Below are 65,902 nucleotides of genomic sequence, written 5' to 3' on the forward strand. Positions count from 1 at the left end.
TTGTTGTTTCATTGATATGTTTAAATGTAAATTATGTTTTATTGTTGTAACCCGCCCTGAGCCTGCTTGCGGGGAGGGCAGGATAGAAGTCCAATAAATAGGACGTTAGTCTTTAAGGTGCCCCAAGACTCCTGCTTATTTGAGCATGTACCAAGAACCAACAATCTCAGCCCTACTTTATAACTTGAGGCATGAATGTAAAAATTACTTCGACGGTAGTATATTAGCAAAGGAAAGAAACCTGAATGCTGCCCGTAGCCCCTTCACAGATCCTTTGTTTACAGATATCCTCCCCTCATTCCACATGTACCCAACCATCCTGATTTATATCCCCTAAACCCCTCTGCCCAAGGACTCACAGTGAAGAGGAGGGCAGGTATGGGAGTGCAGCGTCGCACATGGATCATGGCCAGTACACTAGGAAGATGGCCCTCCCGGGCTCCGGCAAAGAAGAGTCTGGAAGTGGGGAAGAGAAGATATCAGAAAGAAAACCTGGTAGGTGCAAGAATATTTCCCCAAACCGACTGGCGGTAGGGAAAGTGCTTAGATGAGCTCCATGTAGACCGCAGAGCTGGGAGATAACGTGCCAAGAAACTGTTGAAAAGACTCCGTGGGACAAAGATGCCTCTTAGATCCCAAGTGCTTCCCTAATCCTACATTAGGGAGTTGTGGCCAAGAAGGTACAAGGTGACAGCAATATGAAGACAGGGGGTACACCCTCTCCCAAGTCAGATGAACTGCCCTCATCAAACTTGATGGGTGTTGATTTCGGGAGAACTTGTCACTGAGAATAGTAAGTTCAGTCACCATGTTGAAGATCATGTTCGCTTACCTAGAGGAAGTGAAGAGTGATCCGTTAACTCCCCCAAAGGTGGAAAGAGCAACAGAGATAGGCATGATCCAGGCCATGACTCCCAACAGCTTCTCCCCAAATGTCTGTAGGGAAGGAAAGCGGGAGAGACGGCATGTGGTTAGCTGCAGTTCCAACTGGAACCTGGGGGTAGGAGGAATTTGGGATAAATGGCACCTCACCACTGCAACAGCATTGGAGGCCAGCAGTTCCTGGGGTGACATGGCAGTGACATAGGCCACATTGGCGAAGACATACACAAAGGTGACCAGGGGAATGGAGATGAAGATGGCTCGAGGCAGATTCCTGCAAGGAGAGAAAGTTTGAGATGGAAGAGGGGAACAGCTATTAATCTGGGCCTGTTCCCTCTCTGCCACCGTCAAGGGGCACCTGGGTCCCTGACTCACTTGTAAGGATCAACCAGCTCCTCGGTCACGTAGTTAAGGAAGTTCCAGCCCCCGTAGGCAAAGGAGCCCTGTAAGAAAGCCAGCGCCACCAATCCCACATCCGGTGTCTGGAAGAACTCAAAGGCATGCCGGGGTTCCAGCCAGAAATATTCACCTACAGGGAGGAGAAAAGCACAGAGATGGTTCTTGGTCAGATTTCCTTGGATCAGCTGATTCTCCCACTCTCCAATGTAGGCTGGGTCTGGAAACTATGGCAACCAATTTCCTCTTGAAATCCGCTTACTAAGGAATGTTGTCCGTATCTCTGGGTAAAAGGCTGCCGCTTGTTCCTTTAAAGTGGGCAAGGTACAGCGTACGGGGGCGGGGGGAACTGCCCCCCTCTTTTGGCAGACCAGACAGAGCCTCACCTTTGCAAATCTGCACAATTCCCATAACAATGATAAGTCCCAGCGCCAGCAGTTTCCCTGCTGTGAAGACATCCTGGACGCGTGTGGCCCACCGCACACTGGCACAGTTCACCCAAGTCAGCAGCACTGCAAAGAAGCAAAAAAGTCACTGTGGAGAGAAACCTTACATATTCCCCTTCGCCTAGCCCAAATCTCCCAGTCAAGGCCGCTTACACCCCTGCAGGACACAATGTCTGCCAGGAGCAGTGTGTTTGGGGGAAGTCGGTTATTGTCTTGGCGCCGCCTCCAGCGCAGAACGAGGACTGCTTTCGAGGTCAGGGCAGCTGCCCTTCCCTTTCTGGCCTAGACTGATTCTAGCCTAGTCTGTTTACAGATTTCTCGCTATGTCACTATCTCTGATAATGCAGCATGTTTGTCTCCCTGTAATGTATGGATAAAATTACATTATGCTTATTTCTTTCAGGGCAAGAGATTACAAGTTTTAAGGGGTCAGACGATCACAGGGTCTCATTCCTCCCTTGTTTTCCCCCCTTACTATTTGAGCGGGGCCAGAGTTACAGCCGGATTGCAGCCTGGGGTTAATTCTGTGCACGGCAATATATGGAAAGGAAAGAAACAGGGATCTTATGACTGTTCCTGTAGGTTTGAGGGAATGAAAAACAAGCAGTGGAGGGAGGGAGGCTATGACCTATTTGGCTGTCAGCCTGACTGCACCAAAACATCCCGTCTGCACAAACAGCCATTGGCCCCTGGTAACCTGACACCACACAAACAGGGCTTACCTGAGATAGACAGAGCACTGGAAATGAAGGAAGGGGTTGCTATCGAACTACGGCAGAGTTTAGTTACTTTAAGGAAGAGCACTCCCCTGGACCTCTGCCTGCACAAAGCTATCGCACCTTCACTGTCCCACAATAATACCTGCAGAGTTGTGTGCCTAGATACACAGTTCCAGAGGTGTTAGCCACGTTAGTCTGTAGTAGCAAAATCAAAAAGAGTCCAGTAGCACCTTTAAGACTAACCAATTTTATTGTAGCATAAGCTTTTGAGAATCACAGTTCTCTTCATCAGATGCATCAGATTCATCAGTTCGGATCATGCATCTGATGAAGAGAACTTGATTCTCGAAAGCTTATGCTACAATAAAATTGGTTAGTCTTAAAGGTGCTACTGGACTCTTTTTGATTTAGATATACAGTGACAGCAACGTGACTCAATGCAGAATGAAAAGCTTGCACATGTACAAATGATTTTCCACAGTTACCAAAATGGTACATGTACATAAACACCCACAGCAACGAGACTGCAACCTAACATCTGTACAGCATGCCTACTAGCAAACGGAGCACCGCCAATACATAACCATAACCTATACATACTCTCAATTTAATCCTGCTAATACAAATAAAACCTTAAAAAAACCCACATTAAGGTATACTTGGATATTGAGCTTAAAAAGGTTGGGGGCCACCTTTTGAGCTGGACTTCATATTTCTCACTAAAAATATCAACTCCTTGATGTCAGTTCATCAACTCCACCTAAGCTTGCCGTTAATTTTTTTAAAGCGCAAATCTTTCCTGCAACGCTGAGTGTTCTTTAAATTTATAGCCTGAATACAGTAAATAAGAGAGATTGTGCAATACACGTTTGCCTTTGATAGCCTGCAGCTATCAAAACATATAAGCAAGCATCCATCCAAGATATATACTCGCCTGGTACTTTAATTTGTATGAAATGTGGGCCACATTAGAAACCCCTAACAGACCTGATACGGCCCTCCAGGCTTTTTGTTTGACAGCCGTGCCCGAACAGCATGTATGAACACAGGCATGTGTGGAAATACAAAATAACGATTGCTACACCGCCAGTGTCTTTCCTGTTCTGTCCAGATTGTTGAGAGATACCAGTGCATCTCTTTTCTGTCCAGCCTCCTGCTTAGTTTTTTTTCACACAGGGGGAGGGGAGAGTTAATAGAGATCCCCAAAACTTGACAGAGCAGGAGGAAATGGGAACTTCTCTGCTGACTCAGCTTCTCTTTTGCACAAACAAGTTCAAGTCAGACAGGCTCAAAACAGGAAACTTGGAGATTAACACAAGCTGACCAGAGATGGCGATAGGAAAGAGAAGGGTCTGCTTCACACATGCAAGTTTTCCACTACGGACATGATCATTAGGGTAGTATGTATACCCGTTGTTGTTTGTGAACATTAAATGTGCTGTGAGTTCACAATTTCAAAGCTGATGTGGATATCCTTTTGTCACACAGAGAAACACACAGAAACACAGAGCTGGGAGGCACCCCCAAGGGTCATCTAGCCCAACCCCTTGCTCAGTGCAGGAAAATCACAGCTATCTTCCCCCTTCACCTCCCTCACTGACCCATGTTCTATACCCATTATCCTGATTGTAAAAATGAACCAGGGAAACTACAAATATAAAGCATGTTAAAACATAACTGGGGGTTGGACTAGATGACCCTGGAGGTCCCTTCCAACCCTATGCTTCTATGATAACTGATATGCTTTTATTGCTCTGGAATACAAAATATAAATGTGTGTTCCATGGGGCACATATTTCACATATCTCATAAGGGGCACTGAGGTGGTGAGATCTCTGGTGTGTAAGAAGAGGAATACTGGACATCAGTTAGGGAGTGAGGCCAAATGTACAGATGACATCTCTAATATCCAGTCGCCCTTGGAACTGAGGTTGCCTGTTGGTGTAGGGTCTCTGATCAAGTATAGGTCTGCCTCTGAGATCAAGGACTAGATTTGGCCGCGAGATCCCAGGAATAGTTTAAGACTAGCTAAAGTTACATTTGGGATCCTGAGAAGAGTACAGGAATAGCTCCGAGAGGGAGAGTAGATCTGAGGGTTGGACTTCAACTGGTTGTTTTGAGGTGGTGCTGTGTGTGGGAGATGAACTATTTCGGCATTGGAAATAAAAGTTCAGGGGAGACGGGACAGAGAGCTTGCTTCACAATATATATTACTGCATTCTTCTCCAAACCGGCTGAACTCCGGGAAGTTCCCAGTTCCCTTGTTTCTCAGTATTCCTGGCACCCAGCAGGACTGGAGAAGAGCCAGTGAGGCTCAGATTCCCTGGGATCCTTTCAGGCACAGATCTAGGAGATGACGCTAGAGCAAGAGGGTGTGGCTGGCTCAGGACTGTTGCGAAATCTTGAGCACGCTCCGTTCCCAGGATCCATCCAAACCAGCCACCCCGCTACCTTTCTTCTGGCCTCAAAATAGATCCAGTGCTTGATCTGGAGAGGTCAGTGACCGGTAGATCCAGTGCTTGATTCAGAGAGGTCAATGACCAGTAATGCCAACACCATGGCATTCCTACTTCCTCCTTACACCACCCACAAATTCATATGGTCCATCTCACAGCAACCAAGCCCAGCCAGGTACAGAAAACAACTTTCTGACCACTTCTAGGCTGCTTAGCTCAGCATGTAGATAAGAGACAGAAAACAACGCACCAGATAAGACTTGCTTCACAGAGCTCTTGGTGACACCTCCCCGCAGCCTACGACTATCCTGCCCAAGAGGCGTTCCACCCTTGAGCTCTCTTTCAGTCCTAGACCCTTCAGCCTATTTTCCTGTCGTATGTTTTTCTCCTGACATGTAGTTCTAAGGCTCAGTACTCTTCAATCAAAACTTAAAGCAGATTTTTTAAAAACTCTATTATTCATAAACGGACCAGTATGTGGCTCTTTAAAAAGCGCTTTTTGCTATAGCTGATGGGAAAATCAGAGCTAAATGTATGCTGTCTGTCTACTGCCGTGTCTTGCAGAGATGACCTCTTAAATTGTGTTTATTATAATAAATATGCTACGTGTCTATTTAGGAGGTTTCCTATTCTGGCTTGTTGGTTAATTAATGTAATGTCTATTTATATACTGAGTCCTGCTGGGCATTTTTAAGTACACGCTTGGGACTGTTGTTTGACTTATGATTTTAAGCAAATAAATCAAACTGTGTTGAGAAACTCACAAGCAGAACTCGATTTGTCTCCCCAGTTTCTGGTTGCTGATCTATACTGACTCCAAGCTTATCATTTTCATTTTCTAGCTCTGGAGAATTCAGAGCAGAAGGGTCTGAATAAGGCAGTTCCTCGTTGTTGAGATTTAAGGTATAGATTTCTCTCCTCCTCTGTCTCTTTCCCCCCATGTGCACACATACACTCTTTCTCTTTCTTTTCTGCCGACTCAGCGCTGAGCAACTGGTTTTGACCTGATTAATAAATTCTTGCTGAGCTGCAGCAGCTGGCTTGCATAAGCACTTCGGTTATCCCTCCCTGGCCGTCCCTTATCCTTCCCCCTCTCCTGCCGTGGGCCTGGAAAGAAAGGAACAAAACCAGTTCAAACTTGATTTTCCTAGCATTTGATGTCCTGAAGTAACCTTTGCCAAGGATTACCCCTCATAAATATAATCTTCATTTCAGTTCATGGAACAGAATTGTGCCTGTTCATGAAGCCTGGGACAGCTGCGTATACATCTAAAGAAAAATAAAAGAGCAAGGACGGATGGAGAGAGGCGGATTAATAGACAGCCCAAAGGTGTGTTGGGACACACAGACACATCTTCCATTTGTATCCTCTCCCCTTTTACGTTCCTTTGGGAATGATAGTTACTGTGAATCAAGCTCAAGGCAGCTTTTGCCCTGAGATTTCAGGCCAGAGACAGCAAAATTCACAAAGAGGATGTAATACCAACTGCGCTGTAAGAGCATTTCTTATGGTCATTTCTTTTTTTTTACACTTCACAGCAATTAGAATAATGTTGTCAAAGGCTAAACAACCACACAGATTCTTTTTTAAGCAAAGGGATTAATGCTTCTGTAAGCAAGCCAAGCACCTAAGCCCATCCTATTGTTTATAACAATAATTACTCAATGCGTAGAAACTGAGCTGAGAGTTCCTGAAGAATAATTCCATGTGCTCTGCAATTCCATGGGAAGGGGCAGGCCCCCCCTCCCTAAATGCCAGACCTGCTGCCTGCTAGATCAGGTGTAACGTAATCCCAAGGGTTCAAATGACAATCCGTAGTGGGATGCACTCATTAATTCACTGTGGGGCAGCTGTAAACATATGCGGAATAAGTTCTCTTTAACCTTTTTTTACTGGGAGACTTTCCGCATTTCCATTTCATGTTGCGGTTACTGGGTTCACTTCAAGGTTTTGGTTATCAGCTGTGAAGCTCACATACCTACAGGACTGCCACTCTTGCTATGGTCCACCATGACAGCTTCACTCATCTGAGCAAAGCCATCTGAAGATGCCACCTTGCAAACAGGTAAGATCAACAGTGGCCCGCTCGAAAGCATTCTCTGCGGTGGCTCTCTCCTTGTGGGACTGCCTGCCTGAGGAGTTTAGGAAGACCCCGCCCCCCCCCCCCGCCCCGCACTTCTATCATTTTGTAGAATGTGTGAAATGGAAAACGTTCAGAAAAGCACTTTAACAAAGGGATTCAAACTGTTGTATAATGGAACAGCTCAGGAGGTTGCTTCTATAAGCAAATAGATTATCGTCTGTTGCAATGTATGGATTCATAGAATCATAGAGTTGGAAGGGGCCATACAGACCATCTAGTCCAACCCCCTGCCCAGTGCAGGATCAGCCTAAAGCATCTCTGACAAGTATTCATCCAGCCTCTTCTTGAAAACTGCCAGTGAAGGGGAGCTCACCACCTCCCTAGGCAGCTGATTCCACTTTTGAACTACTCTGACCGTGAAAAAGTTTTTCCTAATATCCAGCCGGTACCTTTGTGCATGTAGTTTTAGCCCATTGCTTCGCGTCCTACCCTCTGCTGCCAACTGGAACAGCTCTTTGCCCTCCTCCAAATGACAGCCTTTCAAATATTTAAAGAGAGCAATCATGTCCCCCCTCAACCTCCTCTTCTCCAAACTAAACATTCCCAAGGCCCTCAGCCTTTCCTCGTAGGGCTCAGTCTCCAGACCCCTGATCATTCTTGTTGCTCTCCTCTGCACCCTCTCGATTTTGTCCACATCCTTTTTGAAGTGAGGCCTCCAGAACTTCACACAATACTCCAGGTGTGGCCTGACCAAGGCAGTATAGAGAGGGGCTATGACCTCCTGCGATTTCGATGCTATGGCCCCTTTGATACAACCCAAGATGGAATTAGCCTTTTTTACCACCGCATCACACTGACTGCTCATATTCAGTTTACAGTCCACTCTTACCCCAAGATCCCTTTCACATATACTACTGCCCAGAAGTGTATCCCCCATCCAGTATTTGTGCTTCTCATTTTTGTGGCCCAGATGTAATACTGTGCATTAGTGCATTTTCTTCTACCTGTGTATCTAACTTTCTGCATTATGGTACGTCGTGTCTTAGACAGGTTTCTTTTGTTTGTTTGTATTGTTTTCCAATCTGTAATCCTAGTCCTACTGCATGGCTGCATTTTAAAAAATATTTTGTAATCCTCCTTGAGCCTCAGTGAGAAAGGTGGACTATAAATGAAGTAAATAAAAAACAAAGTAAATAGAGAGGATGCCAAGACACTGGGAGGGAAGGTGGCATGGTATAGGCCGATCTCATCAGATCTCAGAAGCTAAGCAGGGCCGGTATTTGGACAGGGGACCACCAAGGAAGACTCTGCGGAGGAAAAGGCATTGGCCAACCACTTCTTCTCACGTGCCTGGAAAGCCCCTTGCTGGGGTCGCCATAAGTCAGTTGCAACTTGATAGCGCATACACACACATGGCCAAGACACTACCTTCACCACATAGCCAGACTCTGCAGAGGACCAATTATCCAGGCAGCTGCTTCTGCTTTACAAGTTCATCTACCAGGAAGCAGCAACCATTCAGAAGCAACCCGATGTTAGTGGCTGGGAGGATGTTCATTGTTAATGGAGGGTGGTACTTACGGAGACAGACCCCAGCCAGCAGTCGCAGTCCAGTTTCAGGGGGAAGGCAGGTGGGGAAGAGCGGCTGTAGGACGTAGTTTGAGAAGGTGAGAGCAATAACAGCCTGATTGGTAGGGTAGATGACCAGCACAGCAATCCATAGCCGCAGGAATCTAGTATGGAAAATGCCAGTATAAAAGACGTGTACATCCCATCCCCGCAACGTCATCCCTTCTAGTCTCACCTACCCCAATTCCATGTCATCCCCTTACTCAGCTAGCTTCATCCATCCTGTTCAGCCCTCTACTAGTCTTCCCCACTTACCCAGCTAGTCCCCCAAAGATGTCCTTGACATAGGAATAGTCGCCTCCAGATTTGGGGATAGTGACTCCCAGTTCTGCATAGCAGAGCGCTCCTACAGCCGTAATGAGGCCAGTTACGATCCAGACAATTAGTGCCAGCCCAACTGAGCCTGCGTTTTCCAACACGCCTTTGGGTGAAACAAAGATGCCCGATCCAATGATGTTACCTGGAGAAGGAACAAATAGAAACTGTAAGGTTAGATGAGAGTGGAAATTCACAATGAAGATGGTGGCATCTGCTGGAATTTGGAGAATCGAAGACATTGGGCTTGAGAAGGGGCCTTGGCCACGATTTTCCCAGTGCCTAAGGAGAAAAGTTAACTTAGAATTGCATTTAAATGTCAGCTTCTTCACATGCCATCAGTAGAAGAACCCACAAAACCTTGGCCATTTCCACACTTCCCAGCATAGTGCTAAATTCGCACAACAAGGGCGTCTTTCTGGCGTGATTTCTGATGTCATCGCGCCACAAAAATGGGATCATATCGTGATGACATCAGAAATTGCGCCAGGAAGATGCCCTCATTGTGTGAGTCTAGCGCTATGCCAGGATGTGTGGAAACGGTCCTTAGCTCCAAACTCAAAGTCCAATAAAAATGCTTGTTTATCAGCTTTTCAAAACTGTTTTTTTTCACATCACAGTAAAGAGTCCAGTAGCACCTTTAAGACTAACCAACTTTATTGTAGTATAAGCTTTCGAGAACCACAGTTCCGGCATCCACAGCATGGCATCTGACGAAGAGAGCTGTGGTTCTCAAAAGCTTATGCTACAATAAAGTTGGTTAGTCTTAAAGGTGCTACTGGACTCTTTACTATTTTGCAACTACAGACTAATGCAGCTAACTCCTCTGCATCTTTTTTCACATCATTTAACCTGTTCTTTTGTTTTAACTGTCTATAGCTTGATTCCTTTAAAAAACGGTAGCTAAAATGCCCACTAGGCCACCGTCCTAAACACACTTACATGAGGGCCAAACTAAATATCCTTGTTTTTAAAGAGCTGGTCCCAGGTTCTCCAGACACAACTCAGGTTCCTCGCAACTACATAGCATTTGCAGGGAATGTCCTTTTCAAAATAAAGACCTGTTTGGCCTCAGAAGGCCACTGTAAAAGGGCTCCTACCTACCCCACAAGCTACTTTCTTGTGACAAAGCAGCACTTGGGGCGGGGGGGGAGGCGGGGTTATGTTCCTGTTTTGCTATTTCACAATGCACATATTCCATGTAGAATAGCTAAAATGTAGAAATAACTCCTCCCACAGTTGCAGTATGGCAAAATGGCAGAAGCTCTTCCTCCCCACACAATAGTAAAGAGTCCAGTAGCACCTTTAAGACTAACCAACTTGATTGTAGCATAAGCTTTCGAGAACCACAGCTCTTTGTCAGATGCATCTAACCAACTTTATTGTAGCATAAGCTTTCGAGAACCACAGCTCTCTTCATCAGATGCATCTAACCAATGCATCTAACCAATCTAACCAACGATGCATCTGACGAAGAGAGCTGTGGCTCTCAAAAGCTTATGCTACAATAAAGTTGATTAGTCTTAAAGGTGCTACTGGACTCTCTACTATTTTGCAACTATAGACTAACATGGCTAATGCTTCTGGATCTATCCCCACACAATGGCATTCCAAATGGGCTCTCTTTAATTTTTGAAAAACCATTCCCCACAACTGTTGTGTGGTTGTGGGGAACCCGAGCTGTGTCCTGGAAACCTGGACCCAACTCTTTAAAAACAAGCATGCTTAGTTTGGCCTCGAGTTCCACTGAAATCAATGGAAATGATCTATGCAACATGTTTATATGACTGGTTGTTGTGGGTTTTCCGGGCTGTATTGCCGTGGTCTTGGCATTGTAGTTCCTGACGTTTCGCTAGCAGCTGTGGCTGGCATCTTCAGAGGTGTAGCACCAAAAGTCAGAGATCTCTCAGTGTCACAGTGTCACTGAGAGATCTCTGACTTTTGGTGCTACACCTCTGAAGATGCCAGCCACAGCTGCTGGCGAAACGTCAGGAACTACAATGCCAAGACCATGGCAATACAGCCCAGAAAACCCACAACAATCATCGTTCTCCAGCCGTGAAAGCCTTCGACAATACATGTTTATATGACTATTACTGCAATCCTATGCATACTTAGGAGGAGTCACAATGTAAGAAGTAACAGAGGGTGTTTTACTTCTGAGTAAATATGCATAGGCTCAGGTTGTAAACAAGTTGGGTTTTTTTCAGTGGATTAGGTGATGAACCAAGTCCTGTGAATACTTCACCATAGCTAGCTCAGACCACGGCCTGGTTCAATCCAGTTTTTCAGGTGGTGAGTCAATCTGTACACATGACGAATTCAAGGCTTTCAGTTCCATGTAGATTGTGTTGCTTGTGACATAAAAAGCACTGAATTCTCAGCAAATCTTACTATGATTGGGACATAATAGGGTCTTTTTTGGATTGCTGTCATTGCAGCTGTGCGGAACCATGAGCATGTCACATTGTCTATACGGGCTGAGGTTGCCTGCACCATGGCTTGGCTCTTGGTGACTTTTGAAACATTCGTTGGCAGTTTTCAGGGACACTTTAATTTAGGAACTCAGTAGCCTGCTTCTTTTCAATATGCTGAAGGGGTGCACTTGCTCCAAAGGTACATAGCCTAGGGTTAGGCCTGACTGAGTATTGCAGGTACAGGCTTATGAAAAAACCCATGTCAGTTACCAGGCTTACAAATCTGTCTGCTGCCCTTGAATGCTGTAAGTAGTCCACAAGCCACACAAAACTATGTGTAGAAGATGCTCTTCTGTGAGTTTTGAAACGCTCGACCCTCTTTGGTGGGAATCTGTGCAGCACACTTCTCTTTGTGAAAAAGCACTTTTGCTTAAAAATATTCAGTCCACATTTCTCATGGCAATATTTGTCTGCCTATGTGCCTGCTCATTGCATCTGTGACTCAGCGCCTCGCAGTCAATCCCAATTCTTCATCCTTGCCAATACATTCTGTGTCTCTGCCCCTCTGGCACAGCAAGTTCACATTTTTTCATTAAGAAAATTAAAACTTTGCAGCTACAAAGTGGAGCCAAGAATTTGGGCAGAAATGGAGCAGAAAGTATCAGCTGCAGCGTCAGGTTGGGTTGTATTGCAACAGGACTCTGAAGAGAGGGCCCAGGACGTACAGACAAGAGTTGGAGAAGCCGGGAGAGGGAGCATGGAGCTGTTAAGAGAGTAGGTGAAGGAAAGAGTAGGTTGAAAGTATGGGAAGAAAAGGTACATGTGGTGCTGTGGGTATCTAAGCTGGGCCTTAATTGTACCCCAGAGCTGGGTGAAGAACCTGGGAAATGAAGACACATCTACAGTCATCCCAGCTGTTCAAATACGGGGAGAAGAGCTAGAAGAGTGCAGTAAGAGGAAATCATATAAGACACACAGGCAACTGCAGGAAAGCTCAGGAATGGGGCTCAATTAGCTCTGAATTATGGGGCACTAGCGGGGCTGGTGTTGATCAGCAGGAACGGGGTCTCCATCTGTCATTCCAGGGGCCTCCTGCTCTTGGTGTTTGCTCTGCGGTCTCCTGGCACCTGCTGAAACAAAGCCATCTGGAGTGGGATAGATGGAACAAACACGCTCCAAGAGTTGCCGCTTCAGCTGCACTGGAGTGGAAAACAAACTCCTGGGGCCAAGTGACCGGGGAAGTGTCGAAGGCACTTTCTGCTCTTCCATGGTTTTGCTGTTCAAGCCTGAAGTGCCCTAGTGCCAGGGCAACTTTAGAGAAGGATTCCCAGTTCCCTTATACTAAGATGCTGTTCCTTATGAGGCAGGGGCAACTAGAGGAAGTAACTGCTTGTCCAGCTCTGAGATTAAATTGCTTTTGCCCAGCTGCATATTCCAGTTGTCTGCCACCTGTTGTCTGCCACAGATTTGCAACTCTCTCTGGGAAAAAAACAGTTGTGTACGCTGGCGTATCTTGCCTGGGGATCCAATTCCCTTTAGCTCAGGGCAGATTGCTACCCGTTGTGTACAAGCATTTCTCATCCACTGCTGAAATGTTGTAATTTCTACCTTACAATTTAAGAGCAAAGGATGAAGAGTTCCAAAATATGGCAAGGTTGAGAGGAGGACTAGTACAGTGTCAAGAGCTGCCATTTGGCCAGAAATCTGGGGTCTGTGCCCAGAAGAAAGCTAAAACAACAGGGAGTTAGGAGGACATTACATGGTGGTGCTAGAACTGCAACAGGGAGAGAACCAGTTCTGATTAGATGCAAGCTGACAGCTCTAAGGTATTTATAGAAAGGAGGGAAAGGAAGAGAAAGAAAGGTGAAACGATTGCGAGAATTGGAAAAGGGATAACTATAGTAGGAATACTTTCATCATCTTTTTTTCAAGACTTGGGAAAGCAACATACTAAAAGAGTGCAAAGGATCTTCTGCTACAGTAATAATGGTACAAATTGATGGATGTATGAAAAACAGAGGACCCAAGACCAAGATAAAAGGTTTCAGGGTTCTTACTTCCAGCGGCATGCAATTATAAGGGGGGGGAGCACAGCCCATTTCAGAGAACGTATTTTATTTATTTATTTCAGATTTGTATTCCGCCCTCCCTGCAAGCGGGCTCGGGGTGGATAACAACATATTAAAAATACAATTACAAAAATCATGTACATTAAAAAACAACACTTAAAACAGGATAGTGGACAGCCTTCACAGGGAGGGTTAAGATTTATACATACATTTATACAACATAGGGAGAATACCATCCCACCAGAGTCCCCACTCACCCACGATAATGCCACATGCGCTTATCAGTCCGATTTCTTTCTTGAGTGCAACACCACCACCATCTGATTTTTCTGGGCTGGCTGAATCCTTTTCAGAACCACCTCGACGACGTGCTCCGTCCTCCATGGTGTTCTATGTCTCAGGGGAGGTGAACTAGGTAGGCCTGAATTCCTGAAGCTGAACCCAAAAGAACTTTGGATCAGCAATTCTGAACAGCGCTCCTAGAGAATTTGGGCAATGCTGGATTGGTTCCGAGTCTGCTGTCCTGGTTAAGGTACTGGATCCTGGGAACTGGGCTTATTCAAACTCCCAAACTCCAGATTATCTTTCTGATATGTCCCCAGTCTGAGTCTCTTTCTGAGCCCAGTTCACTTTGGGGCTTGCTCTAATCCAGGCTTGTAATTTTAGTATCGAGGTGCCCAGGCCCTGCTTCGGAGGGTGGCCAGCTCTCCCAAACCAAGCTTCTTCTACCGCCTTAAACGTGGTTCTAGTACCAGAAAAAGGCTGGATTTGCTTTGGCTCGAACACCAGCCTCGTTAGAAAGCTGGTTCTCTCTTATCACGTTCGGGTGCCAGCTAAAGCTAGTTTTCCTTTGCTTCTTGTACCAAGTCCACAGGTGCAGTACCAGTCACTCTGGACTCCAAAGCGCAGGAGAGGATGGTGCGAGCTCCCTCTCCCCCTGCTTTGAAATCTCTGTCGCTTGCCCTTTCACGTTGTTTTGGCCGTTTCCTTTCCTGTAAAGTTTCTCCCGAAGCGGGGGAGAGAACAAGGCAGAGCGCAAAAGGAAACGGAGCCGGGCGGTCTTGTTTATTTGGCTCCTACAGCCCCGTATCACCGTTTTATTCCCTGGAATCGCCCCTCGTGCTCAGCTTTCCCTGGATCTTCGCTCTGGTTCAGAGTTTGTGCAGGGACCTCCGGAGCAGCCTGTGCCAGGGAACTCGCATGCCGGCTTCGGTCCCCTCTCCTTCGCAGCAACGGCCCTCCCGCTCTCTGCTCCCAGCGGAGCTCCTTTCTCCCGCCGGGTTTCTCAGTCTCTCATCCTCCCGAGCGCAGTTTCTGCTCCTCTCTTCATAGGCTTCCCTGCCTACGGTCTGGAACCGGCTGCTGCCGGAGCCCCTGGGGCGGGGTTAATCCTTGGACCCGGCTTCGGCAGATACGGAGCCAGGCTCCTCCCCCGGTCAGAGCTAAGTAAGCTTCAAAAACAGAAGCCGCTGATACGGTGAAAAGGACCGTCTTGTCATCTCCCTCCTCTGCCCGCTCACTTGGAGACGCTCTCCGGACGCGCTGGCTTGTTTCCCATCCATCCATTTTCCATCCAGAAGGCGTTTAGACAGAGCCTCCCCGAAGGCTGTCAATTTCACCTCCCCTTCGGGAAGGCGAAGGTGAAATTAACAGACCCTCTGAGGAGCGATCTCCCCCGGCTCTGTTTTTTTTTAAACTACCTTCAGGTAGAAAAGTGAAATTGACAGAGCCTTTCGCTCTGTCTTTTTAAACTAGGCTTCCCGGCCAACATTGTCTCCCTACGCTTGAGCCTCCAGTGCAAGAAGTCTCGTGCAGAGAGACTCATAGGATTTTTTTTCAATTTGCCTGGCTCCTGCCTCTTTAACAGCAACCTGGCGCACAAGAGTTTCCTAGTATGTCAGGCTACCAACAGGAAAGGGCCAAATTTTAAAAGGAGGCAACCCTAATTCAGATTGACTTTCTAATCCTTAGTCACCCTGTGTGTGTGTGTGTGGGGGGGGGTAATCCACTAGTTAGTGGTGATGGAGGAAAGTGCCGTCAAGTCATAGCTGAATTATGGTGACACCCCCCCCCCCCTTTCAAGGTAAGCGACTAATAGAGGTGGTTTCCCATTGCCTGCCTCTGCAACTCAACCCTTCTTTGGAGGTTTCCTCTTCAATCACTAATCAAGGCAAACTACTTCCTTTCCAAGATCTCTAGTCAAGTCAGGGGTCCGGGTCAGAGCAATACATTAGTTGGCAAGAGACAAATCAACCTTGCGAACTGTTTGATGAGCTTCTGGTTTATCTTATTGGTCCTAGTTAAATGTAGCTGGGTTTTTGATTTGCAATGCAACCAATTTCTACCCCGCCCCAAGTACGCTATGCTTCAATACATTCTCCCGTCTTTGTAAGACCCTGAGGCAGGTAGTTCCTCTAGTTAACCGAGTAAGAAATAATGGCTACCTCTCTCTTTCTTGGTTTTATTTATCTAGAATGCATAATTTTTTCACTCTAGTATACATTTGTTCCTCTTTCTATATTCCCTTCTACTCCTCTCTGTCGGCCCTGCACATATATTTGTAGGCTTCTGCTAGAACACTTATGCCACATCAAGTCCACTCTCAAGTTTTCCCTACATAATTCTTTACTTCTCCTTGCTCTAATGCTGCATGTCAGCGAGACCCAGATTGCATGCTACAGTATTTCCTCACAAAATGGATACACAACAGACTCTCCTCCGTTGTCATGACTCCATCTTTCCTGCTTGAAATTGCAAAGTCCCCAAATTCGAGACGAATTTCTTACTCCTTAGATGGAGCCTGCAAAGGAGTCTTTGGAACCACTGAAACAGAAATAATAACTTAAATAATTAAACAAGGCGCTTTATAAATAACAGTAACCCTTGGAGACAGACACCCATTCGCCTCTGCTGTTCGCGGTAGAGGATAAATCTTTCAGTTATCTCCGTTGCTCAGCACAGCCGTTGCATCAAAAAATAAACAGGAGGCATAAGAACGAACAGCCTAAACCCTCCTGGACTACAGCCCGCTTCCCCCTGTCATGCGTGTGGAAGGCCTGGTTTAAACCCCGAGCTGCACGCAGCTTTGCACGGGTAGCGCCAGCGCAGCTTAAAGGAGACGCTGGGCTAGTGCAAAAAGAGAGAAGCTTGTGTCTCCCTGACCCTGCACAAACGGCAAAGAAATCACTTTTGTTGCAGCGCCATGGCTTTGCAAATGGAAGCGAGACCTGAGATAAGGGAAGGGTGGAGGCCTAGAAAAAGAAAGGGGGGGGAGGGTTATGATGACAGGATGCTGTGCCCCCCCCCCCGCCCCCGGTTCCCTGTGCACTGTTCTTCCTTCTTCCCCCGCACCATTGCTCCAGCCCTTCTGCTCGCTGTCCCCGTTTCCCCTTGCTTGGCACATTCCGCCGCTTTGGCTCTGCTGACCTCGCACCTTCCTCCTGCGATATTGGGGGTGAAGTCCAGCCCTTGGGGAGCACCTTGTCTCCGTATCGACATCTCAGCAAGAGTACTGGAGGAGCAAAGGTCAAGGGGTTGGGAAGGAGCGGAGATAACCGCGGAGGGTGAGATGAAAGCGGCGCCTGGGGGCAGGGAGGGGCTCGGCAGCTCTTCCATCTCCGATGATGCACACGGAGGGGAGGGGTCAAAGAGGAATGAGACCTAAATGGGAGGGAAATGCAAGAAAACTTCAATTACAAACAACCAAAAACAAAACAGCGATGGCTGCAACTTCCTCTCTCCCTGCCCGCAATTCAACAGGTTCTCAAAATGCCTTTTTTTTTTTAACCTTGCATCCTGGCAAAGGCTCACTCGACCCCCTCCTGGAAGCATTCTGAAATGACTGAGTGCCACAGAACCAGATTATCTGAAGAAGGGGCAGCTTTGACTCTCCAAAGCTCACACCTTGGAAATCTTGTTGGTCCCTAAGGGGTGCCACTGGACTCAAATCCTGCTGTTCTACCGCAGACCAGCACAGCTGCCCACCTGAAACCAGCTATGGCTCACCCCCAACACCGCCTCCCTCTGCATTTTCAGGGCCTCCCCTTACCTCTTCCCCACTACCTTTTAACATTTGAGGTTATCTTTTTTTTTTTTGCTGTTCCTTTCCTCAAGTTTCAGAGGGGGACAAACCAAAGAGTTAGAAAGATAGAGAGGTCAGGACACTCTGTTTACTGTTCTGACTGTCCTTTGATATGTAGATTGCTATTCTCAGGATTTCCTTCTCCTGACTTCCTCCCTCTCACTCCTTCTCTTCCTGGCGTTGTTCCAGGCAACACCTCTCTCCTGCTCCTCCCTCCATCTTGGCAGCGTGGATGCAGGCCTTGTCCAGCTATCTATGTCCATCCTTAGACTAGGTAGGTAGTTAGGCTCTGTCTCTCTTCCTTTCCCATCAGAGTATGGAGTTCCTGCAATAAAGAACTCTTATTTCTTTTCTAAATATAACGCAAGTGTATGATTTATTTTCTCTCCTGCACACACACCAGCCAGCAGAACGAGCTCACAACCACCCATAATCATGCTTCCTATGCCAAACGATAGATTCTGCTAATGGCCCAAACATGGAATCCTTTAATTAGGTTTCCGGGGCCTACATAACAATTTATTTATCACCACATGTGATGCTTCCCTGGCTATGCTTTCAAAAAGCTGGACCTCATGCACTTGTTAATAATAATAATGGTGTTGGAGAGTGCCCGCAAGTCATAGTTGACTTATGGCGACCCCTGGCGGAGGTTTTCATGGCAAGAGACTAACAGAGGTGGTTTGCAGTTGCCTGCCTCTGCCACCCTTGTCTTCATTGGAGGTCTCCCATCCTCCAATTACTAACCAAGGCTGACCGGACCCAGCTTAGCTTCTGAGATCTGACCAGATCAGGCTCACTTGGGCTAGTTAAATCAGTGTAATAATAACTGTGCTTATATACCACTCTTCTAGACAGATCAGTGTTCCACTCAAGAGTGGTGAACAAAGTCAGCATTATTATTATCCCCACAATACAGCTGGGGAGATGGGGCTGAGAGGTTTACTCACGTCCACCTTCTACGTTGGGGCAGTAGTGGGATTCAAAGCAGCCCAACCACTTAACCATTATGCTACAGCAGTTAAAGACACAGCAACCCCCTGCCCCCAAACCTGGTTCCTTTACTTAGCATTCCTTCTTTCCCATTAAACTCTTTCACACTCAGGCTTTGCTTTATTCGTGAGCTGCTAGCCTGGAAGCTTGGGTCCTGTAAGCACCCACAGCAGCTCTTGTTTTGTGACATTTTGGGCTGTCCTAATAAAAGGGATTACGTGTCTTCTGTATTTAGTTGTTGCTTTGGACCAAGGCAGCTGCCTGCAATCTCCTGCTCTTCCCCCATTGCCTGCTTCTGACTCACCTCATTTTCTCTTAATGCCACCCACAGTCCCTGCAACACTTTCACTCCCTTCAGCAGCTCCCTGTTCTTTTTTATCACCTTGCTCTTAAGCACTCCTGGCTCCTGCTTTCTGTGACCGCTATTCGTCAGCAACCAGCCTACGTTACTCAGTACTTTCTTCCTCAGAAAATCCATCCAGCCGCCAACCCCACCTCATTTCTGCTCCCACCTTCTTCTAGCAACTCACTGGGTGCTCCCTTAAGTGGGGCCAGTCTGAATCAAAGCGGCACCACGTAAAGCGGGAGCAGAGACAAACAGAGAGTGAAAAGTATGTTCACTCTACACATTTACACTGGTTCTACGATTCTAGAGGGGTAGCTTTAATAAACTGTTGCAACAAAAATAAACAGGAGTCGTGTTTCGGGTAGCTGGCTATGTTGGCCTGCAATAGAACAGCAGGATCTGAGCCCACTGGTACCTTAGAGACTAATAAGATTTCAGTGTATCAGCTTTTGAGAGTTAGAGCTCCCTTCTTCAGATATGAGTAGAAATTGACATCCCTGCGCCTTTCAATCCCAGCCAGAAGATGGGAAGGTTGTTACAAGGAGGGGAGTCAGGATGCGAAGGTCCAATGCAGCTTGGTTAGAAACCAACAAGATTTTCCAGGTATAAGCTTTTGAGAATCAAAGCTAAGTTTCTATTCCAGTGTAAGCTTTATGGACCAAAGTCCATTTTGTTAGGTACCCTCCTATCAAGTCCAAGGCCTGGTAAGGACATGCAACTAGGCAGCTCCCAGTGACTGCTGCCTAAGCACTGAGCCCGTTTCCATTTATCAGCATGGATAAAATAATTATAATAATAACAACAACATTCAATTTATATCCCACCCTTCAGGACAACTTAACGCCTACTCAGAGCGGTTTACAAAGTATGTCATTACTATCCCCACAAAAATCACCCTGTGAGGTGGGTGGGGCTGAGAGAGTTCCTAGAAGCTGTGACTGACCCAAGGTCACCCAGCTGGCTTCAAGCAGAGGAGTGGGGAATCAAACACGGTTCTCTAGATTAGAGTCCTGCTGCTCTTAACCACTACACCAAACTGGCTCTCTCTGTCTCCAAAAGCCTTTCTCCATCTGTTGATTTGGTTTGCCATGCAACAGATTTAAAAGCCTTGGTTAAAGGTATGCTAGAAAATCATCAGAGGGCTGAATGTGGTGCCTTCCATGAAGATAGTTTCAGGTGGTGGGTAGCCATGTTGGTCTGTAGTGCAATTGCTGTGTGTGAAATCTCTAAAAAAAATGACCAGCAACACCACACACTGTAGCTTAAACTGAATTCACACAGGTCAGATTCTTAAATGCTTCTCAGCTCCTGAAAGGCACTTTGAAATGCACTTATGTTGGTTATTATAAACCCTTGGATGATGGCTAAACAGCAGGAAATGGTTGATTTACAACCACATTTTTACCTTCCTGCCCCTTACCATGCAGGAGTGACTTCCATCTTAGTGTTTATGCAAGTGCCTTTACATGGATAGTAAAAAGTCTAGTAGCACGTTTAGAACTAACCAACTTTATCATAGCATAAGCTTTCGAGAACCACAGCTCTCTTTGTCAGATGCATCGTCAACTTTCGAGAACCACAGCTCTCTTTGTCAGATGCAACTGACGAAGAGAGCTGTGGTTCTTGAAAGCTTATGCTTCGATAAAGTTGGTTAGTCTTAAAGGTGCTACTGGACTCTTTACTATTTTGCAATTACAGACTAACATGGCTAACTCCTCTGGATCTATTTACATGGATAAACTCTACAAAATGCAGACAGGTTTTCCCTTCCCAGAGTTTTCCCTTCTGGGGAACGAATTGAAGCCTGAAGAATGATTAAGATGAAACCTCATACTAACATTTCATTGGGGCATCCCTTCACCCCCCAAAAATCAGAAAATGAGGTCAAATCCAGGACCAGAAATAGAGGCTGTTCCATATTTTCTAGGAATGCCTCAGGCTAGAGCACTCCTGTTACCCAACTCCATAGCTCCTCCATTTTAGGTTCCCCACACATTTCTTCCTTAGATTCCATTAACAACCTCCTACTACCCCACAGCCGTCGCCATTATCCCCCTGCCCCATCCTATGATCTAAACTGCATTCACTGCCCCATCTCTCTTTCCCCACAGAGCTATTCTCTTGGCCCCGCCAGTTTGATGCCTCACGGGGGCTTGTTGGGCCCCCATTTTCCTGCCTCTTTTTTTCTCCCTCAGCTCTGAGGTAGGAAAAGCGCCTCACGAAAAGGGCAGGAAAGGGGGCCAGTGAGGCGGGGAGGGAAAAGAAAACACTTGCCTTTAGTTTTCAGGGAAGCAAACCTATCAGAACAGAAGGGTTAGATTACATGTATGGATGAAATTATGACATGTGTGATTTTTAGCAAGCTAGACACCAAGCAAATTAATATGAGTGCAGTCCTTGAGGGGGGCAGCTCCTCACAAGAAGAAGAAGCTGTTCTCATGTAGGGGTTCCTTCTGGCAACCCCCTTTTAACACTGATTTTTCAAGTATGAATTTCTCTATATTACATATTCCTCCACCCTGGAGAGTGAATGCATACATGTCTCTATTTATGACAGACTGTCCCTATTTTCTGATAATGGTGCTTGATAAGTTCATTGTCCTATTTTGCCTTGCGGATAAAACTGGATCTAACAGGATGCTTCTGAATGTGCATGATTTTTAATACAGTAAATAAGTATTCAAATCTCTCAAATCCTTGTCCACAGAATGCAGCAATGGAGCATAAAAATGAAAGACTCGTAGGGTTGCCAGGTCCAGGTTGGGAAATTCCTGGAGATTTTGGGGGTGGAGCTTGGAGAGGGTAGGGTTTGGGGAGAGGAGTCTGCAGATGACACACAACTCTGCATCTGCTTTCCATCTAATTCTGAGGAGGCAATGGAAACCCGTAATCAGTGATCTGAGGAGTTAAAAGGCTGAATGTGGGTTAATAAACTGAAACTTAATCCAGACAAAAGTGCTGTTTGTTGATGCTGTAGTGTTAGATGTACTGCTTGTTCTCAGTGCAGTTACCACTTGGTAAGCTGTCAATGAGGAAGACTAGGCTGACAGAGACACAAAGCAGGGCATGGTTGCTGCTAGCCCCAACTGCGTGGGGTGCACGGTGGAGTTGATGAAACTCCTATCTCAGCAACTCCACCATGCACCCTCATTTTTAGCCTTTTGAAAATTTTGGACAGGTTCAGCACACATGTTCATTTCTTCTAAACAGATGTATACATAAACCTCTCCATGTTTTAGAAGAACGACTATAACTTTAAAGTTAATATAGCGGAGGGGGGCTTCTTCGTGTATTGTTCTGAACAGAGGATTTCAGGAAAAGTACTAATAATTTTAAGAGCTCTTTTAATTTGCAAACTACTGTTCAATCCTAATTCTAACAACAGTTGATAATTATTTATTTCCACATGCAGGGCTTTTTTTCAGCTGGAACGCGGTGGAACGGAGTTCCGGAACCTCTTGGAAATGGTCACATGGCTGTTGGCCCCACCCCCTGATCTCCAGACAGAGGGGAGTTTAGATCGCCCTCCACACCGCTGGAGCAGCTTGGAGGACAATCTAAACTCCCCTCTGTCTGGAGATCAGAGGGCAGGGCCAACAGCCATGTGACCATGTTCACCGAGCGTGATTTAAACTTTTAAAAACTTCCCCTTTGTTCCAGCTTACCCAAAGTGACATCATTGGCCCTGGGAGCATGCGTGCTCCCCACCTCCCACCAAGAGTTGCCCCCTGTGCTGGCAACCCACTGATTTCCACCACCTCTTTTCCCAGAAAAAAAGCCCTGTCCACATGTATGTCTAGAAATTGCAACTGAAATGCAGAGGCTGACCAAGAGCCACTCAAGTCTATGCTGATGAGGAATTTGAACTCCAATCTCTCTAATATGTGGTATAGTGGTTACAGTGTCAGACTAGGATCTGGGAGACAAAGGTCCAAATCTTTGCTCTGCCATGGAAGCTTCTTGGCTGACCTTGGGTTAGTCACACACTCTCAGCCTAACCTCTTCCAGGGTGGTTGTGCAGATAAAATAGAGAAGAGTAGAATGATGTAAACAGCTTTGGGTTCCCATTGGCAAAAAAGGTGGGGTATAAATTAATAAATAAAAAACCGGTTGAAACACTGAACATCTCAATATTTTCAGCCTATTTCGAATATTAGATGCTGGTTCTTTTCCTTAAAGTATTTCTCTCTGTCTTCCTGACACTCAGATGAAACCAGATATAAAAAAATAAACCTGTTGAAATTGCACTCAAATATATTGCCAATATACCTCAGGTAAGAATTATAAGCCAGGTATTCTTTTGGTAGTACTTCATAAACTTTGAATTCTACAATGTGAGACTGGCAAGGGATAGCACAAGGAAGGAAATGCCAACATCCTAGAGTTAAATCTGTAGAACTCTGCAGCCAGGAAAGAAAGTAAGAGTGCTTAAATGAGAGAACGGCTGATTCCGCACACATTGGATAATGCACTTTCAATGCACTTTATCAATCATTTGAGGTGGATTTTTTGTTCCGCACACAAAAAAGTCCGTTCCAAGTGATCTATAAAGAGGATTGGAAGTGCATTATCCAACGTGTGCAGAATCACTCAACATCATGCTAACGGATGCTTAGGGGGTATTCAGAAGAACTGCTGAACAGATCCTCAGAACATGTCTATCCACCAAGTAATACACTCCTCAGCCCAATGAACCAGCCGTTTCCTGTGACATGGAAGTTACATTTCACCCAATTTCTAATGACCAGGGGCTATTTCTGGTGGGGGTAAGATCAGTTAAAGGACTAGTTAATAACCAATCTGAACAAAAAGTTAATAATCATGGTGGTCCCCATTTGCCAACTGAGCAAATTAATTACAATAACTAATCCTGATAAGAGAGACAGATAAATATGGAAGAAGGCAAGCTGGTTAATCATCAAAGAGAATTTCAGTAAAATCAGCAAGCACTTGAAGATTAAAATTCACCAAGGTTCTCTATTCTGTATATCTCACAGGCTTTGGCAATCACTGTCTCAGAGAATTCCTCTGTCCGAGAACTGAGTTTGTTTTGGGGCTGGGGAGGACATATTTTGTTAATGTTTATATATTTATTTAGAAAATTCCTAACAATTTTCAGGGGGAGAAGAATAGGGAGAGAACTAAAACCAGAATACAATTAAAACAACAATAAAATTGACCAAATTACACACTAAGTGTGTGCTGGAGGTTGGGGGAGGGATGGGGTGGACAAGGCCAGGCACGTTAATCAGTAAAAGCCAATAGGCATATTAATCATAAAATTCTTGCCTAAAGTATTTAAAGGGGCCTATATACCAAATCTGGCAGGCGTCACTATGAAATTGGTTCCATAAAAAGGCCAACAAAATGAGACAGGTGGCCCAACCTAACAGAAGATGAAATTATCAGAAGATTCTCTCTGTTAAGGCAAAAGAATGAATCCTTCATTCTGCATGATCCATGACTATGCTCTCCCACGATCTTCTCTTATCCCTTTCTACATTTGATTACATCATTTCTTCTTTCTTCCATCCCACCTGAGGAGTTGACTACCTGGTTGATCTCATCCATTTTTTCCATATCTCCTGACTGTATCCTTTTCTGACTTCTGATTGTCATCTTCCCTGTCATTATCTCATCTCCATCATGTAAAAAGCTATCATTCTCTCCTGGCTCTATCACTTGGGAAAGGGGAGGGGGGATGCTCTCCAAATTGTTCCACCCTCTTGCAAATTCCTTGTGGCCTCCACCTTGTGACACCATAATCACCGAGTGGCCATGCCACCTAGAATGCAAAGGGACCCATGTGCTAGTCCGCATCTCCCTAAGTAAGCCATAGCCATCAAATGTGACTGGATAAGAAGAGGAGCTCTACATTCTTCAAATGACTGTATCTCCTATTCCCCTTCGTTCTCTTCCTAGGTGTGGACATTCCAGAAGGGCCAGATAGAGCTACTGGTCTCTTTCTACAAAAGCAATGCTTCAGAAATGGAGTGAGCCCTGCAGCAAGCTCACGAGAAACTGACTACTCAGGAAAAGTGAGGCATGCAGGTTGTGTTCACATGAAAGGAAAATAGCGGGTCATGTCTTCAGGAGTTAGTCCAAGAAAGCAAATCTTACTTTTTCACAGTTCTCACGCGCTTTATGTAACAGAAGTTGACCCTGAATCACATCAGTGACATCTGAACCGCGTCAGTGAAGACCCATGAAGTATCATTGAGTTCTCTTTATAAGTATTAAAGTTCATTTCAAGATTTTTTAGATTTTAAAAACATGAAAAAAACCTTCATTACCCAGCTACCTCACCTGTGAAGTAGCATAAAGAGGACAAAGAGAGAACAGGTAGTGAAAGTGAATTTATTTTCTACTCCGAGGGTGGAGCTGCTCTCTCTTGTGGACTGAGGCACCCTGGTAAGGGATAGAGCAGGCCCTGTCTTAGGTTATAATGAACGAGCACCTTGGGGGCAGAGGCTCTCGCTCTCTTTAAAAATGTACTCCATACGGTTGCTCCATTCTAATATTATTTTTTCCCTATTAAGAGACTAGAGCATGTTTATCATTAGTAAAACAGATGAGTTGCTCAGGACCCAGAGGTAATTCCTCTGTTTTATCAGTCTACCTGTCTTGTCCCCTCTTCACTGCTTAGGGAACTAGGGGTAACAGGGAATGAGAATAAGGAGCTAAAAAGGAAATAACCAGGAGCTGTTTGCTGGAAACAAATAACTTTCTGTGATTTGATGTCTAATGCCCTCTGCTGGAGGAAATGAGTCCTGCTTGATGGTGCATTTATAAAGAAATGGAAAGCAAACTGTATGCGCATCTGTGTCCTGTAAACCCTCTACTTTCTCTCTGTAGGCTTCTCCAAGGCACCACCATGGAAACAGGTCAGATTATGTGTTCTGCCTCATTTAGACATTCATCAGGAGGCGCTGAGGGTGCATGACATGTAGACAGTGGGGGCTATTCATTCCAAAACGGGGGCTGAGGGCATAGGGTGACTGATCTAAGGGAGAAAAAAAAGGCCCGTGTCACTTGTGTTTTGACTGAAAACAACCTATTTTAATTTGCTGCAGAAACAGTACCTCAAGGCCAGTTGCCATCACACACACACACACACACACACACCCCCATCACAGACAGGTAGGAAGACGGAGCCCTATTACGTAAGTCACATAATTATTTCCTTGAGTAACTCAGCAGTGTATCTTTGGGGAAACGAGCATGTGAGTGCGTATGTTATGACCCTACAGATGCAGAATCAAACATATCCTTGCTCGAAAGAGCAAAAAAAATTGTCTGCATATGTGCACATGATATACACATATGAACATACACCCAAATATTCCTCTGTAAAAGCCATGGTAGAACTTTTTGACTCACAAATGAATACTTATTGTCTTTCCTCATCTGTGGTTTTGCAAGTTGCCTTATAATTAACCCAGACCAGAAGGTGTTTCTAATAGAGTGAATAAACTGCTATGTTCTGCAACAATCCACTATTTTATTCTTTGCAGTTAACACCCTGGCTTAGCTTTCAGCATTCCAGCAGTGGTCAGGTAGGCATGCAAGAAAATTAATGTTCTTTGGTTGTGGGTAATGGTAAAGGTAAAGGTAGTCCCCTGTGCAAGCACCGAGTCATTACTGACCCATGGGGGGACGTCGCATCACGTTTTCTTGGCAGACTTTTTTTACAGGGTGGTTTGCCATGGCCTTCCCCAGTCATCTACACTTTACCCCCAGGAAACTGGGTACTCATTTTACCGACCTCGGAAGGATGGAAGGCTGAGTCAACCTTGAGCCGGCTACCTGAACCCAGCTTCTGCCGGGATCGAACTCAGGTCGTGAGCAGAGCTTTGACTGCAGTACTGCAGCTTACCATGCTGTGCCACAGGGCTCTTGGTTGTAGGTATTCTAACAAAAAAAAATCCAGAACTTGTTCAGAATGGCAGAGGGATTTCAGATTTTATTTTTTTAAGAAAAGTAAAATTCTAACCCTCCCGAGTTGTACAAAGAGGGGGGAAATGCAAATATATGGCTGTATCCTATTTAAAAATTTAAGATCTAGGATGGGGGAGAAGAGATTCAAGTCAGTATAGGAGCTGCCTTATGCAGCAACTGTGTCATTATGGCTGAGTGCATCCTGCCATAGTATTCTTCTTGCAGTGATCACGCCTGCATCCTCTGTCCAGTTCTTTAACAGCAGAACAAGACCAGGACTCCAAACGTTGCAACTTCTCGTTACCTATCTTAAAACACACTGGGTGAGCGTGTGTGCAAATTATTTTAAATGTTTACCTTTATTCCCAACACAAAATTGGGATTTCTAACCGGAGATTCTACTCTTCCAAATCTAGATTTCTTAACAGATCTCATTTGTCGGTCCCTCCTTCCACCAATTAGGACGTGACTGTTTGTGCCTCTGTATCCCGTAGTCACTCTACTTCCATGGACTCTTCTCTTGCGAGTGAATCACCCATCAACCTTTCAAGTAAGTCCCCCCTCACCTCTCTATCCTTTTCCCAGGAAAGGAGATGATGTTTTGAAACTCATAGTGGGGAATCTCTCTTTTTTACCTAGCATGCTACAGGGCCATCCAGATTACTCGGGCATGATTCCAGCTGACTACAGTAATGGTAAGAAATACTGGAAGCAGATTTCAAACTCAGCTTGTTTAGACTTGCTGCAAAGTGTACAAGACCCCACAAGATGGCAATACAGAGCCGGAGATAAGAGAATGCGGGCTGAGACAAAGCTTTGGAGCCAAGGAGCACAAACTATGGCTTACAGGTGTAAGATGAATTATTCAGAGATGCAACTAATGTAAATTATACGTTCCACATAGTGTACAAACGATGTACACTGATTGCTTGTTGAACTCTATGGAGCAGCCTGCCTGAGGAAGTTGGGACAGCCCCCAACTCTCCTGGCCTTCCATAAACTATGCAACACTGAATTATTCAAAAGGGCTTTTTACGTGTCTGTTTTGGTCATCTTGGGAGAGTCACATTTAAAATTCATAGAAACAGAACTCTATAAATAATCAAAACAAGGGAAAGCAAGCAGGGATGAATCAGAAGTTAAGTGGCATATAGTGGCTTAGTAATTCTCAATTTCTCAAATCAGTTCCTACTGTGTAGAGGCCTTGGATTGTAAAAACCAGATATAACATGTTCACAGTTCACACAAACTATATCCTCTAGGTTCACTCATGGGCAACCAACAGGGGCAGTGAAATCCTGGGGTGTGTGTGTGTGTGAAAGTGCTCAGTGAACTGACGAGTTACCCTGGCATATCCAGACTTACACTAGAGTAACCTCCCCTCTCCTCACAATGGCATCTGGCCGTGGCGCCTATCCGCTGGTACCTGGCCACAGTGGCTGCACATGGGCATAAATGTGGCACTTCTGTGCTGGCAGCCTGGCCGGTGAGTTAGTCGGCTTCCCAAGACATTTAGGGCGTGGCCACACCCTCAGCAGTTGCGGAAAATTATGCTGCGAAAAACGGCAGCGTATCCCATTGGCGTCCACTGTATGGGGAAAACTTTTGTCTGCTCCCCCCATACCTTGCCCTGCCCTGGCTTGGGGGGGGGGGCACCACAGATGGCTCTCATTTTCCAATGCTGCATGTGGGGAGTGAGGTTGATGCGGGAAGAGGTGTGGGTGTGAAGCAATGACCTGGGATCTCTGGGGCTCCTCCACCGCGAGGCCAGACCACCCTCCTTTTTGCTGTTTGCAGAGACAGGGATGGACTCCAGGCCTGTGGTGCAGGGGGTGGTATGACGGTCCCCGGAGCAGCTTCTCTGGTCCCATAGGCTGTCATTCCACTTGGGGGGCAGGGGCCTTCTCCCAGGACCGGAGCACGGCTTTCAGGGTCCACCCTGCCTCCTTGCATCATTTTTATGATGCACTGACGAGTTTCAATGGAGCTGCCGCAGGTCGATGGGTATTTGTCACTCCCATCCCAGCCAATGGGCCTTCCAGCCTCTTCTGTGGTTTCCAGTGGGCATTCCCGTCATTCATTTCAGAACCCGCTCCCCACTTGTCTCTAAGGAGCTGCCTCACCGAGTCTTGGGGGGCTGTGGGTGTGACCCTTGCCAGGTCCCGCCGCCTTTCTGGTCTTACTTTTCAAGGAGAGGGGTGCATGTTTCTTGGAGCAGCAGTGGGGTGGGTGGGTTGCAAGCAAGCAGTGCTTCCGCTGCCAGCCTGGCCCTTACTAAGAACAGGGGTCGGGCAAGCGGGTGGGCACCTTCATTGTTCCTCCCCCCACGGAACAAGGCTCCTCTCGAGGCAGATGCCTCTGTTGGGATGTGGCAAGGGGGTCTTTCTGCCCTGTGCACCTGCTCTCTGAGGGGCAGAGGAGTAGCATTGGCAACTGGTGACGGGAAGCGTGGCCCAGCCCATGGACTGGCTACATCTTTCCCTGCCACTCACAGTGCTGTCCACTGCAGCCGCCAGGCATTCCCTGGGCAACTACGGAGCATTCTCTCCTGGCCGCGCCACAGGTATGCAGGTGTGGGGCCACCGGCACCTGGCAGGCCTCAGAATAGTGCTGTTAGTTTATGGGTTTAGAGAATCCTGATATTATTTATGGCTGGAATTTGAAGACAGAAGAAAACAAAAGGCCCACAGTTTTGCCTGTTCTCATTTTTCTGGAATTCGAAGTTGACATTGCTCTAGAATGAAAAACAGATATAAAATGGTACAGGTTATCTGGAAAGAAGGTGCCTGAATCTAAGACCATACAGCTGTAGCACTGAAAAGAGTACCTAGCTTCTTGAAGGAGGAATTAAAGAATTCGCTGGAAGAAGGAAGACAAGGCAGACACGGAGAGAGATCCATGGTAAGAGAAAAAAAACCTAGATTTGATTTTTACTTCTTATTATAAAGAGGGGTAGTAACATCTCTACAATTCAAGACAGAAGAACAGAACAACTGGATTCTAGAGCAGGGACAGGCAACTATGCTTGGAAAACTGCATGGTGGACCATTTTGCTCCATGCCCAGGGCCAGTTCTCTGCCCAAGCAACCAAAGGGAAGCCCATGCGACTCTGACAGCACAACTGGAGCCAGCAGCATGGAAGGAGGTGGCAGGCCTGGAACCTGAAGCGGTGCAGGTACCAACCACGTTGAAGGCAAACCACTGAGGCTTGCGCCTGACATGGATTGCTGAGTATAACCCTCATCTCTTCCCCTCTCCTCCCGTTTGCCAACACACCAACATTTCCGCAGGTAGATTTTGCTTTCCCCCCACAGGACTTGGGCCACAAAGCCTGCCTCTCTCTTTTCAAGAGGAAGAAAAAGATGTGGAATCTGCAAGGGGACTGAACAGAGTGTAGCCTAAACAAGTGTTGTCTTTCCAGGTTCCAGAAAACTGCTGAAGGGGTTCATAATAGGGATTCCGGATCCTGAAAAATTGTTGGAACCTTCCCCAACAACCTTTTCTGAAGAGATCTAACCACTGAGAGGAAGGGACGGGACAATGCTTTTACTTAAGGTCTAGAAGGCTTAAAAGGAAAAGACAAGATTCTAGAGCCTGAAAAGGGCCCAAATTTTGTATTTTGGAGCAGGGACAGTGGCAAGAACTTGACAGAGTAGGACCTAGCTCTAAACAGCTTTGCCAACTTATTCTCTCCCCTCCCTCAAAGCATCCTAGAAGCCCACCGTCTCTAATTTCCACACTGTATCCTACATAGTCCAATCCTCATCATCTTCCTCATCAACATCATCTTCTTCTTCTTCATAGTCTTCATCTTCCTCTTTTAACATAGCAGCCGCCATCTCCTCGTCTTCCTCATCCTCATCGTCCAAACATACCTCCACTTCACAGGGTGCGGGCGAACGTGAGTGGAACCACTTCATCACCTGCTCAGCCTCCATGCCGGATTCCTGACAAAGTAGAAACAAGTCATTATCCTGAAGCTGCTGATGGGCCGCCCAGTACCGCTCCAACGGTCTTGTGTCTGGATGAGCGGCTTGGAGCGGGTGAAGAGGCAACGACTGGAAAGGCTCTGAACTCTGTCCTGCATTGTCCCGAAACCATTTCAGTTGACCATGTTTGAGGGCATAGCGAGTGTCTCCAAACCACTGGATGATCTCTGCCCGCGGCAGCCCAGTGACCTGCTCCAGGTGGTGATAATCCTCTCTCCTGGCCCACTGGCAATGGAGGAAGAAAGATTTTAACATGTCCAGCTGCTCCTTTGTCTTTCGCCTTGGTTTGCGCAAAGTATCCGAGAAGCTGCCGGAAACGTGCTGCTGGTCACGTGCAGGGTACTGATGGTTTGGGGGGTTGGGTGATTCATCAGAAGCAGCCATAGACGATGATGGGGTGGCTTTGACAGAGGAGCACGCGGGAGGATTCGCTGGGTGATGTCTGCCATTCACAGCTGCCGGGGTGGGTTCAGATGGCTGTGGAGAGGCTTTGGCGAGGCCCCCAACCGTTGTGTGCGAGTTGTGGAATTTATAATCCGGGCTGGTGGTTGTGGCGGGTAAGTAAGCAGTGGGAAAGGTCTCTTTGGTATTATGATGAAAAGAAGATCTGCAGTTCTCCTGAGCTTTTCTAGGATGGGACAAGCCATTCCCCCTGAGTTCCCAGATATCCTGACTGATTCTCCCAAGTCCCTTTGTCCCCTGGGCTGTGCTGCAATGGCTTGAGGAAGTTACAGCACACTCTTGCTGGTGCTCCTCATATTTAATGGGATGATGGAGAGGGACAGGGGCCGGCTGGTGGTATTCCTGGTTTTTGTAAGCCTGATGAGAAGAGTCGCCATCACTCCCAGCAAGCAGGCAGCTGAAATGAAGCTGGTCCTGATGATAAATGAGGCGAGCCCGAGTCTCTTCGATCTCCTCAGCACTCCAGCTGATGCCGCAGCGGAGCCGTTGGGCCATGAACCAGGCCTTGACCTTCTCCATGTGCAGTCCATGACGCAGGCAGAGCAAGGCCAAGTCAGAAAGGCTGGGGTACGGGAAGTAGCTGAACGTCTGCAGCAGGTGCTGGTTGCCGTCCAGATCGCTAGTCTGTGCCGCTTGCGTCCACACCAACTGGAGATCTTCAGAGATGGGGGGCAAGCAGATCAGATTTGGAGGCGAGCCAAGGAAACCTGGGGCATCCTTATTTGGGGGCATGACTACCGTTGTCTAGAAGGAGGCTTTTGTCTTCGGGAATTGGCTTCAGTTGCTCAAAACAGCTGAAAAAGAAAGAGAAATGACAAAACTGATAGAAACGTGAATTGAGGGGGGCAACAGAGAACAGGTGAGATAACTATGCAAATAACTATTCAAGAGGGGGTTTTGCACAGAAAATAGAGCTACACTGTAGCAAAATGATTCATAAAAAAAAGCTTGGAGTGAAGAGTTAGGGACTGTAGACTACACCACTGTATTTAGTTTGTACTATCCGTTGCTGTAAATTACTACTATGTAATTTTTGCATTGTTTAGTGCGTCATGTTAATACTTATGTTCTGCTTCACCACAGTCTCTGGTCAGTTCCAATTTTATGCAAGTCAAATCCTATTGCATTGGCTATCGGATGTCCCATCCTGTTCCTCATATTGATTTATTCTGTGTAATCTGGCCTGACTCAGTAAAAAAAGTGGAACATAAATTCTGTAAATAACTAGCAGGGCAACAAAGGGGGTGAAAATGGCAACAAAGGATGTGGGGAAATAAAGATATCTGATGTCTTAGGCCTCCTGACCCAGATGGTAAATCTACGGTTGGGCTGTATCATTTATAACTGTAGGTGATAAACGATGAGGCAGCTGAAGACGTTTTTATTTACAACTGCTTTTAATTAACTTTTGTGTTTATGTCTGTACGGCAGTTGCCAGCCTGAGACTGGGTCTCGAGAAGAAAATGGCTGAACTTTGAAGGGGCTGTTCTCGGGAGGGCTCTGTGCTTAACCCCCTAGATTTCACACAGCTCTAATGCTAATTAACAGCTTAACCCTGATTGGTTCCTGTGTTGCCGGGTGATTCAGTGAGGTCTGGAAAAGATGGCTTCTCGGTTCACTCAGTTAAAATGGAAGATGCCAGACGAAACATGCTTACTATGTGTTTGTGCTGTGTCAACCGAGTACAAGGGAGATGGCTCACTATGTAATGGATGGGTGAGAGATGCAGCTATGGAAACCACTAAGAGATGCCTAGTTAGCTAGCATTTAAGTTTAGACAGACAGGTTTTAGTATTTAACAACTGAGGATTTCCTGTTTTATTGCTTGTTGCCTGTTTTGTGGAGACACTCCATTAATAAACGTATCTTTTATTAAGCTGAAGTCTGGAATTCATGTACACCCTAGACGTGAACCAGAGACTGGAAATCATGGCCTTTGAGAAAGGGAGATTTCAGTCTCACCTATAAATCGTGCCGCATTCTGCCTGCCTGGTCTCTGGAGTGGCTGTGGGTCAGCGCTAAGAGCTGGGAGGTGTGAAGTGTGGGTTCGTGTAATGTTCACTGCCAGTCCTAACCTGTGTTATTGGAAATTGTTTTCATTCATTTTATTATTGTTATTTTATTTATATTGTAAGCCACCTTGAGCTCCTGCCAGGCAGGAGGAGGCTCATATAGGTTTTAAGCAAATGAATAAATAAATGGCGAAATGCTCCTCTGTTGGGAGGGAAGCCCAACTCAAAGAAAACCAAGCAGCAGAGCGAAGTATGACTTGCCCTCACATTCAGCCTGACCTTGTACTGCTCCAAGACAAATTTACCACCTCAGTGAGAACTTGGCCTCACTTGTGGCCCATTGAGTTTTGAAAGATTCTTCTTCCACCCCCCGTTTTGAGAATATTTGCCATTTTTCATGACCATGTAGGACAGCCAAAACAGTTCCCAAATTACTCTCTCAAAAAGATAAAGTGATTCTTCTAAATAATAACTTTATTTGGAACTTTACTTAGTTGTTGGCAACTTTGGGGGAGGACAGAGGACATGGGAAGAAGAGAAGAAAGAAATGACAGTTACCTTCCTTTCTTAGCTAAATTCTAAACACAGCCCTTCAAGTTTCTTCCTACTGTTTGTGGGAAAATGAAGTAATCTGGATTTGGGGGGGTTATACTGGACACATGACATGTAAAGGGTCCTAGTTTTAGGTAGAAAAGTTAGGAATAATTATCTTCAGGTTCATTTTAGCCCTGAATGTATAGGTAAGAAAGGCCTTCATCAGGAGAGTCCTTCACAAGCTATTGACATAAATCTTTGTTTGCAGTAACCTATAATTGTGCCATCATCACAGAAGACAAGAGATTTCCTCCCACTCCCAACTTTTCCTAGTCATCCACAGAGACCCAATTTACCTGTTTATTGGTCTACAAATATTATTGTAGTACCACCCCTCTTTTTCACCTTCTAATGTACTGCTAGAGTCAAGCTAAGCTAGCAAGGGAAGCGGGTCTGTTGCCTCAAAAAGAGAGATTACCAGAGGAATTAAAAGTGCCAACAGATCAAACCTGATCTAACAAGACAAGCAATATTTGTACAATTTATTCTGTTCATATTCAACTGGTAGAACTAGGCTTTCTTGCTTGCCAACATTTTTTAACTTGCAGCAGGGAACGCTGTTTAGATGCACAGAAAGATGCTCTTACCTGGCATGAAGAGACCTCTGATCCGAAAGAAGCAGCCTCTCACCCTTTTAAAGGTGGTCACTTGCAGAAACATAGAAGATGGTGGTGAGCACAGCGCTAGAATTCAGGGTTCACAGCACTCTGTTCTCTTCCTGCAAGAGGGCAGGGCAGAAGGTAGGACATGGTGACAAGGTGCACGGACAAGTTGTGAAATCACTGGACAAAGATGTTTAACAGGGATACTGCACTACTGAGAATACAGCAAGTGTTGCCATTTCAAAGTAATATCTGAACAGTTTGAATAAAGGAAATATTATTAGCCCTCCTCTGCAAAGCAGATCAGACTCAAGCATTAACTCTAGAAGCAGCAGACATAAAAGGGTGGAGAGGAGTTTTTAAAATATGTATATGGTGTGTGTGTGTGTGTGTATAAGTGGCGGTAAGTATAAAGGGATGAACACTGGATCAAAAAAATCCCTACTTATTAATATATGCAGAATGGTTTTGAACTGTCTGAGACCAAGATTGAAAGAAATCTTGGGGTCACAGTGGATAGCTCAATGAAAATGTTGACTGTGTGCAGCAGCAATGAAAAAGGCAAACTCCATGCTGGGAATAATTAGAAAGAGGACTGAGAATAAAATAGCAAATATTTAATGCCCTTGTACAGAGGCTTGGCATGGCCTCATTTGGAATTCTATGTACAGTTCTAATCACAGTATCTCAAAAAGGATACGGCAGAGCAGGAAAAGTACAGAAGAGGACAAGCAAAATGATCAAGGGGGTTACAGCACCTATCCTATGAGGGACTGGGCCCTTTTAGTTTAGAAAAAAAAATAATAAAGGATAATATGACCTGCCATGCAATCCTAGGAAGAGTTACGCCAGTCTAAGCCCACTGATTTCAACGGCCTTAGACTGGAGTAACTCTTCTTAGGATTGCACTGATGGGTTTCTAAAATCAAGCCTGGGGCAGAGTGGATAGAGAGGGCTTTATCTCCCTTTCCCATAACAACAGAACTTGGGAGCAACCAATGAAGTTAATGGGCAATAGTACAGGACAGACAAAAGGAAACACTTCTTTACTCAATGAGTAATTAAATTGTGGAACTCTCTGCCAGTGGAGGTAGTGATTGCTATCAGCACAGATGGCTTTAAAAAGGGGTTAGAGGACCATCAACAACTAGTCATGGTGATTAAAGTGAACTTCCATATACAGAAGCAGTAAATTTCTGAAACTCCAAACTTCAAGGTAACTAGTTGCTCACTGTGTGAATCAGGATGCTAGACTAGAGGGGCCCCTGGTCTGATCTAATAAATATTTCCCGTGCTCAAGATTCATTCAAGGGTCCAGACAGAAATTTGCACAGGGCTTGAACTAAAAAGAAATACTTTACAGATTCGCGGCAGTTGCGTGGTGTGCCTTTCAGCTCCCCAGCCCGTTCCAAAATTCTGCTTTTGTCCAAGTTTCCAGGCATCCTCTAAATCCCAACCCATTTGTTCCCTTCTCGTTTCTCCGAGCCATTAAACTCAAAAGCCGTTCTGCGACAGGACGCCTGGCAAACATCTTTTAAGGCGACAATCGCACACCTCAAGAACTTAAAAACCGGGCGGCCCATCAATGCCAACCGACCCCCACTTAGCACCAACGCGCTATGTTAATCGGCCAGAGCAAATGGCCAAGTTTGCTCTCCATTTGTCCTGGAAACCGGCTGGCCCTTAATTAAAAAAAAGAGCAGCGGCGAAGCAATTAATGCCGGCGGAGACGCCTGCACAAAATCCGGCGTCTAAACAAACTGCGTTAAAGGAGGAAGCCATTCCGCCCCAGCTCCGAAGCGAAGCTTCTGCAAGTGGAACAGGCGAACCGACCCGGTCCTACGGCACTGCCGAGCAGCCCACCTGCCGCTCACAAAGAGCGGGGTTCTTGCACTGGGGCGGGGATGGGGAGTCTTAGGAAGAAAGCAGCCCTATGCACCCCCCCTCACCCCCCTGGAAAAACCCGACACTTCAGTCTCATCCCTTTAAATGTCCAGCATCCCGTTTAAACGCCCGATTTCCCCCAGCACCTTCTCCATTGGAACCCCCACTTACGCTCCCCGAGGGTGCACGCACTTCCATCCCCCTCTCCCTCCGCTAGACAGCCTCCTCCTCCTCCTCCACTTTAGGACTTTCCTTCCTTCTTTCTCCCCCCACCCCCCTGCAGTGCACGCTGGGAAACAGAGGGGAGAAGGCGGGGTTTCTCGGTGCTGGAGAGGCTGGCCCTTTAAGAGGAGCCGGACGCCTGGGTCCTCCGGGCTAACTTTCGCAGCCCCGTCTAGGTTCTCAGGCCGGATGGCTCCTTCGCCTCTTCTTTCTCTCCACCTGCTCTCATTAAACTGGCGGTCTTTTTAAAAAAATAAAAATAATAGATGGATCACAACTTGGAGCAGCGATACTGGGCTGCGTATTTCCAGCTTTTTCGCCTGCCCGAAGAAGAGGTCTTTCCCGTTTGCCCTCCTCCCTGTAGCCCTCGTCCCGTGTTATTTAGCCTTCACACGCGCTCAATAACGCACTTTCAACACTCTGCAACTGGATTTTACTGCGCGGTAAATGGGGAAACCCATTTGCAAACGATGGCGAAAGTGCATTATTCAGCACGTGTGAAAGCAACCTAAGACTATAATTATTTCCGCGCGTCCCAAGAACGACAAAGGACTTTTCTCCAGGGCCCAAGGGGGACCTCAGTTCCTCTTGCCCCAGCAGAAAGACTGGTAGGATCCTAGCCATTTTTATTAATTAAGACTATAATGTTCAGGTGATGCATCTACTATTAGACGAGTCAATCACAAGTGGTCTGATCCATTCATGGGGGAGACAGAATTTTGCTCAGCCACCTGGGCACAACCAGAACCTGTCCGAAAAACAAAGCGCAAATCCAAGCGATCAAAGGGAGTTCTTAGTCGTCGAATAGACAGAGAGGGGTTGTTTGGGCGCAGGGTGCCCTCTTGGGGCAAGTCCCACTTCTCTTCCCCCCCCCCGTCGTTTTCTCAGCCCCCACAAGGCTGGACAGCGAATTCAGGGCCATAGAGCCTTGAAGGGCGGTGTCAAACGGGCGGTGTGGCCTACCTCTCAAGAGAGTCGTGAAGGCAGAGGCCAAGACTGTCCAGTTTTGACACTTGGAGGTGGAACTGCTGCGCGCCTCCCCTGCCTCGACCTCTCTGCTGTTAATGTCGCTCCAGCAGCCCCTTTGCGCCGCAGTTTGGTTCCTCAACTACGGTTGCCAATTTCCGGGTTGGGAAATTCCTGGAGATTTGGGGGTGGAGCCTAGGGAGGTCAGGGTTTGGGGAGGGAGCTTAGCTGGGACTCGTGCCCCTCCGAAGCAGCCATTTCCTCCAGGGGAAGTAATCGCTGTGGCCGGGCAATCCGGGAGATCTCCAGGCCCCGCCTGGAGGCTGGCAACGCCACGGCCCAGCAGGTCGTGCGGCCCCGCCGCTGGGCCTGAGGTCTGCTCCGCCCGGCCAGGGGCCGAAGCCCGCCCCGGGCCCCCCAGCCCTAGTCCTCTTGCTCGGGATCTCCCGTGGAGACGCGCTTGCGCCTCCGCCGCGCCCCTTCCCTACCGCCGGGACTCGGACCCACTTTCCCCCCGCCCCCGACCCACGAGCCCCCCCCGCCCCCATGCCGCGCCTTCGCCCCTTCCCACGGCCCTCCGGCCAAGCTCCACGCCGCGCCAGGGCGCATTGTCTGGCGGCTCCTTTGTGCGCCAAGCGCGGCGCTCGGCGCGCGTGGGAAGGGGCGCGGAACCCGCCCGGGAGCGGCGGGGCGTGGGAAGGAGGCGGCGGCAGGCCGGGGAAGGGGCCCGAGGAAGCCCCGGCGAGGGCCGAGAAGGAGAGGCCGGAAGGGCAGCGAGCGAATCCGGCCGGGCCACTCACCCGCTGGGGCCTGCTCTCCGCCTGGCGCAGCCTGCCCGTGCGGCTCCCCGGCTTGGGGACGCCGGCGGGGCTCCCGCTGAAGCTGGGCTGGGCGGCACGGGTAGGCCCCGGGCCTGCCATTGGCTGGAGGAGGCGGGGGAGGGGGAGGGGGAGCTGCGAGCTCGGACGCCTGGGTCCGCCAGAGAGGACAGCCTGCCGGACGCCTGGGTCCGCCACAGAAAGGCGGCCAACCCAGCTAGCCGGACGCCTGGGTCCGCCACAGAAAGGCGGCCCAGCCAGCTAGCCGGACGCCTGGGTCCGCCACAGAAAGCCAGCCAGCTAGCCGGACGCCTGGGTCCGGCAGCTCCACCCCTTTACCTGAAAGTCCGGTCGGGCAGCTGCCGCGCACTCTGCACATGCTTAGAGGCGGCTTCGGCCCCATTGTTGCCTCACGCGTTCCAGAGCCCTGCGGGAGACCAGGCTCCTGCCCTGGATTTGCTGAGGGAGCGGGGTTCCATCTCGGGAAGGTGAGGGGGCCTAAGGGGGCCTCCTGGTTTTGGTGGCGTCCCTTTGAGTCGGGGCTAAGATAGGGTTGCCAACCTCCAGGTGGGGCTGGAGATCTCCCGGAATTCCAACTGATTTCCAGGCCACGGTGATCAGTTCCCCTGGAGAAAAAGGCTGCTTTGGAGGGTGGCCTCAAGGGTACCATTCTCCACCAAGCTCCCTCCCCAGGCTTCACCCCAAACCTCCAGGAATTTCCTTACCCAGAGTTGGCAACCCAAGCTAACTAGGATGGATTTGTACAAGGGGCTGCTTCCCCTGCAGGTGGAGCAGTTCTTCAGACCACCTGGTTGAACTGGGGCTGAAAAGGTGAAGCAGGAACACCCCCTATCCAAGGTCAGCTTATTTATTGATTTGATTTGATTTGATTTGATTTATACCCCGCCCTCCCCACAAATGGGCTCAGGGCGGCTAACAACATACATAAAATACATTGAAAATCACAAAACCATAAAATCAGTAATAATCTTTAAAAAGTCATTAAACTAGTCCAGGACCAGGCTATTTAAACAGATATTGAGAGTCCGTATATGGGCGTAATAGATGGGCGCTTCCTTCTCCCTCTTTGAATCGCTGCCTTGGAGAAAAGAGGCTCACAGTGGCATTCTGCCCATGCTTAGAGGTGCTCTTTTAAAACTACAGCAGACAACCACAGCTTTTTCTTCTCCGCGCCTTTTAAAGGGGCAGGTTGTTTTGCATGCTGTGTCAGAGAACCATTGGATCAGTTTCAGGTAGGTAGCCGTGTGGGTCCCCAGTCAAAGCGCAAGATCTGGGTCCAACAGCGCTTTAAAGATCACCTAGATTTCCAAGGTACAAGTTTTTGAAAGTCAAAGTTTATCCCTTGGAAATCTAGCTGGTCTTTAATGTGCTATTGGATCAGCTCCTGGTCTTCAGATTTCCATTTGGGAGTGCCATTCCAGTCTTCTTCCCGGAGATTTGATACCAGCTCCAACCAGCAACACTGACAGTGAAATCCTATGGAGACATATTCCAGTCTAAATTTATTGACTTCAATGGGCTTAGACTGGAGCAACTCACTATAGGATTGCACGACGAGTCACCTCTGCAGAGCATTTTACACTGTATGGAGAGAAGATGGCCTACGACGTGTTGTGTGCCTCTCCTTTTGTTTTAACATCCAGCCCATTGTTTGGTGTAATGTTGGCCCGTTCTAAGAAAAGGAGCTTTTGTTTTTTGGACTTTGCTACCTGCTAAAGCTCGGTGCTGAAAACAGGACTTGGCTCTGGTGGACTCTGGGCCATGCTAAGCTTCAATTCTTTGCTACCCAGAGTGGTGTAGAGGTTTAAGTGTCAGACTAGGATCTGGGAGTCCTGGGTTCAAATCCCCACTCTTGCCATAGAAATTTCCTGGGTGATCTTGGGCCAGTCCTACATGCTCAGTCTTGTTAGCAGTCATATGCTCCCTTACACTGAAAGAACCGGCATGCCTGTTTTAGACAATCTTTTCTCAAGGTATTAGCTGAATCCCGTTGGAGAAACAAAGCTGTAACGTCATCTAAGACCACACTTCACTGAGAAGTTCACTATGTTCCCGGTTTATATTCATCTCTGCAATTAAAAAAGAACTGGGCATGTTGCATTTATATCTTGGTCCAACATACCTATGGGACCGCCTCTCTCCTTATTTTCCTCCATGGCAGCTCCGCTCATCTGAACAGGGTCTCTTGCAGGTGCCAGCCTGTTCATGGGCAAAATCAACAGCAGCCCATACATGGGATTTCCCTGTGGTGGTCCCTACCCTGTGGAACGGCCTGCCTGAGGAGGTCAGGAGAGCCCCCACCCTCCTGGCTTTCCGCAACAATGCAAAACTGAATTATTCAAAAAGGCCTTTTTTCTCAGCTAAGAGGGTGGTATTGTAGGAAAGGGATCCCAGATGTTTCACTGAGTTAGAAACCATAGATTTCACCATTATGTTGCCTTACATATTATCTGTTGCTTTAAATATGTACTCCTATATCCTACCTGTGCTTTATGTTGTTCAATGTAAGTTCTAGAATTGATTATGTTCTGTTTCAGCAATTCCTCAACCCCATACTGGATCCTTGCTAATACTATAACTTTGTAACTTACATTCTTTTACCCCATGATTATGGAAATGTTCTTGAAACTATTCATTTACCCTATGGCATTGTTTATGGAAATGTTCTTGACACTGTATGGAAATGCCTGCCCTTGTCCTTGCCACTAATTGTACTAATCTCACACTATGTAATCTGCCTTGAGTCTCAGTGAGAAAGGCGGAATATAAATAACATAAATAAAATAAATATCTATGAGTTGGATATAGTGTCATGTTCAAGTAAATTTCTCAGCTGAGTTGCTATTCTATGATTGTATGTAACTTTAAGTGTGAGACATTTCCAGTTTGTGATGAGATTGTAGTAGGAGATTATTTAAGTTCTGGATACTAATATTTTGCACTTTAGAAATTGGAGCACTTTTAAAATTGTTAATTATGCACTTTATAAAATGAATTTTGATATAAAGAAATATGCTATAAAATTGTTTTATAATTTGGGATATGCAGTGTATTTATAGTTGGCTTTTCACGGCTTATTGCTTCTTTCCAGGCCCAGATCATAAATGCTAAGCAGGGTTGGCCTTGGTTAGTAATTGGATGGGAGACCTCCAAGGAAAACCAGGGTCTCTATGCAGAGCCAGGCAATGGCAAACCACCTCTGTTAGTCTCTTACCTTGAAAACTCCAGGAGGGGTTGCTATACATCAGATATCGTTGAGGCAAAAATAAGCAAGACTCTTGGGACAAATGAACAGGCCTTTATTCTACTATCAGCTGTCACATGAAACATGTCTTAAACTGAAGCAACCCTCAATCAAGGTTAATATTGTCTACACAAGTCTGAATTAGACCCTTAGTCCATCGAGGTCAGTATTGTGTACTGGCAATAGCTCTCCAGGATCTAGGGTAAAGAGGCTTTTCAAAACACTGCCTTTAACTGGAGATGTCTGGACTTGAACCCACAACCTCCTGCCTGCATACCAGGCAGATGCTCTACCACTGAGCCATGGTTCCTCCCTTCTGTCTTGGGCTACAGTCTGCTTTGTTAGAGTCATACACATCTGGTCTGGGAAAGCTTACGCTAAAAGACAATCGTGTTAGTCTTTTACAAGCCACAAGATTCAGTTATTCAAAAGCATCTTTACCCCCACCCCCACCCCACACACACACCCGCCCTCCATACTTTTAGACACAGCTGTAGTATTTTACGCAGGCATGGGAACAGCAGTTCCTTTCTACCCCAATCCACAACTCCTTTCCGCAAATCAGTAAAAAGATTTTATTTATTTAATTATGTTATCTGTAGTTTGCCTTTCTCTCTGAGACTCAAGGCAGATTATACAGTGTGAGTTAGCGCAGTCAGTTTCAAGGACTTTTCAATGAACAATGCAATAGGGTATAGAAATGCAAGTACTACAGGAAAAATGATTGCTACAAAGTTGGTGTGTAGGTCCAAGCGATGGGTCTGGGGACGATAGGAAAGCACAGGGAATATCTGGGAAAGGAGATGCCGGGCAGCTGTAGGTGGCTGTCCAGGACAGTTCTTGGCAAGGGGCAGCCGTTGGATGCTTTCTCTTTTCCCAGTGCAGAGCAGCAAAAGGCTCTTGCTGAACTAAAGACAAAAGAAGGGGCAAATAATAGTGGAGTGATCAAGGGAAGAGGGAAGATGTGGGTAGCCACAGCTGTAGTTTATGAATCAATGCAAGGGAAAGAGATGAAGTGATGCTTGTGTGACCAAAGGGATTGACAAAGACTCTTTCACTCACTCAGAGTCTTTCTACACAAGACACCTCGGCTCGTGTTCGTCAAGTGTAGGGAGATGCAGTGTTAGCCAGGAAGCATAGTTTAAAAAGACAGAGCCAGCAGAGATCACTCCTCAGAGGGTTTGTTAATTTCCTCTTCATCTCCCTGAAGGCTCTGTCAAATTCACCTCTCTAGTGGGATCTCAACTAGAGGGCAGCAAGGAATGGAAATGGGCTGGAGCTGCCTTCCAGAGAGCCAGGCTTGGCCCTGGAGAAGTTATAACGGGCTGAAGTTTCCCGTCTGGCAATTCACAGGCCCTTCATACAGCTCCAGTGTATAGCAAAGCCTTTGTCCTGCCGCCAGCTCTGTCTTTTTAAACTACCCTTCCCAGTTAATATTGCATCTCTCGACGTGTTCTTCAAGGGTCAGATGTCGTGTATAGAGAGACTGAATAACGGGTTAAAATGAGGAAGGAGCACAGAGAGAGAAGAGTTGTGCTAGACGGGGACCGAGAGGAAAAGGTCAACCTGTGCAGACAGCATGTGTGTGTGGGGGGGGGTTGGGGGGGATCCCCCAGGTTTATTCCCGGCAGTTGGAACACTGCGCTCGAGCTCCTCCGTAGCCCCGGCAGTCCGGCCCCAAGCACTGGCAGCAGGCATTGTGGAACCAGCGGTAACGCCAGGCCCCAACCGACTGGCAGGCCGCACGGCATCGGCTCATGGACAGGCACTCATTGAAGAAGATGGCCTGGCAGGGTGGCGTCGTCACATTGAGGCCCTTGGTGTCTATAGGGGCCAATCCTGCAAAAGAGACCAGGGTGGGTGGATTGTGATGGTAGCCGGAAGCCACATGCAGCCATGCTTTTGACCTTTCCCAGGCCATGTGGATACACACAAGTGACCCATTTCTCCACCACTGCTAACACATCTCTTTGTAGGCACGCCCTCCCTCCCCCCTACCATTGAACTGGCTTTGGCAGAGGATGGTAATTGGGGGTAGGAATCTGTCTTCCCACACTGCTGGAGACACGTACGGCACATGCAGTCTTCATTTCCACATGCACACCCAGTTCCCCATGCACCGAATGCTTTCTGAACTGCCCCGGATTCTGTCCCACAACACACCTGTGTGCGGCCCCAGCAACAGGTGGCTCGTGTCTGCGTGGTTCTGCCGCAGTTCCTCTTCCACTGGCAGGGTCAGGACGCTCCATCCCACAGGGGGGTCATTGTCGGAGATGGCCATGAGTGCCCGAAAGAGCGAGGGGACGGGGGACATCAGGTTGTGCATGGAGCTTCGTTGGGCAGAACGGGGGGCTGATGCAGGACGTTCATCACAGAGCCCTTGGCGAGGGAAAAGACAGAAAGCCTTTCTGAATCTTCAGCCCAGACCGGTTTACTCTTTGGATGGGAGTGGACAGAGTCCAGGTTCGCTCCACTACCCCATCCAGGGGCACCGTTTCAGATTTTGGGTGGGAAGAGAGATTCTCATAAAAATGTAAAAGCCTGATTGTGTACATCATTAATTAAAAAAATAAATTTAAGAATACCTATGATGATTGTAAAGATCTCATAACGAACATCAGAATGTCATTAACGCAGGCCAGACACATTGTCCGCTGTGCGTGCCTGCTGTTTTAATCAAAGAGATTTGTCCTTTTAGCACGCCTGGACTCAGTTCACAGTACAGAGCTGCAGTCACTCTCTTTGAAAAACCACTGAGTTGGCATTGCACATTTCATGTTCACTGAGTGGGGTGGGGTGGGGAATTGGCCTAGAGCCCACTTCATGAGATGCCTGAAGTGTATCCTCAGTTAACGTCTCCATAACATAAAAGGCAAACCGTGTTGCTGACGACACACATTTTATCCTAGTGTGCTTGTGCAGGAGCACCAGGATAAAAAATGCGTTGTGGCCAATACAGCCTCCAGAGGGCACCACTGTCATGGTATGGCCAGGTGAGCTGCCCAGTCCCTGCAGAGGCTGCGCCGTTTTCTAGGGCCCTTTTTTAAAAATGGGCTCTGTTGCTAGTGTGTATATATATACATATGAAATGCAAGAGGTCCAGTCTCTGACCTTTCTGTGCCCGACAAACACAGTGCCCATTTTCAAGAGCAGAAATAGATGCCAACAGACACTCTTTCTAGACATGCTTTTCTGATACAGTCCCTCGGGTATGCTAAGAACCCATCATGTTTATTGAGGCCAAATGAAACAGTGTCCAACTTCTAGTCCGCAGTGATGAGTTTTTCTCAGCTGTTTTGTGCTGGAGTTTCCCTTTGTGTCTTTTGGGGTAGGGGGGGAGAATGGTGATTTTTAGGACAGCAGCAGACACTGAAAGTTGTCATTCTTTAACAAAAAAGAACTTTCAAGGGAAAGACTCCACTGGAACTGACACATCTCATCAGGCCGCAGTAAAAACAATGGATTCACACCATAGGTATAGTGCTAGCAAAGTATGTCTGGGAGAATTGTGTACTCAACATCGTCTGTCTGCTCTTCTTAAGTACATTTGCATGGAAAAGTAACAGAGGCTTTCATTTAATTGCTTTTAGAGCCTCCTCCCATTAGAGATGTTTTTTCTTCTCTCTTCCAATGTATATCAGATCAATATATCTAAGAGTCAACACGTCACCAACTGTGGATACTTACATCTGCTGATTGGGGCCACATGGAAAGAAGGGAGATTATTCTCCAAACTTGGGAGACCCACCAGCTTTGCAGAAAAATCCCAAGCCATAAAAGGGGCAGGGAGAGTAAAGCCCCTCCAAAAGAAAGACAATTTCTTGTGCAGACAACTACCTTGGAACCCATGCTGTGTTTGAATTGGGAAGGACTGGGAACCTCGGTCGCCAACACCCCCCCCCCCAAACACTGCTGCACCTGCTACCAAACCACCTCCATGCAAGGCACAGGTGCTGGTGGCAGACAGCTGGGCAATGAGAACTGGGAGCCCCCTCCACCAACACTCCCACCACCATCTAACAACAACAACAACTGTGCTTACATACCGTTCTTCTAGACAGATTAGTGCCTCACCCAGAGCAGTGAACAAGTTAGTATTATTATTATCCCCACAATACAACTGAGGAGCTGGGGCTGAGAGGAGTGGCTTACCCAAGGCCACCTACTGAGCTCGTGGCAGGAGTGGGATTTGAACCAGTAGAGTGCTGATTCACAGCTGAACCACCGCACCACTGTGCTACACCACAGGGGGTGAGTAAGGACAAGTGGGACCGTCTGTTTGTTGTGCATCCAATAACCCTCCTTCATTGCTGATCCAGCTTTGGTCACCACCACAATATGAGCCAAATGGCAGGGTGGGGGAATAGCATGATGGGCGGCTTGCAGCTGGGCATCCAGAGCCATGGAGAGGTGGCAGGCTGGTAGGCACAACAATGGGGAAGGGGCAGACAAGTGAGTCAAATTCCTCCACCACTCCTGAATCTTATAGGTTCTTTTTTGAGTATATATATACTCACATTATATATATATACACACATTATATATATATGCCACGTGAGGGCACAGTTCATGCATCAAATGAAGTGCCCTCTGGTTCACAATAAATCTCGTTGATCTCTTAAGATGCTACAGGACACACGGATGTTTGCTGTGACATTAACATAACTCTGGCATTTGCCATATGGCATCAAGCAACCAGAAAAAGGCTCAGGACTGACCAGCTAGTGATCTGCAAGGACAGGCAAAATATTTTGGCCACCTTTATCATTTGGCGTTCAGAGCCCATTTCAGTAATAAAACGCCGAAAAAGGGGACAAGTTTGACTCCCCTGTCACACTCCCCAAATTACAGCATTCCTCCAATGAATGACTGAGGCGCAGTGACGGCAAGAGTTCACTTACCCACACAGTCGCAGCAGGACTCCCACAAATTCCCCAGGCAAAAGGCACACTCCTGACAGCACGGACAGCCAGCGTGGTTCGCTTCACACTGGCACACTTCCTGTAAAGAGATGCCAAGCAGGATGTCACAACAACCTTTGCTCTATCTCTCCGGTACAGTTTAATCTCACCCTTCCTCCAAAGGAGCTCAGGGCAGCATTTGGGCTTTGATTCTCACAACAACCAGGTGAAGTAGGTTAGGCTAAGAAAGAGAGACTGGCTCACGGTTACCCAGCAAGCTTGATAGCATGGGTGTGAATTTATTAACAACAACAACAGTGTGCTTATATACCGCCAGTGCCCCACTCAGAGCTAAGCTACAAGAGACGAATTACACAAGGAGGAGCACGTGAAGGGACTCGCAGTGTTAGCCGGGAAGCTGAGTTTTAAAAGAGATCGGAAGGCTTTGTTATTTTCCCCTCTCAACAGAGCCAGGGAGAAGCTGCTCAGAGGGTTTATTTCCTCTTCACCTCTTAGAAGGGGAGGTGAAACCGACAGGGATTTAAAACTCAAATTCCTGGCTAACATTGCAACTCCATGTGCTCCCCCTCATGTCATTCGTCTCTTGTAGCTTGGCTCTCAGAGCAATTAACAGTCAGTATCCTATAACAACAACAACATTTGATTTATATACCGCCCTTCAGGACAACTTAATGCCCACTCAGAGCGGTTTACGAAGTACGGTATTATCCCCACAACAAAACACCCTGTGAGTGGGTGGGGCTGAGAGAGCTCCTAGAAGCTGTGACTAGCCCAAGGTCACCCAGTTGGCTTCAAGCAGAGGAGTGGGGAATCAAACCCAATTCTCCAGATTAGAGTCCCGCGCTCTTAACCACTACACCAAACTGGCCCTCATTATATATTAAGCAAGATGTATTGGGGACAACTCACTTTTTATCCTCGCGCAGGCGCACTGCTGACACCCCAAGGCTGCTGCGAAGCACCTCCTTTCTACTAAGAGGGGCCCGCGGAATCGATGGCCAAAGCACTCCTTCCTGCGCCTCCCCTCAGGGCCCTCCCTCCAGGCTGCTGTGAAACACTCACTTGCTGCTAGGTGGGGGCCTGCCAAATCAGTTTTCTAGAGCCTGTTTTATTTTTTCATACAATGGGCATTGTTTCTAGTTGTTATAATAATCCCCACAATGCAGCTGGGGAGTTGGGTCTGAGAAGACTGGCTGATCCAAGGCTACCTGCTGAGCTCATGGCAGTCGTGGGAGTAGAACTAGCAGAGTACTGATTTACAGCCCAACCACTTAACCATTATGCTGCAGCAGCTGTCTTGAAACCCCCTTGGCCTAAGACCAACACTCATCTCACAGATCCAGAGGAGTTAGCTATGTTAGTCTGTAGTAGCAAAATAGTAAAGAGTCCTGTAGCACCTTTAAAACTAACCAACTTTATTGTAGCATAAGCTTTCAAGAGCCACAGCTCTCTTCATCAGATGCATGGAGGGTATGATGCATCTGACAAAGAGAGCTGTGGCTCTTGAAAGCTTATGCTACAATAAAGTTGGTTAATCTTAAAGGTGCTACTGGACTCTTTACTACTCATCTGATAGATTCACTTGCTGGGTGACTTTGGGCCCATCACACACTCTCAGCCTAACCTACCTCTCAGGGTTGTTGTGAGCAGAAAAATGGAGGACAGGAGAATGATGTAAGCCACTTTGGGTAACAATTGGGGAGAAAGGCAGGGTATAAATGAAGTAAAAAATAAATAAATAGGTAAAGTGGGCCTCCAGTTTGAACTTAGAACAGAGGTGAGCTTTGGGCTACCACAAACGGAGGCAATATTGTCTTGGTGTGAGAGTCTAAGCCTGAAAGGGCACAGCCTTCCTGGAACCTCACCTGCAACAGGCACTTACTGACGTCGCTAGCACAAAGCGCCTTATTGCATCCATCGGCAGGGGACGCCACAGCCCACGTTGCTGCCACCAAGAGCAAGGTTACGCTGCAAGGCATTACTGCGGTTGAGGGGGGGCAGACCCAGCTGGAAGATGGAAAGCAAAGGGGTCACATGAGCAGAGAAAGGAAAGGTGCATCTAGAGGGCATTCAGCATCACTCAAAACTGATCTCTTGCGAATGTTTAAAGCTCCCCCCCATTGACTTGCCTATTGGCCCTCGTACTTTTGGGAGTCAGTTGTGGCGGCATTATTTTATCAATGCCTTGCCTGGTTGCCTAGAGAAGCTCTCTGCTGGCTGTGGGTGATCAGGTGCAGCTAAGATAACCCCTCTTGGCTTCCTTCCCGCCCTTCTTTTGTCTCCTAAAACCTTTTCTTCTTTTAAAAATGCTTTTCTCCTTATCTCTTTCACCTATCCTACTCCAACCAATGTGGAGATTCGGAAGGTGGGTCCCGCCAGCACCCCACACCTTCAAAAGTATGTTGTTAGGTACAGAATTACTAAGGGTACTCCTAAGGGTTGCCAGGTCCGGGTTGAGAAATTCCTGGAGATTTGGGGATGGAGCCTAGGGAGGGCAGAGTTGAAGGAGAGAAGGGACCTTATTAGGGTATAATGCCATGGAGTTCACCCTTCAACGCAGCAATTTTCTCCATGGCAACTGACCTCTGTGGCTTGGAGTTCAGTTGTAATTTGAGGAGACCTCCAGCCATCACCTGGAGGTTGGCAACCTAAAATTCTTGGAGATTTGGGGAGTGGGGGATGGGGAAGAGGAGAGGGACCTCACCAGGGTATAATGCCATACAGTCCACCCTCCAAAGCAGCCATTTCCTCCAGGGGAAATGCAGTCTGGACATCAGTTGTAATTCCTGGAGATCTCCAGGTGCCACCTGGAGGCTGGCAACCCTCCTAGGGATGGGAAACCAGCTATTCCCGGTTTAATTGGAGTAAAAGGCAAGGGAGAAAGGAATGGTCAGCCTATCCTTGGAGACTTTCTGTGATGGGGAGAGGCAGAACCCCCCTCCAGCACGTTCTGGGTGGGACTTAGTAGGAGTAGCAGCCCCCCCTCTCCGCCCCAGATCAGGCTCCAGCCTATTCTCCAAGGACAAAGCCCCCTGCCCAGTTCGTGGCCATAACTGCGGGGAGGGGGGGTGGCTGGTGGAGAAAACTAGCGAAGGCCATAAAAGCAGAGAAAAGTAGCAAACCCCCCCCCCACAAGATTTTGCAAAGAAAGTTAAATTCTGAAGGGTGTTACCTGGCAAAGGGTGTTGCAGAACTGCTGGAAGGGGGGGGGGCGCCGGAGCACAGTGGCCCCCCTCTGGGTTTCTGGTAGGAAAAGGAGGGATCTAAGCAGAGAGGAGGAGAGAAGGGATTTCTGGAGAGGGAGATGGAGAGAGGAGGGGAAAGAGGAGGAGAGCAGAAGGGGGGGCAGGCCGGGGGGTGGGGGTGGAAAGAAAGCCGCCTGGGAGGTCGGGTTGCACGCCCTTTCCAAACCCTCCCCCCAAACAGAGCGTGGTGATGTTTAGCAACAAAAATCGGCGCATGCCTTTAGTTCTTCTTTCCTAACAGAGGAAGAGTTCCAAAAGGAAAAGGCGGCCAGTGGTCCAGAAACTTACAGTGCAATCCTAAGAAGAGTATGCCCATTGAAATCAATGGGCTTAGACTGGAGTAACTCTTCTTAGGATTGCACTAGAAAAGAGCAAGAGTCCAGTTGCACCTATAAGACTAACAACGTTTGTAGCAGAGTATGGGCTTTCGTGAGTCACAGCATACTTCCGAGCTGTGACTCACGAAAGCCGATTACTACAATTTTTTTTAGTCTTGGGTGCTACTGGACTCTCGCTCTTTTCTGCTATTACAGGCAGACTATCAGGGCTACCTATCAGGACTGCACTGTTAGGGTGGGGGTGCAGGTCGGGCTGGCTTTCCCCCCATCTCTCATCAACCTTTCCTTCCGGCTGCTCCACTCTTTTTTGCTTGTAGCCAGCGTTGTGCCAGGTGCTGTACAACTGCTTAGTAGATCTCCTTTACAGGTTGCCAGCTCCAGGTTGGGAAATTCCTGGCGATTGTGTGTGGGGGGGGGGGGGGAGGTAAAACCTGGAAAGGACAGGGCTTGGGGAGAGGATGGACCTCAGCAGGGTATAATGCCATAGAGTCCACCTTCCAAAGCTGCCTTTTCTCCAGGGGAATTGGTCTCTATGGCCTGGAGATCAGTTATAATTCCAGGAGATCGCCAGTCTGGCAACTCTAGGCTGGAGCAAAACAGTATGGTATTCAGCCATCCAAAATGTTGCGTCACAAACAGCAGTGGAAAAACAAAGCCTCCAGCCCTCCCCATCTTTCACAGCTTTCTTGGATTCTTTACCAGTCCTCTCAGTCTTCGAGATTTCCTTGCATCAAAGGCTTGCGAGTTTGAGACCTCATAGATTCACTTCTGGCATGACAAACACATCAACCAGTACTTTTAATGGACTTTTTATTTCTTTGGTTCTTTTAGGATATTTTTTATTCTTTATTCATCAGTTATGAATGTTTGTATACATGATTTCACAGATGACATGTCACTGTTATATTGGAAAACACCAAAAGAATAGTAGATCAATCTGATCTAGGTGTACATCTAGTATCTTCCCCCAAACTCCTCTGAATCCTTTGGCTAACTTTTTGAGCTGATCTGACCTGGTCATTAGACGTGCATTTAGATTAATCCCCACCCCCAGCATTTATCATACTCAGGGTGGAGAAAATGATGCCTCCACCAGATACACAAAGATCCTTGTAGATACCCTTTTCTTGAACAGCAGTGGGTCTCAAACTCTGTACTGCGAGAAATAAATTAATTACAAATAAATTAAAATTAAGGAATTGATAGTTAAATAATGAAAGGTTCCTGTTAGCCCAGCCCACAGAGGAGTGAACCACTGCATCTCTGCATGAATCACCAATCTGGCCTGGCCTCTTCCTCTCATCTATTTCTTGCAGGGACAGATAACTCTGATCTATGTGCATCAAATGTAAATGTGGTTACTTTACTCCCAATATAGAGATACACCAGGATTGCTCTCAGAGGAGACTCTCTGTTGTATCTCTGTAAGAATAACTGCCCTGGCATGTTTCTTTCCAGTCCATGGTCACAAACCGAATTTTCATTTGCCCAGACACAAAAAGTGTGTAGGGGGTATACTTACATTTCTAAAGTAAAACCTTTTGGGCATAAGATTGGAGCGGGTTCAGTTTTAACCCAGCATCTCGGCTACCAGAAGTTTGGGGCCATCCACCGTTTCTAAGACCCAAAATAACTGTAGACAGAGTTAGGGATCTTGTAGGTTGTGGATGACTCATGGGCCCACACCCTAAGTGTTTAAATCAAAGCAATCAGCTCTATACTAAGCATCAATACACAACTGGGCTGACTGTCAGATACACCTTTTTTTTGTGAAAGTTGTCCAAATGTTATAGGTCCACTTTACACATTACACTTTTCCTACAATGAAGATCATTTAGCTCAAGGAAAAAAGAAGTGTAAGAACTTGGTGCAAATGCCAACTGATTTTCAATAAATATACTGGTCAGGAAGCCACTCCATTTATCAGTCAGTTTCTGGACTATTTTTTTGTGCCAGGATTTCCAGTCATGCTAGCTTCACACAAGACAGTGTACACTTTTTTTTTCTATGTAGGAGAAATGTCATGTACGAAGCAGTCCACGTTGACCATGTGAAAACATGCACAAGGAACAAAATTGCCTGACTTTTCCCCAGGTTTCCTTGAGTTCACCGCACAAGATAAAAACTTAGTGATGCAAGTATAAACATTCAGACAACTCATATTTCCCAAGTGTACATGCAGGAAGATGGGGACAAGGTAATGTGTGAACCAATCCTCGGTATGATAACCCAATGTACATTGAGTGATCTAGAACCTAGTGACGGCCAATACCAGAGGGATCCACCTGTGGGTGTGGCAGTGGAGACTGTCTGTCATCTTCTAACGCTCTCTTCTTTCCTGTGACTTCCCTTACCTTGTGAGCATGTGCATGCATTTAGCTTGCTCCAATTCTCGCTCAAAATAAGGCACCAGCAAGATCTCAATGCCAAGAGGGGAATCTCTTGATGGTCCTCAAGACAGACGTAGATTAGTTAGCAACACATAATGTTGCATGATTGAGGGACAAAGAATATCCGCCATATTTATGTAGGAGTTTCTCCCAGTCAGATCTTTCTTATCCAGTGGAAGACTGCTGGATTGAGGTGTGGGATAGCTGGTTCAAGTCTGAGCTCCCCACAGACTCGAGTCCCTCTCTTTCAGCCTGTTTCCCATCTGTAACATGGGGATAACAGCTAAGTCTTGGGGCTTTCTCTGAGGTGAAGAGATGTCATATGACTTTGCCCCCCCAGTGTTCACTGGGCCAAATGGTTTGGCGAAAGCATGCACACGCTGCTAGACAGCTAGTTACCATTTCCTGAGAGATAACTATAGAGGGATATGTAAGTTGCCATTTTCTCACTTGGTTCAGGGATTGATTAAAGGACTTGCCAGAAGGTGCTAAACTGGAAGAAATTATGGTAGACTCTGGTCATCATTTGTATTAAACCTAGCCTAGGTTTGCCATATTGGGAGCCCCTCTTATCCCCCAGGCTCAAGGCAAGTCACCCCTGTGCTTTCCTTTGGTTTCGATCATGTCCTTCCTCCTCTCTCATAGGTGTGGCTGTCTGACCCCCTATAAGAAGTGTATCCATCCTGTCTCACAGCAATCATGAGTGGGGCTGGGGGGCTCCTCCTCCTCCTCCACAGAGGGTGGGGGCTTCAGAGAATAGTTGCGACCTTGGTTGTTGTCCCAAAATTCCTTCCCACCCACAAGGTAGCAGAGGGCAAACTCTAGGCTAACCCCTGGAGGCAATGGGACAGGCAGTGGCAGGCGGAAGGCAAAGCGGTCGGCGTGGTCCCGGTCCCGGCCCGCAGGGGCGGCGTAGGATGCCCGAGCTTCACGCTGAGTGGCCCACGAGTCCCAGGTATACCGCACAGAGACCCATTTCTCATAGGCCAAGTTGAGCACCCGGATGGTGCCAGATACACTGGATCCCTCAGCTCGGGCCCCCTCCAGTAGCACACACTGTGCCAAGAGGCGTGGCAAGAAATCAGGCATGGAGAGCGGGTCCGGGAAGGCGGGTTCCAGCTGGCACCGTAGATTCAGAGGATCCTGGGGAGGCAAAGAAAGGAGCAATTGAGGACTAGAAAAAGAGGACAGTTTGAAAGTTGGCAGGAGGAATAACAGAGAGAAGAGAAACCAAAGAAAGAATAGATCAAGGTGGGTAGCCGTATTCGTCTGTCTGTAGCAGTGGAAAAGAGCAAGAGTCCAGTAGCACCTATAAGGCTCATAAAATTTGTGGTAGGGTGTGAGCTTTTGTGAGTCACAGCTCACTTCTTCAGATATGAAAGAATACAAAGAGAAAAAAGGGTTAGGCTAGGAAAGGGAAGAAAGATCGACAATATGCAGCAGACGAAGAACCACTTGGAGAAAAATGAAAAACAATTAAGGAGAAAGGAAAGGTGAAAAGAAGAATAAAATATTATAAAGAAACAGGAAGGGGAGGAGGGAATAATGCAGACACAGCTGGGAGGAGCAGAGTAAATAAGATGGAAAGAAAGATGGAGGACTGAGGGAGGAGAGGAGGGAGTTGAAGGAAATGAGGGAAGGAGGTGGAATTCTAGCTCTAGTAAACAGCCCCGCAGTGATATGAGTCCATCTGCCATGATCCAGAATAGTACAAGGTACCACAAATACATTAAAATAAAATCTTTTCCCCAAATATTTCAGTTTTCTTTTAACCTAACCCGAGTAAAATGTTAAATACTGAGAACTTAACACAAGTGAAAGATTCGCCGAGGCCCCTAATCACTAGGGAGGCTGCGTCTGCCCTGAATTCCACTCCCCGAAGAAAGAGGAATGGAGCCTTGCAAGGAAATGGGGAGGGGGGGGAGTCTAATGGAGGGATGTTAGGAAAGGAACAATGAAGATGGTAATCGATTCAAAGATGGTAATCAAAGTAATCAATGGCCAGAGAAAAGACATTCAAACGTACTGGTTTGCTGGAAGATAATGAAGAGAGGGAAAGGCCAAGAGGAGAGCTGGGGGGGGGGTGGAGAAAGAAAGGCCGAGCGAGAGGAGGAGAAGATGGAAGGCTATGAAGAAGCAAAGCGAGCAAGAACAACATGGTGGCAAGAAGGCAGAACATGACTGATTTCATGGGGGAGGTGGCAGACTGTAAGGCAGAGCCTCCGTCCTCCTGGAAGTGCCATGATATACCTTTTTCCCAGATCCTATGATCAGGAGTCCGGTGTCACCTTTAAGGATCAGCACAACTGGTGCCACTGGATGCCTGTCTCTTTTTGCTGCATGGTTTCCCCAACCCAGTCCTGCTGCTTCCCCTAAAGAGGCTGTAACATGGCAGTAACGGAGGGCCATTCCTCCTTCAGCCTGTCTTGCGTGGGGAGAGAATTCTTTTTCGTAAGGTGCAAAGAGAACAGGTGCCATCTTTGGAGAACAGGGACTGTCACAACATGTCCGATAATTCTTAGGGGAAAACTGAAGGTGCACTGAGAGGCTCTTGACTGTAGAGTCTACAGCTGCCTAAAACCCACAGTGACAGCAGATGTCAACAGATGTACCAATTCCGACTAAATCACAGAAGGTATTCTTTCACTCGTCCTCTGGGAATTGGACAACCTCAGTGGTGTTTGCAGAAGTGGCACTTCACATCTCAAGTTTTCTTTCTTTCTATGCCTGATCTGCAGGTTATCTGATTTGCAGTGCAGTCCTAAGTAGAATTACACCCTTCTAAGCCCATTGATTTATACCAGTTTGGTGTAGTGACTTAGAGCGGCAGGACTATAATCTGGAGAAGCGGATTTTCCCCACTCCTCCGCTTGAAGCCAGCTGGCCGACTTTGGGTCAGTCACAGCTTCTTGGAGCTCAGCCCCACCCACCTCACAGGGTGATTGTTGTGGGGATAATAATAACATACTTTGTAAACCAATCTGAGTGGTTGTTAAGTTGTCTTGAAGGGCAGTATATAAATCAAATATAATTATTATATTATTATCCCACCTTTCTCTCTCATGGGGAACCAAAGTGGCTGACATAGTTCTCCTCTCCTCAAATTCATCATCACATCACGGGGTAGGGTAGGTTGAGTGTGTGACTGACCCAAGGTCAAACAGTGAGTTTCCACTGCGGAGTAGAGATTTGAACGTGGGTCTCCCAGGTCCTACTACATTACTCTTACCACTACACCAGGTTTTAGATTGCAGTGAAGAGCATTTGGCTTTTTTTTGGCCAAATTTTACTTCTCCTTTTAAGCCCACCTTCCTTTCCTGCTATGCATCCCCCAGGACCCATAATGCCCCAGGGTGGTCAATAAGAGCATTACTCATAAAAGCTCTTTCCTCCCTTTCTTGCTGAGGCCGCTTGAGGTATTTTACATCAGGCCAAAGCTAGTTATCCAGGTCTCTCAAGGCCTTCTGAGTAGTGGCAGAGAGTAGAGAATATTCTTCTGTCTGGTATTAACATTTGTCCCTTCCAGTATCCCCAGTGGGGAGAATAACGAAAGCGTTGGTTCTATTCTTCCACTTGTTTTGCCACCTCCCACCTGGTCAAAGAAAGGCTTGATACACACTTCTCCCAGATAATTCACCCCACCACAATGTAGGCCAAACTATGTTACCTTCACAGGTGGGCAAAAAGGCAGGCAAGGAGCAAAATGGCTGAGAGAATCACGCCTCAGCTGGGCATGGACACGCTCCGGCACCTGTGGAAGGTCGTTGGGCCAGAACTGCCTTACGCTGGTGAGCTCGAGGCCCAGAGAGTCAGCAAAACGAACCCTTTTCCGTGTTCCAGGGCTGCGGCTGCGTGAAGCCCCCCTACTCCTGCCCCGGGCTGGAGCAGAGCGAGTTCGGCGTCTTCCCCTCCTCTTTGGGCCTCCAAAGAGATGGCGTCGTCTCCTGGTTCTACTTCGTGGCCTGCTTTCCGACTCCGATTCCGAGCCCTCAGTTCCTGAGTCCTCAGCCAGGCTTGGCCGGGCAGTACGGTAGTAGGCTCGTTCATACAGGCCTGCGATATAGCTTAAGTTACGTGGGATATTGCTGGGGGTCAGAGGTGATGGTGGGACATTGATGGGGGTCAAAGGTGAGGGTGGGGCTCGTGCCATGAGGCCTCAGCAGGCAACCCCAAGGAATGCCTTTTCTGCCCGGTCTGGACGCAGCAAGATTATTCTTCTCTCACCGTTCCCAACAAATAGAGGAACCAACTCTCACTCACTGGATCAGCTCCTTCTGGCTCTCTTCCAGGGAAGGACTATCTTGTTACTCCATTTGGGGGAAAGGCACCCCTTTATAGCTCCAATATCCACCTTCGGTCTGTTCCGGGCTCTTGGGATCTCCGATTCTCCCTTGCATCACACCTAGCTGGGGCTCGTCCCCTTCGATGGCTGCAGCCGGAGTCTGTGTGCCATAATTCTATTTGCCTGGAGGCTTCCAGCCTACCTGTCTGCTTACTTGTCACTTCCTTCTTTTCTAGTAGTTCATCACCAGGCTAGTGTATATTTGGTTTCTCTCAGTTGCTCCAGCTAGGTTTATGTTCTGGCTCTCTTTCCATCACCCGCTTCTTCCACAGATCTTCTACTTTCCGCTCTTTCTACTTCATTCCTTTGCAATCTCACGGTGCTTTTCAGAGATGACCTGTCTGTATCATTCCATCAGAGCGCTTTCTCACACTATCGATCCAACTGGGAGTCTTCCTTTTCCTTTCCCAACGGCTCTGGCACCTGGTGCAGTCTCTTCCACCTTTCACAGTCCTTTCCAGGATTTAGTCCCGTGAGGATATCTGCTGTTTGATCCCTCCCATGACTTCTCTCTCTGTCTCTTTCTCTCTCTCTCTCTGTCCGGATTCTTTCTCGTTCTATCTCTTCATCACTGTATTTTCACATTTCCATTCCAGAGATTCCCACATCTCTCAAGGCAGATGCTGTCCAACTGCTTTGCTTCCTTGCTAGCTTTCTATCTTTTTAGTTCGTGCAGTCCAGGGAAAGGTGACTCAGGAATTACCATAATGCTCAGAGCTGCTGCTCCTCGGAAACGGAGTGCCGTTCCAGACAGTGCCTCGCTACCAAAAAAGCTCTCTAAGGAATCACAACTACAATGGTTAAGAACATAAGATTAGTTGGGTTGGTGGCAAGAAGAAGGTCTCTGCTTCCAGAACCCTAGAGGTTATCTTATTGCTGGAAAAAGGGCCCGGCTGCCAAGGACAATCTGTACCTAAAAAATATACATGCCCAGAAATGCTTCCATGCGGGATGAATTATTCAGAAGGTAAAATGGAACTAATGGATTACGTGAAAGCTAGACAGGAGAGTGACCATCAGGCAAAAGGGGGGTTTGGAACGGAAGGCTTTGGGCAGATTTGGAAGGAAGGAGTATCGGGTGGGTGGGCTTCAGGTTGGAAGAAAGGGGCAACTGAGCTAGGGGAGGAGGGAATCCATCAGTGGGCGCAGAGGTGGAGCTGCAAACCAAGATGAAGATGTTCTCTTGGCTTCCTGCCGTGTTAACCAGGCGCCTAAGAGCATCCCTGCCTATGAATCATCAGAAAATTGCAGGCATCCGATCATGCATAATTGATCCGGCCTAGCGCCCTCCGTCCTTGTCTCCTTCCCCTCCTGCAGCCTATAATCGTGCAGTGCGGACAGAGTTAACAGCGCATTTCCCACACTCTTCTTAATCTAAGGGGAAGTACATTTCCTCTCTCTTCTGAACTGCCGGGATCCATCAGTTTCACAAAGCTTCACTTGCCCTACCTCCATAACCTAAAGCGTCTCAGCTGGAGAAAGCTCCATATGAAGACCATCTTAAGCTGCCTCCTTAAATCTTCTTATGCCCCGGAAAGATCCATAGACGAATCCTCCTTAGATCTCCGGCTTTCTCTCCCACTCACAAGGCCCCAGTGTTACTGGAAATACTTTGAGTTCTGGAAAAACTCTGTATATAGAAGACCAGCTGTCAGGGAGAAGAGCTCCAGCTTAGTCCTTCTCTGCCATGCTCGTTTTCTACGCACACTATGTGCATAAAGATGTCCGCACAGATGGTTGGCGCTGTGTGATGACTTGAACCAGCAGCGGTGGCAAAACATGTCCAACACTTAACATTTACGTTTTATTACTTGTTCCCTGGAGACCATAATACGATCAGGAACTCAGTGATTTGCTTTTCAGAAGATATAAAACAGCGGCATTAAAAAAAAAAAAACTTAACCTATGATTATCTTTGTTGAATTTCTACAGGATGCATAGGCATTTAAAACCCAGAAATCCCTGTACGTATTTGTATGTATTAAATGGGGAGAGAGTGTGATACAGCAGTGCTTAGCATGTCAGGCTAGGATGGGCTAGATCCTGCTCAGGAATCCCAACTACCTGGAGAAAAATATCTTTAAAAGAGGAGTAATAAGATCTTATTTACCTCATACCGTCAAAAACTCCAAGGACACATTTCCACACATAAGCCTCTTTTAAAAGGACAATACATTTTTTTTTCATTTTTATCAGGTGTACGTGTTTGTAGGTTGACTGATCTTTATCAAGTGTGTCCAGAATTTTTGTTGAAACCATCCGGCAGCCCTAGGGGTAACAGGATGAGGGATAAAGGTTCTCTTGGTGCAGGTATCTGAAGAAGTGAGCTGTGACTCATAATATCACAAATTTTGTTAGTCTTATAGGTGCTACTGGACTCTCGCTCTTTTCTACTCTTGGAGTAGTTGTTTGAATGAAGGGGTAGCATGTGGGGAGGGGGAAGAGAGAAAGCTTTCAAGAAGCAGAGCAGAAAGTTTCATATGTTGTTGGATCCTGCAGTCGAACTCAGTTGACGAAGTTTCAAAGTAGAAAAGGGGATGTTCCAGGCGAAAAGCCTCTGTCCGCGTTGATTTCAGTGGTGGAGAATTAATCCTTGACAATCACATTGAACCTTAACAGTGAAATCCTAAACCCATTGATTTAGGCTTAGACTGGAATAACTCTGTTTAGGATTTCACTGCAAACCACGAAGCCTTATTCTTTAGGACCAATGGTGGCCATTTACAATTGAGGCCAAATTCCACTGGTAGAATATTTCAGTTCTTTGTAAAAATAATAAGAGGAGGGGCGTAAGATAACCAAAGATGATGACAGAGAAGAGGGTGATGTATACCCGGTAAAGCAATGGGGGAGGCAGAAAATGACCCCAAAGTGGTCGTCAAGAAAAAGAAGAAGAGGACAGTATGTATCAAGATGATTTAATTAATGGAGTGGCTGATGTGATTAGTGCCTGTTAATAAAAGTTGGGATAGGTAAGGCCTGAGTTGGCCGAGTCGTGGTGGTGGTGGCTTAAAAAGATGCCTCCAGACTCAAAGCTGCTTTTGGGGTTGCAGGGAGTTCTAATTCTTCCTCTTCTTCTTTTTAATATCACAAATGCCCCAGCATACCCCATCGCAATTCTCCAAGTTATGGCTGAGTAGAGTTGAATTTTGGGTGTCTCAGACCTAAACACCGTATATACGTCCCTCCAGCCAATAGATGCAGAGGAGTTAGCCGTGTTAGTCTGTGGTAGCAAAATCAAAAAGAGTCCAGTAGCACCTTTAAGACTAACCAATTTTATTGTAGCATAAGCTTTCGAGAATCAAGTTCTCTTCGTCAGATGCATGATACAGAGACTCACCAAGGAGCACAGGCTTATCTGGCATTTGACTTCAGAATGCCTTATACAGAGCAATCTGCCCCTAGCACAATGCATCTTGTCCTTTGAGTGCTGTACTTTCATTTCCATAGCATTTATACCCCAAACAGCATTCATTTATTTAAAAATGTATTAAAATGTTAATCCTTATCTTCATCCATAAATTCATCAATTATTACTGTTCTCATTTTACAAATGAGAAAAGGCTGAGAGCCCCCTCGAAATCCACGATGCAGGCAGAATGACACATTGCAAAAATGCCACTCCCTACTCTATAGCGCATCATGTATGAAACTGATGGATTTCTTGCATTATGTTCCATGATTAACTCAAGGCATCTTGTATTTTGAGAGCCAGTTTGGTGTAGTGGTTAAGAGTTTGGGGGACTCTAATCTGGAGAGCCCGGTTTGATTCCCCACTCCTCCACTTGAAGCCAGCTGGGTGACCTTGGGTCAGTCACAGCTTCTAGCTCTCAGAGGGCCAAGCTACAAGTGATGAATGACACTTGAAAGGCATTCGTCACTTGTAGATTGGCTCTCAGCCCCAGCCACCTCACAGGGTGTTTTTTTGTCGGGATAATAATAGCATACTTTGTAAACCGCTCTGAGTGGGTGTTAAAATCAAAAAGAGTCCAGTAGCACCTTTAAGACTAACCAATTTTATTGTAATATAAGCTTTCGAGAATCACAGTTCTCTTCGTCAGATGCATGGAGGGCCAAAAGAAACTGGTCAGATATAGAGGAGGAGAGGGGAGGGATGGGTAGGTGCAAACATCTCCTTCTGATATGCAGATGCAAACAGCTACTTCTGATATGGAGATCAGTTTGCTTCTGTAAAGGTTCAGAGGAGTTAGCCCTGTTAGTCTGTAGTAGCAAAATCAAAAAGAGTCCAGCAGCACTTCCAAGACCAACCAATTCCACTGCAGCACAAGCCTTTGAGAACCACAGCTCTCCCCGCCAGATGCATCTGACAAAGAGAACTGTGATCCTCGAAAGCCCACGCCAGGTGCCACTGGACTCCCCCTGACCCCGCCTCTGTAAAGGAAATCAGTTACCTGTGATAATGAGATAACCATTCATAGTCCCTATTCAGTCCCAGCTTGACAGAGTCAAATTTACATATGAATTCCAATTCAGCAGCTTCCTGTTGGATTTTGTTTTTGAAAGGTTTCTGTTGAACTACAGCGACCTTTAAGTCTTTGGTGGAATGTCCTGGTAGATTGAAGTGTTCTCCCACTGGTTTCTGGACGTTGCCATTTCTAATGTCAGATTTGTGTCCATTTATTCTTTTGCGTAGAGGTTGGCTGGTTTGTCCAATGTACACAGCAGAAGGACATTGTTGGCACATGAGGGCATATATCAGATTGGAGGATGAACAGCTGTAAGAGCCAGAGACAGTGTAGTTGATGCCATTGGGTCCTGTAATTGTATTCCCTGGGTAGATATAAGGGCAGAGCTGGCATCTGGGTCTGTTGCAGGGCCTGGTGTTAAGTCATCCTGAAGGGTGGTATATAAATCGAATGTTGTTGTTGTTATTATATGATTGATTCCCAGGAAAGTCTCCAATCCAAACTGTTTTGCTTTAGCAAGGTGGCTATGTGCCATGGGCCCTCTACAATCTAAAGGGCTGCAACTCTGTATTGGGAATTCCCCGGAGATTTCAGGATGGTGTTACCACATATGCTCCCTTTCACATGTATCCTTAGACGCGTGAATTATCTAACTTGGGTTTGGGACATTGCCTCAAACTAGAAAAGAGTCCAGTAGCATCTGACGAAGAGAACTGTGATTCTTGAAAGCTTATGCCACAGTAAAGTTGGTTAGTCTTAAAGGTGCTACTGGACTCTTTTCTATTTTGCTACTACAGACTAACGTGGCTAACTCCTCTGGATCTATCACCTCAGACTGTGACCAATTTGGGGGAATTAAGCTCAGTGTCAGCAGAAATCTCTTCCCACTTTCATAGCCTGGTTAACTTGGAAAACTGACACACTTGCCAATTAGGGGGAGCAGAAAGCGTGGTTCAGCGTTCTTCACCTGGATAGTGTGCAAGCAAGCCCACAGTGCCTGTAATAGGTTACCAGTAACTACAAAACAACCAGATCTTTTCCTAAACAAGATTTAGAATTTATTAAGGGAAAATAAAGGTGTAAAAGAATTGAAAAGGTATTCAAGCACAAGCATAAGAACAGTGAAATTGTTTTGTTTGGAAGGAAGAGTTACGTGAGAGGAGACAAAGTGAAAGAGATCCAGGTCTCTGGCTGAGTGAAAATTCTCCACTCTGAGAAGTGAGATAGAGAGGGATTTTTAAAAACAGGAAAGGAGAGGTTTTAAGAGAAAAGGAATTAACAGAGAATGAATTTTCCTATCCTCAGAGCTAAGCTACAAGTGACGCCTGACACAGGTTGGACACTTGTCAGCTTCCCTCAAGTTTTGATGGGAAATGTAGGCATCCTGGTCTTGCAGCTGTAATGGAAAGCCAAGCTGTAAAACCAGGACACCTACATTTCCCATCAAAACTTGAGGGAAGCTGACAAGTGTCCAACCTGTGTAAGGCATCACTTGTAGCTTGGCTCCAGGTCTCTGGAACTGGGTAGAGAAATTGTCCATTTTGGTGATCCAAAGTTTTGAGAGTAGGGAACTTTAGGCAGATATTCCAAGGAAAATAATAAGGTAAAACAATGTAGCGACACTCCTGTGTGGCAAGGAAACATCCTAGAAGAAAGAAAAGTAGAGTGGTAGCCTCTGAGGGCCAAGCTAGAAGTGGCGGCTTCTCAGGGTTTAAACCCATGTCGGCTCACACCATTTTAAATTGGTTGGTAGTAGCAGGGATGAGGCAGCCAGTGGCCGCTACACTCTGGCTGGCAGAACCGCGATAATCATAAAAGCCAGCACAAAAGGAATATCGAAGACATTATTGTAAAGCCCAGGAATTCAAGCTGAGTCCAGGATGTGCCTCTGTGGATTTCCTGGCTCTGATTGAGTTGCGGGGAGGTCCTTGAAGGACAACAAAAGGGGATCGCATCAGGCAGGTAAACATGCTGCAGGGTGGAGACTTCACACCCTCCCCACCCTTGAGGCAGGTTGGTAGGAGACATTCAGGAAGAGTCAGTAAAAGCAATCAAGCTCAGCTGACCCTTTGATGGTGATTCAATTTTGCACTCAGGAAGATTGGCTTTTGCTAATGAAATTACATTGCTAGACCAGCCCCGCCTGCAATGGGTCGGCAGGCAGAGATGTTCCATCACCAGGTTAGTCTCCAACCCAAGGTTTTGGCCACTTGCTATTTATTTAATTAAATTTATAGCTCACTTATTTTGTTATTGTCAGTTTTTGTATCGAACAGGTATTAATGCGGACACCACATTGTACAATTTTTAATAATAAATTTTTGGGGGGGGAAATGATATTCCTCTCTCCCCACTTGTTAGCATAGCCTGATTTAGAGCCACAGCTGGCTCCTCAAAGAGCTGCCAAGATGGAGTCGGATCAGACAGTACAAATTTAGGAAGGGGGGGGTATTAGAGGAGCCTGGGGAGGGCAGGGTTTGGAGAGGGGTGGGGGAAACTCAGTGGGAAGTAATTCCACAGTCCACCCTCCAAAGCAGCAATTTTCTCCAGGGGAACTGATCTCTAGAGCCAGATCAGTTGTAATTTGGGGAGATCTTCAGATTAGCAATCATAATTGTCTAGGAACCTATAAGCCCCCGTTTTCTCTCCTCCCTGTTCATTTCTTGTGCCCCCCAAGTAAAAACACTCAACCCACCCAAGAAAGGGGGGGGGATCTTTTATACCTTGTTCTTTTTAAGACAAAGCCTCTGTTCTGAGAAAAGCTTTTTGCTTCTCTGCTCTGGTGGAACTTTCCGGTCTCTCTTACCTAGCTAGCTTCAGCCAGTTTGGATTTACTGCTTCTACTGTCTTACTGTCTAAGCTGTTCTCCGCAGTTACACGTTCAAGGCCAGGCAACTCAGCTTTTGTATTTCAAGCTAGAAAAAAAACCAGCTGTGCTTTTACTCACACACCAGTTCTTTCTTTTAGGGCTTGCTCATATCTTCTCTCTAGCTGAATTCCTCCAAGCCACTTGGCTGATAAGGTGCTAAGAAAATGCCATGACCTTCCATCCAGAAAATAGAAAAGAGCAAGAGTCCAGTAGCACATATAAGACTAACAGAATTTGTGGTAGGGTATGAGCTTTTGTGAGTCACAGCTCACTTCTTCCAGTAGTGAGCTGTGACTCAGGAAAGCTCATACCCTACCACACATTTTGTTAAGTCTTATAGGTGCTATTGGACTCTTGCTCTTTTCTGCTGCTACAGACAAACACGGCTACCCCTCTTGATCTACATCCAGAAAATGTCAGTGATGCTACATGGGATGCCTGCCTGTCTTAACAGCTGCGCCCTGAGCAGAAATCTTTAGGCAACCATGAAAAAGAAACCCCAAGAAGGCAGAAATTAAGAGAGGGCAAATTTCCATCCTCTTCATTTGTCTTAGCCGTGCATCTCTTAAAAGGCACCAGGAAAAGGTGGCAACCATGAAAGGGAATGGAGGTAGTTCATGGACTAATAACTAAGGAACTTAAATGATCCCCTTGGATGTAATTAGCTGTTGTTTGATTTCTTGCATGGTATGGCTTAGTACCCTGATCTGGATAGCCCCAGCAAGCCCAATCTTGTCAGATCTCAGAAGCTAAGCATCTTCAGCCTTGGTTAAGCACTTGGATGGGAGACCTCCGATGAAGACCAAGGTTGCAGAGCCAGGCAATTCTCTTGCCATGAAAACCCCACCAGGGTTCCCCATAAGTCAATTATGACTTGAGGGCACGATTTCATTTTCATATGGCTTGTCTGGGAAATGACAGAACACCTGCTTCCCTTTTACATCAGCCTGGTTCTCCTACTATAGTTGGTCACAAAACCAAGCCAAGAAGGGCATGCATCAAATGTTCTTAGAAACAATGGACAGCTCCCTAGCCAGTTCTTTTGGCTGCTTCCCTCTCCACTGACTCCTCTTAATTCTATGCCCTCCACAAATGGAGCCCAGTTGGCAGTTCAACCGTCTCCTCCTGCGACCCTTGGGATTGGTCCCTGGAAATGGAACCCATCCATCCATCACCCATTTGAACGAGCCAATCAGAAAAGAGAAAAAGGAGCCGCGCCTGTACCAAAGAGAAAACAAACAGGCACAGAAGGGACAGCCTGCCACTTCTGGCTCTCATTGACTCTTGCCGCAGGTAGTTTAGGAGCAGCGTGAGGCTATAAGGATAAACGTGGGATAATTAAAACAAAAGTAAATACATAAACCTTTTCTGATTAGAATAACCGGAGAAAAAAAGAAAGATGATTTTAAAATAATCTGGAATTGTTTCATAATTTATTTAATGGCATTTCCAGACTATAGCTTTCTTTAAAATGCTCTTTAATGGGATAGAGACCTTTATTTGAAATGTGACTAACAATGCAATCCTAAGTAGAGTTACTCCGGTCTAAGCCCATTGGGCTGTGACTGGAGGAACTCTAGGATTGCTTTGTAAATTTTGATAAATTGTATTACACAATATTATTCAGAAATGGATCTAAATGAATGTATATTAAATTACAGCCAATATGGATGGAAGCTTTCCCCCGTTTCCTTCCCCCCCCTTCTGAGTTATTGTATCTTGTTTTTGTTTTGTGTAAAAATATAAAATAATAAACATTTAATTTCTCCATCCTATGAGGAGAT

At 46.8% G+C, this 65,902-nt stretch overlaps 4 protein-coding genes across 6 annotated transcripts in view; all 4 read right to left on the reverse strand.

Annotated features, from left to right (window-relative positions):
- Positions 1 to 14,783, reverse strand: part of SLC7A8 (solute carrier family 7 member 8) — a 17,789-nt gene extending 3,006 nt beyond the window's left edge. The window contains exons 1-8 of the mRNA XM_054992934.1: positions 13,671 to 14,783; positions 8,868 to 9,072; positions 8,565 to 8,716; positions 1,665 to 1,790; positions 1,258 to 1,411; positions 1,033 to 1,156; positions 833 to 936; positions 360 to 456 (exon numbers count right to left, since the gene is read on the reverse strand). Coding sequence (XP_054848909.1) covers positions 360 to 456; positions 833 to 936; positions 1,033 to 1,156; positions 1,258 to 1,411; positions 1,665 to 1,790; positions 8,565 to 8,716; positions 8,868 to 9,072; positions 13,671 to 13,797 — 1,089 coding nt within the window. The 5' untranslated portion in view covers positions 13,798 to 14,783. The remainder of the gene's footprint in view (positions 1 to 359; positions 457 to 832; positions 937 to 1,032; positions 1,157 to 1,257; positions 1,412 to 1,664; positions 1,791 to 8,564; positions 8,717 to 8,867; positions 9,073 to 13,670) is intronic.
- A 14,678-nt stretch (positions 14,784 to 29,461) lies between these two features.
- On the reverse strand, positions 29,462 to 38,510 carry HOMEZ (homeobox and leucine zipper encoding). Of its 3 annotated transcripts, none has more exons than XM_054995679.1 (3): positions 38,303 to 38,510; positions 34,416 to 34,546; positions 29,462 to 32,016 (listed from the first exon to the last, which is right to left on the reverse strand). In XM_054995679.1, exon 3 carries the CDS (start codon positions 31,952 to 31,954, stop codon positions 30,518 to 30,520), a length of 1,437 nt encoding a protein of 478 aa, XP_054851654.1. In that variant the 5' UTR covers positions 31,955 to 32,016; positions 34,416 to 34,546; positions 38,303 to 38,510; the 3' UTR covers positions 29,462 to 30,517. The 3 variants fall into 3 exon arrangements, with proteins under 3 accessions (XP_054851654.1, XP_054851656.1, XP_054851655.1); XM_054995681.1 differs by lacking the exon at positions 38,303 to 38,510 and adding an exon at positions 37,500 to 37,670; XM_054995680.1 differs by lacking the exon at positions 38,303 to 38,510 and adding an exon at positions 36,486 to 36,552.
- A 3,114-nt stretch (positions 38,511 to 41,624) lies between these two features.
- Positions 41,625 to 49,805, reverse strand: LOC129338901 (twisted gastrulation protein homolog 1-B-like). The gene is made up of 5 exons (XM_054993448.1): positions 49,680 to 49,805; positions 48,373 to 48,514; positions 46,487 to 46,586; positions 43,749 to 43,964; positions 41,625 to 43,424 (listed from the first exon to the last, which is right to left on the reverse strand). The coding sequence occupies exons 2-5, from the start codon at positions 48,484 to 48,486 to the stop codon at positions 43,204 to 43,206; spliced, it is 651 nt and encodes a 216-aa protein (XP_054849423.1). The 5' UTR covers positions 48,487 to 48,514; positions 49,680 to 49,805; the 3' UTR covers positions 41,625 to 43,203.
- A 3,338-nt stretch (positions 49,806 to 53,143) lies between these two features.
- PPP1R3E (protein phosphatase 1 regulatory subunit 3E) lies at positions 53,144 to 56,630 on the reverse strand. The gene is made up of 2 exons (XM_054994536.1): positions 56,148 to 56,630; positions 53,144 to 53,623 (listed from the first exon to the last, which is right to left on the reverse strand). The coding sequence occupies exons 1-2, from the start codon at positions 56,628 to 56,630 to the stop codon at positions 53,144 to 53,146; spliced, it is 963 nt and encodes a 320-aa protein (XP_054850511.1).
- Positions 56,631 to 65,902: the final 9,272 nt, after the last annotated feature.

Source organism: Eublepharis macularius, chromosome 12 (assembly GCF_028583425.1).
Source record: "Eublepharis macularius isolate TG4126 chromosome 12, MPM_Emac_v1.0, whole genome shotgun sequence".
Taxonomy (NCBI): domain Eukaryota; kingdom Metazoa; phylum Chordata; class Lepidosauria; order Squamata; family Eublepharidae; genus Eublepharis; species Eublepharis macularius.

What these genes read in the sequence shown, in the direction of transcription:
- HOMEZ (XM_054995679.1), bottom strand. Translation starts at nt 31,954, where the DNA reads ATGCCCCCAAATAAGGATGCCCCAGGTTTCCTTGGCTCGCCTCCAAAT.
- LOC129338901 (XM_054993448.1), bottom strand. Translation starts at nt 48,486, where the DNA reads ATGCCTTGCAGCGTAACCTTGCTCTTGGTGGCAGCAACGTGGGCTGTG. An exon ending in TCAGTAAGTGCCTGTTGCAG is followed by an intron (nt 46,587 to 48,372) that starts GTGAGGTTCCAG and finishes ATCTCTTTACAG; the next exon opens with GAAGTGTGCCAGTGTGAAGC. An exon ending in GTCCTGCTGCGACTGTGTGG is followed by an intron (nt 43,965 to 46,486) that starts GTAAGTGAACTC and finishes TCCCTCGCCAAG; the next exon opens with GGCTCTGTGATGAACGTCCT.
- PPP1R3E (XM_054994536.1), bottom strand. Translation starts at nt 56,630, where the DNA reads ATGGCACGAGCCCCACCCTCACCTTTGACCCCCATCAATGTCCCACCA. An exon ending in CTTTTTGCCCACCTGTGAAG is followed by an intron (nt 53,624 to 56,147) that starts GTAACATAGTTT and finishes TTGCCTCCCCAG; the next exon opens with GATCCTCTGAATCTACGGTG.